Source organism: Lampetra fluviatilis, chromosome 14 (assembly GCF_964198595.1).
Source record: "Lampetra fluviatilis chromosome 14, kcLamFluv1.1, whole genome shotgun sequence".
Classification (NCBI taxonomy): domain Eukaryota; kingdom Metazoa; phylum Chordata; class Hyperoartia; order Petromyzontiformes; family Petromyzontidae; genus Lampetra; species Lampetra fluviatilis.
In genome coordinates, this window is record NC_136288.1 from 8,248,930 (window position 1) to 8,311,465 (window position 62,536).

At 43.3% G+C, this 62,536-nt stretch overlaps 1 protein-coding gene across 2 annotated transcripts; it reads right to left on the bottom strand.

Moving 5' to 3' along the window:
* Positions 1-18,276: 18,276 nt before the first annotated feature.
* LOC144935849 (lysosomal-associated transmembrane protein 4A-like) lies at positions 18,277-36,095 on the bottom strand. Of its 2 annotated transcripts, none has more exons than XM_078862661.1 (7): positions 35,845-36,095; positions 29,265-29,385; positions 27,534-27,607; positions 27,279-27,401; positions 24,173-24,265; positions 23,961-24,053; positions 18,277-19,651 (listed from the first exon to the last, which is right to left on the bottom strand). In XM_078862661.1, the coding sequence occupies exons 1-7, from the start codon at positions 35,935-35,937 to the stop codon at positions 19,568-19,570; spliced, it is 681 nt and encodes a 226-aa protein (XP_078718787.1). In that variant the 5' UTR covers positions 35,938-36,095; the 3' UTR covers positions 18,277-19,567. The 2 variants fall into 2 exon arrangements, with proteins under 2 accessions (XP_078718787.1, XP_078718786.1); XM_078862660.1 differs by having other exon boundaries at positions 27,534-27,610.
* Positions 36,096-62,536: the final 26,441 nt, after the last annotated feature.

Genomic DNA, 62,536 nt, shown 5'->3' on the forward strand with positions numbered 1-62,536 from the left:
AATAATTTTCTCTTGATTGATAGGTCTCGTATACACAGCAATGTGCATTGCACTCATGACTGCACCGGAATATTCAAATATAAAGCCAAAATCAAGAACTGAATGCCAATTTAGTATGTGTTGCCTTATCAGCATTGACTGATTCCTTACTCTTTTGTTCTTTCGGTAAAGTCACGTAGGTAGACAAAATAAAATAATATATCACGACGTTTTGATCGCAACACAAGCGGTCGTCCTCAGGCAGAAAAAATAATCCAGCAGTGGAAATGCTGAACCAGGAAGAACACAGCAAGAGAGCTGTTACAGCAAGAGGTTATATATGTTGGCGATGAGCAAGCAGGCGAGGTCTGAGCTGGAAAGGAATTCCATCCCTGCACGCAAGCACGTCAGTTGTGTTAATGGGGGAGATTATGGAGAGAAAGATTATGGAGAGAAATTAGCATGAAATGAGCTTCCGTCGCTGCATAAGAGTATCGTCCCCGCATATGCACACAACAAAAGTGTTAATGGGAGATTATCACTATGTTGATGGGAGAGATTAGGCAGAGAGATTAGGAAGATTAGCAAGTTAATGTCATGTCTATGTGTAACACAAGCTGTGAGAGGCAAGCGCGATCACACAAGAGAACCACCGCTAACGGTGTTCGCGCCAGTGAGACACACAGCCTATCACACAGCCAGAACCATCGATACATCGAGGCTAAGGGAACACAGGTGGCCATGTTAGTGAGACCCAGCTCGTTAATGCAGAGGCACTCAACAGGGCAATGCAACACAGAGAGTCGGAAATAACAGCCAAATGACAGGAAGGATTTCTTGTTAATATCATTTTACAGAACGTGCACACTCATGAAGTAGAGGAAATATTATCATCATGCATTTAAATTCAACACTATTTTCTGTTAAATATATATTGCCTGTGTGTTAAATGTAAACACAATGTAGTTTTGATGTGGAAGTATTTGTACAATGGAAATATTTTTGATAAAAAAAACTTTCACGGCACTTAACATTTTCAACCATTATCCCAACATCTCTTAACAAAAAATAAAAGTAATTTTTACACAACTCATTGGCCCTACAGCGTTCTGGGAGTGCATGGTTTTAGCAGCAAACTCTGGACCAGTTTCCATTGAATCAACAGAGCTGAAAGAACGTACTCCCAAAAGGCCATTAGACCAATTGGCTGTATAATACTTTTTTTTGTGTGGAGAGACAGATCTGTGATGCTAATGTTGATTTTATAGTCGTAATAAATTATAACATTGTTGCGCAAAAGCTATTCAGTTTTTCGGAGGCACCTTCTTTATTAACAACTTCCACGGTCTTGTCCATGCAATCTTCAGAGTAGCTTAGCCTAGCCTGTACACAACACTAGCCGTCTAACACTGACGGCGCTGACTGAGATAGCCAACTGCTATCCTTCATAGCGACAGGATGACAGCAACGACGAGACGAGTCCACTCCCAGAACCAGCAGCCTCGAGCTCCCGCTCTCGGCTCCTTTCATGCTACCAGCGCGGCCTGGCTCCACCCTGACCGTGCCTCCCTTCTAGAACTCGCTAGCAGGTTCCAGAGGCCTCCAGATCGGGTCCTCCGTGACCCTTGCCCTAGTTCCTCCTCTCTGCCACAAACTGTGCAAATCCTCAGTGGAGTGTGCACTGTCTGTTCACCACATTTGCCACTGCTGTCCACCAGCCGGCGCTATTACACTACATCACCTCCCCCCCCCCCCCCCTTGTTTAAAAAAAACAGCCGTCCCGGCTGATACACAGCAACGCAACTGGGTGGACAAACAGAACAACTCCCACAACCAAGGAACATCAAAACCACCAAAAAAATACAAAACATAATAACCATCCATAACCATAGTCATGATACTCCCCGCGAATCAACAACCCAACAACTGCTCCACCTGAGCAAGTTGGCATTCTCGCAGGCACACAGCACGACCGCGGTGCCCCCCCATGAACCGACAACACAACTGCCGTGACACTCGGTGCACGGCACAGGCAAAAGAAAACCCGTCAGGGACAGCACTACCACGATGCCTCCCCCGCGAACTGACAACACAACCGCCATGACACTCGGCGCGCGGCGCAACCAAAAAAAAAACATCAACAACAACCACCAACACAAACCAGGCAGCACCACACAACCCCTTCTCAGCGTCCATTACCCTTTAACACAACATTTTCCCCCAATCAGACAGAACAAAGGAGAGTCCATTTTACCGGTCATTGCTCACGTTAACCGAGTCCTTGACGCCGGTCCCTCACCTTGGGTAGGATCTTGTGCTTCTTGGGGGCTCCGAGGAACTAAAAAAAGAACGGCCTAAAGGGTGCGGCCCTTCCCTGGATTCATTTGCAGCACTTGACCGAGCTCCAGCCTTCGATCCCTTGCACAATGCGACCTCGGAATATATTCCAGCATCAAAGGCTTGGATCCTGTGGGGCTTGGGGAGCAAAAGCCGGCAGGGTGGAGGCCGTCGGTGGCGCTATCAACGTCGTATTAACACCCCGGCACTCTCTTGCGACGTGGCCCGGCCGACCACACCATAATGCAGGTTGCCGTGGCTCTCCAGGGTGGAAGGGGCTGCCCTTCTTGCCAACTCTATCTCGTCAGCCTTCTGAAGTAGCCCTTCCCACGCGGCCCATGGCCGTTCACCGCAGCCACCATCTCCACCTCCCTGGCATTTGGGACCCTGTGTCTCGGCATCCCCCGTCCAAGCTGCCACCTTGGGCCTTTGCTGCATGTTTTTGTGGGCCTGAATCCACCGGGCCACCTTCAAGGATGTCAATTCGTCGTCCTCTGTGATTGTCAGGACGACCCTCAACTCCTGCGCCAACGACAGCAGCATCTCCACTGCTAAGGAGTCGAGCGCTGTCCGGTCCATGTGGGGATATGCCTCCTGCCCCAATGCCAGTAGAGCACTATGAAAAGCGAGAGGCGTCTCGGCCTCCCCCCGCTTCCACTGCAAAAATCTCCTGTGGGTGTTGTATGGCGGGTCGAAGACTGCCGTCATTTCGGCCTATGCCCACTGGAAAGTTGATCGATCACCTTCTGGGATGGCCCGGAACGCCGCCAATGCATTGTCGTCGAGGGCCTTCCACCCGACAGACAACCAAGCTGCTATGAAGCGATGAGAGAACGCCATCCAATCGCCTCCCGCTGCCATAAATATAATGTATAAGGTAATATATAGTATCGTAATTGTATAGTGAATATACAGCAGTGTGGTACACAGTAGGGTGGGTAGAAAAAATACATAGTGTAATATTGCAATGTGTAATAAAGGACTCTTAGGCGATGTTGATCTCCGTCTGTCCTTTATTGGGTTCTTGTCTCGCACCCCGCGATGTCCCCGGTCGGACCCGAACCTCTTCCGTCGCGTGCCCTCCGCGCGCCGTTCGAGTCCTCCGCTCTCTCTGCAGCCACACCGCTGCCCGTGTGCCCCGCACACTCTGCAGCCACTCTGCAGCTCCGTGTGCTCCCGCACACTCTGCAGCCACTCCGCTGCTCCACGTACACCGCTGGCCGACGGTGCCGTGACTCCGACCACGTGGCAATTCGTGCCACCCCTCCGCCAGCACCCCGCGTGGCTTCTTCTATCTTTACTCTCTCTCCACTCCCGATCCCCTTCCGGTTCTCACGCTATATCCTCCTCCTCACGTGACCCTAACTCCTCCTCCTCCTCACGTGACCCTAACTCCACCCCCACTCACCCCGACGACCAGGCTCCACCTCCCCTAATACTCCGGCCCGCGTGAGTGGTGCGGAGGCAGCGCCCACCCTGTCCTTGCTCGCATTACAAATGTATAGTCTAAGGTAGAGGGTGGTGTATAGTAATGCAGTATATAATTTAATGTTGAGTTTGTCTATGGCAGTATATAGTACGGGGTAGACCCGTGTGATGTAAGATAAAAAAAAGTTTAGCTGGAGGCTTATTATATTCTTTGCGACATATAATTGTAATGTATGACTTACTGTTAGTAGCTCAGCTTATTGGAGAGTATATTTAGTATATTGATGATACTGATGCAGTTTATATTTTAGTTTTTTTACGTGGTGGTTTAGCTGCTGCAGCTCCTTACTATTAAAATTCCTTCCCTTTATTACTGCTAACCCTACTCCCTCCCTTTGATGCTGCTAATCCTGCATAATGCAGGGGGCATAATATGACTTTGAAACCCCCCCCCCCACCTCCTATGCATTCCACAAGTAGTGACTAATCCCATATCTGCATTTCCCATAAATATGCTAAATTCATCTTGATATGCAAATGCCTTTGTCAAGGCGCCCTTCCCCCTCCAACCCAGCTTAAATATACGCTGCCAAGCTTGGGGTGCTCATTCAGACGCTGTCTTTCCAACAGACCTGTTCTTCACCTGAGGACGGCTGCTTGCGTTGTGGCCAAAACTTCGTGAGAATTGTATTTTATTATGTTTTATTTTTATCATTTTAGTATTTCCCTTCTACGTGACTTTACCGAAAGAACCAAGAAGATGAATCCCGAACGGGAGGCAACCGTCATGGTCAGCATGCAGCTCCTTGCATCGCCACCTTAGCGTCATCCCGCGTCCCTTCCCAAATAGCACCCGCCGACCACGCCATGCCCTCCGTGGGCAAAATGGCACCCGGCAACCGTGTGGTCTTTGCCACGGGAATCACCGCTGAAAATGGCAGCTCTGATGTGCCTCGCATCCCACGCCAAATGGCACCCGTCGGCCCCACTGTGCCCTTCGCAAGCGAAATGGCGGCCGGCAACTGCATGGTCTCCACCACTTCGACATTGCAACCTTAACCCTAATGCCTATCAAATTTTTCCAACCACTTCTGACACCAGTTGTAGTGTCAACGATTCAGAGACAGAGTTTAGAGGAGACACCTTCTTAATTAACAACTTTCACGGTCTCGTCCACACACTCTCCACAGTAGCTTAGCCTAGCCTGTACACAACACTAGCCATCTAACACTGACGGCACTGACTGAGATAGCCAACTATTCTCCTTCTTAGCGCAATATCTAGCAGAGACGATTAGCGACGATGGCGACGAAATGACAGCAACGACGAGACGAGTCCACTCCCAGAACCGGCAGCCTCGAGTTCCCGCTCTCGGCTCCTTTCGTGCTACCAGCACAGCCTGGCTCCGCTCTGACCACGCCTCCATTCTCTAATCCGCTAGCAGGTTCCAGGGACCTCCAGATGGGGTCCTTTGTGACGCTTGCCCTAGTTCCTCCACTCTGCCACATGCCGTGCACACCCTCACCGGCGTGTGCACTCTGTCCACCACAGTTGCTGCTGCTGTCCACCAGACGGCGCTATTACACTACACATGTATTCAAATGTTGCCACTCTAAAGTTCTGCCTGAGTAAGTTTATAATTTTGATCATTTGACTGAAAAGACAATTTTTCATTGCGCTTCCCTTCGGAGTCTCAGTGTGGGGAGCAGTGGTGCAGTCGCTCATACACTGCATTGCGAATCCAGAAACCTGGATTAAATTTTTTGCCTGGTATCTGAATTTGTCCTGGGTCTTCTGTGGATCAATGCAGCATTAGATGAGTATATGGTGTAGTGTGTCAAAACATCAGCACTGAAGGAACAGAGATGACCAGTTCCTGGCCACATTACCCCTTCGTGTGCCATGTCTGCATGAATAGAAATGTCATAAAACGCACGTCCCCCGACCGTCTATGGCAGGGGTCCTCAAACTTTTTAAACAGAGGGCCAGTTCACTGTCCCTCAGACCGTTGGAGGGCCGGACTATAGTTAAAAAAAAACTATGAACAAATTCCTATGCACACTGCATATATCTTATTTTGAAGTGAAGAAACAAAACGGGAACAAATACAATATTTAAAATGAAGAACAAGTAAAGTTAAATCAACAAACTTGCCAGTATTTCAATGGGAACTATGGGCCTGCTTTTGGCTAATGAGATGGTCAATGTCCGGTTCCATATTTGTCACTGCTAGTCGTAACAAGTGATGCAAGTGTGCATCCGTTAGTCTAGATCTGGTTGGAGATTTCAAATGTTTCATTCTGGAAAAAGTTTGTTCACAGACATAAGCGCTGCCAAAGATGGTTGCCATTTTGAGTGCATGGTTCCTGAGATAAGGATATGTCTCAGAGGGGAGAAATGCATAGAAATTATGAAGGCTGCTTGACTTGAATGCGTCTTTCAGAGAGTCACAATTCTGCAGTTCAGTCAGTTCCATTTGGTAAATTGTATCCACATTTTCAATGTCAATAGAAAATGGGTTACGGAAAAGCTGTATGTCCTGTTCATGGAGATGAAGCTCTTTAAATCTAAATTGGAACTCCTTTTGCAATTTTTCCAGTGAATCCACACATGTTTTGTTTGGGAATGCAACCAATGGTTTTTCCGCTAACAGATTTTGAGTTGTGGGGAGATTGCAGAAGTTTTCCTCCTTCACTTGTTTGATGAGGAGGCCTAATTTTACTTCAAATGCTTTGACATGTGATTGCACATCACAGATGAGCTTCTCCTTTCCTTGAAGTTGCACATTGAAACTGTTGAGTAGCTCTGTTACATTTGTCAGAAAGGCAAGGTGCCATTTCCATTCTGCATCATTGAGCTCTGGTACTTCTTTGTTTTTTGAAAACAGAAAAGCTGTAATCTGTGGAAGTAAGTCATAGAAACGTTTCAAAACTCTCCCTCGACTCAGCCAACGGACTTCTGTGTGGTACAGAACATCTTCATAGTCAACATTTAGCTCAGACAGAAATTCCTGAAATTGTCTGTGGGTTAGTGCATGAGCTCTAATGAAGTTAACAGAGTCCCACTTCAGTGATTTACTACACAGCGCTTGTTGGTGGATGAGGCAGTGTATGGCTATTGGATGAGAATGGTTATGTTTGTCCATCTCTTGGTTAATGCAAGCAATTACTCCTTTCTTAGACCCCACCATGCTAGGAGCACCATCAGTTGTCACACTGGCTAGTTTAGCCCAGTTCAGCTCCAAACCATTCACAGTTTGGCAAACCTTTTCATAGATATCCTCTCCTGTAGTTGTTCCTTTGATGCTTTGCAGTGCAGCAAGCTCTTCTGTGACTTTGAAATAGTCATTCGTCCCACGAATAAAAATTAGAAGTTGTGCAGAATCACGAACATCATTGCTTTCGTCGAGTGCCAAGGAAAAATAGGAAAGTTTTTTTTGTGGGGTTTTGCAAATGCTGATGGAAATTGTCTCCCATTTCTTCAATCCTCCGTGTAATTGTAGGTCCTGAAAGACTCACTGTACTAAATAAATCGGCCTTCTCTGGACACATCTCTTTGGCAACAGAAAGAAGGCATTCTTTAACAAATTCTCCCTCAACGAATGATCTGCCAGTGCACACTATTAGCTTGGCAACTTGAAAACTTGCTCGCAGTGATGAAATATTTAGCTTCTTCTGCTTCACAAAAGTATTTTGCTGAGTTGTTATTGTATTTTTCAGTTTTTATATTTTATATTTTCTCACTTCTCCGACCAAACAATCATATTTATCTTTATGTTGACTTTCATAGTGTCGACGTAAATTGTATTATTTGAACACAGACACTATATTCTGGCATATCAGACACACAGCTCTTTCCTTGTACTGCATGAAAAAGTAATCATAAGTCCACTGTTTTTTGAATATCCTACACTCCGAGTAATTTTTTCTCTTTCTTGACATCATTGTTTCCTAGGGAGTCAAAATTGCTATTAGTAAAATACCAATATATATACAGCGCTACGAAAACAATATACCAGCAATAACTTTGCCCACACAGAGACATACAGACTGCACTGCCCATCAATGCAGTCTGATTGGGGGAACTCCGCTTTTACCCCAGGCTCACACTGGTGCGGGTGCCATTGAAAAGTTAATTACACCTGCAGTTTTGTTCACAGATCGCAGCCCAATGAGTGCTCACCAGCGCAGCCCAATTAGTGCTCACCAGCGCAGCCCAATTAGTGCTCACAAGCGCAGCCCAATTAGTGACCATGGGCCGGATAAATGCCCTCGGTGGGCCGCATGTGGCCCGCGGGCCGTAGTTTGAGGACCCCTGGTCTATGGTTTAGGCACACACAACTAACTCAGCGTTTATGGCTGACAAAATAAACTACTCAAATGTATACCCTACACAACGCAACATTTTTCCATGCAGATGAGCCAATTCTATTCATAGGTTTACTAGAAATCGACTTGTGTGCATTTTTTGTAATACGTGGCTGGGTTATTTGGATAGAATGACAATATTTTAAGCTTGGCATTTAGCATTAGTTCCTTTTTCTTGCAAAAATAGATTGTGACTGAGTGTCTGATTGCCTGATGCTAAATATGACCACAATCCCGTGAACCACAGTCACAAAAACGCCGACGTTGTCGGAGTCAAGCAAATCCAACTCTTTATATTTGATCTCTTGTCTGGGTCAAATACAAAGCGACCCAAAATGGCGGCCAAAGGTACAGAATTCCCTTACTCATTATGTATTCCTTTACTCATTCCACACACAATCGTACATGCTGTTATCCTTTTCTCATTCGTAGCATTGGGCTACAGGCATCAGTTATACCTACAAAACCGCCGTTTTTTGTGAAAAGGGAGAGGAGAAAGGATCATTCATTGAGTATTTATTCGGGGGTAGTGAGCAGGCGAGTTATTGTACAGGCTTGCTCGGCTTGTGTAACAGAACGCAGGAGTCATTTTAACTTCCCCTGCACAAAGCGTGGCACACTTTATTTAATGCCATTCCCACGGTGTGCAGTATGTGAGAAATGTGTTTTGTAATGCAGGTAAGTCAGTGGAAGGATTAAACTTTTGTGAAATCTTGTATGTTATATAAAAAAGCCGATAATGGGAAACATGGATTGAAGGGCACTTTGAAGTCGGAGGCATGCGAACGGTACTGACTCGGGGCGGATTAGCTTTAAAACAAACTAACCTGTAGAATGTATTTGGACAACACAAAGTCAAAATAAAGAGGCTACCCTGCAGCAGTGGTACATGCTGTCAGCCACCGGTCTCGTGGCACAACCGTTGAAAAACAAGCGGACATGCCCACATAATACGACAAATTACATTCCCCTGGGCTGCGTGACGGTGATGGCATTCCCTGCATCTTCGTCTATTAAGAATTGTTCTCTGACTGCACCAACATCTGCTTAGCATCCCCCCTGCAGCGCCCCCCCCCACCCCCTCTTTAACAGGCCAGGCAGTTGTCACAACGAGGATTGTGTTTTAACCTGTTTCGTGCTGAATTTACTTAAGGCAAGTCAGATATTGCTGTGAATAGACATTCAAATAGAGTCTAGCATGTTCTTTAATTAAAAAATAAGATAAGTCAAAGTGTCCACATGATAAAACTAAAATTGGAGTATCATTCAGATGATGTTATTGGCAATGAGCCGGTGATGAAAATTAGATATTCCTACGATGAAGGGCAGTCTCTTTAAAGGACATTTTTCTTGATTGAATCCCTCCAAAGTGGTGCCTATGTTAGTGATATGGGAGACATGTATGTTTGTTGAACTTCTTTCACACCGTATGTAGCAAGTCTCAGTCTCATTCGACCCTCAACCAGGATTTTAACTTGGAACCCTATGATTGTGAGTCAAGCGCTCGTGCCATCTGCTAAATGCTTCTCATTACTAAGGGTTGTCAGATATAGTCACCTGTCTTCATGTATTATATCATTTATCGGTTTTAAACTAAAGGTAAAGGTTTTGGCCTGAAATTGCTTGTTCATGCCACTGTTGCCATGGCTTCAATGAGTGGGTGCACGAGAGTGTATTTGGTCTACTCTACCATCTCAGGAAGACATATTGGATGAGGGTGGGAGTGCCTACACAACATATCACTGCACGAATACTGTGGACCATATATAGTACTGGCTTGTTTGCCCGTCCTAAGACGGAAGCTGTCATATTTACAAAAAAAATTTGCAGATTATAATTGTATCTTGTGTAAATTCAATGGAAGTGAATCTTGCACGAATGTATGTCATCAAACACTTCACTGCATTTCACTGTAGCACTGTATTAATGGCAGTGATTCTTGAAAAAAACTACATCATAAAACACCTAATTTCATGTCACAGTAGCACTGTATATAACTGACCTTCAATTTGTGCAAATTCACTGCTCCGATACTTTATTATCTTCTGCTTTCGGTCGCTGAGGTTGAAATAAATTGGAATTCGATACAATCACCGATAAATGACTATTTTGCCATAATGTAGAAGCATAAATTAGACTTACCTTTTGTCTCAGGTGTTGAAGAAATAAATAAAGACACCAAATCCACTTTGTTGCGTATAATTATTTATGAGATTAACTTTCAATAAAGAAACGTCAAACTTAAAGCGAATTTATGGATTATTTTAAAATTTCCGCTCGACCTTCTCGTGAGTGTAAAAATCCACCCGCTCATGAATATTCATGACGGGGGTGGGGGGGTCATGTGACGTCACGTCACGCGCGTTACACACAGACATTCTTGGCTCATTGTAGTAGTAATACAGGACATCAGTTATAAAGAGCTTCATGGCTCATCGGATTGCGCCAGTCTAAAGAGAGATTCTGATTCTGAGTAAACCACTGGAGTCTGCGCTCCTTCAACAGAGGAGGAATAGCAAAAGTAGACAAAGCTTTCTCGTGGCCAGCAGACCTCGACATTGGCATTTAACTCCTGAACATATATACCATACGCAGGGATAAAATAACATACAATTTAAAGGTGGGCCTTCTAAAACGCTCAACCGTTCGGTAAATGTGAGCTCCTTGAGTCTCCATTATACTGTACATACCATCCCACTGATCAAGCACTACTTACAGAGCACAACGAATCATCGTGCAATGCTGGGCAAGTGAGTTCTATTGAAGTGAAACTAGAAGCATAGCTTTGATGTCATCTTCCAGTGACATTCTCAGACATGCTATAGGATCAGGATCTCTATAATCTGTAGTTTTCGAGGGGGATTTGCCACATGCCGTGAATCTGATAGCCAAACAGTTGGGATGTAACATATGTAAGAGGAGGAAGTATTTTCAGTGAGATTTTGACATCGACTACCGTATTCTCTTGATGATTATATCCTCTGGAAAGTAAGACTCACCCCAAACCTGTGCTCAGTGTCGATACATTTACACAAATCTGGTCACTCACCAGCTACTCGATTATAAAATGCACCCAGAACTTAAAAAAATAGAATATTCAGGGGGGAAAACATATTTCTTTAACTCCAGAGAATACGGTAAAAATAAGTTCATATTTATGAACTTCGCAAAGGAAAAAAAATGTCCATTTTTTCCCTGACTGAAAATGAAAGTTAACTGTCAGATATAATTGAATGTTTCTATCTCACTCAGTAATAATAAAAAAGGTAATGAACATCCCCGTAGTTTTCAAAATATGCGTGTATATCTGTAGATAGTGGGGCGGGTGGGTGATGGTGGGGTGTGAGGAGTTATTGCTGAAAGAGTTGGGGGCAGGGATGGTAAATACCTCCGTTTCTCTACGGGACAAAGCACTCAACGATTGGGTTAAAGAGGACAAATAAACACATGAAACAATTACACCACAGTGCTGCTTGCCTACAAACTGAGTGTGAATACAGACCATATTCACGTGAGCAGTAGCTAGCAATGGTGGTTGGAAAATACATACATTTTCACTTTTAAAAAAATGCCGTATATATACAACATTATGACTGAATTCCTGCAGTGACTTCCTTCCTCACAACTAAACGCAACAACACGATCGCCTCGTTTAAATTTGCATGAATGCTTAAGTATTGAAAAATATGATCATGAACGTGTACTTTGAATGTTACATATTCAAAAAGTATTGTCATAAATGCACAGTGTATGCACCAAAAGCTCCTCCATAACCACGTAGATTCTGGGGAAAGTGTGGCTGGCAAGCACCTATTAAGGCCACATAAGGGTGTGGTGTGGCCAGTATGAAGCCTGATCGATGTGTAGCCCCAACCTAGCGATGATGTTTGACAAACCGCAAAAGTAACTTCTTTATTTAACACCGAGTCAACCCGGAGCACCAAGAGCCCAGGCTCAACTCACCACCGGTGTTGTGCATAGCCAGGAATTAAACTGGGGTTGCCAAAAATATAGGGCAGTAGGGGATAACCACTAAGCCACTGGCTCTCCGCATCAAACAAAAGACAACGAACCCCTCGTATAGCCTTAATAGACTGTCGGGGCAAGTGCTGTTAGCGAGCACCTATGAAGGCCAGAACGGCACACGAGGGGGTGGGTGGCCATCACCACGCCCAGGCGCCTTTGTCTCCCCAGTGGCACAGGGCACCAGGTACTCATTTGAGGCTGAGTCGACCTAGGGGAGGCTCAGGACCGGTACAGATAATTATCTGTATCGTCACTGGTATTGGCCGTTAAGGGGAATCAAAGCGCTACACTATCGCTGTCTTTGTTTGTTCTTCATTACACGTAGACACACACACATAGACACACACACATAGACACACAGACACAAACACATAGACACACACACTCATATAAACACACACAGACACACACACAGACACACACACTAATAGACACATACATAGACACACACACAGACACACACATAGACACACACACATCGACACACACACATCGATACACACACACATAGACACGCAGACACACACACACACACAGACACACACACATAGACACACACAGACACACAACAACAACCGCTATTCGCCACTAAGTGGCGGTGACGTCACCACGACGCTTGTGCCAGGCCATGTGCACCTTCAGGCCACGTGAAGTGTCGAACGGCTGCTGGCAGGAGGTCACGGGGCAGACCCAGGTGCCACGGGTCGACTGACCGAGATGACCGAGATGACAGACACACACACATAGACACACACACATAGACACAGATACACACACATAGACACACACAGACACATAGACACACACACACTCATAGACACACAAACACACACACGTACGATCGCATATTATGATCTCGGCTGAACTTCCCCCGTTACTGTGCCGTCAACTTTCTTACAGCCAACTGATATTAAAGAAATCGACACCGTGTCTCTTACGCAGTCATGCAGGCTTTGGGGGCAATGCAGGGGGTCGGGTGAATGAAAAATCTGTTGAGGGGGTGGGGAAAGTAGGGACCATATGTGTGATCACGCGCCTCGCTTGATGTATAGATAGCGGCAGAGGCCAAGGCGAGGGAGCGCAAGAGGTCCTTGAAATTGTATCCCCACCCGCCAACATTTCCAGCTATGTTTGCCTGCCCTCTAAGACTCTATGCACCTCAACTCCTGGTTCAGAAATCTATTTTTAGACTTTTTAAAGGTTTTGTGAAGCTTGCTTCTTCCAATAGCAAGAGGTGCATACGTAAAACTGTGAAATGTGTTGAACGATCTGGCCCGGGTGGCATATGAGTTTAGAGTGTCAGGATTGCAATTGGAAGGTTGAAGTTCAAATCCCCGGCCAGGAGGAGATTCGTTCCTTCATCTCTTTGTAGTCATTACAATAAGTACCATTTTGTGCAAAGTCAACAGTGATTGCCATTCATATGAGTCCAGAAAGGTTTGTGAGAGCCCTCGAATGTTACGCATCAAGCAACTCCTGACGCTATCGCATGGATTACCAAACTCAACATACAGTTGTAACATTGTGCCAGTTGCTATTCAAAATGCCACACAAAAGAGAGAGAGATTGTCCTATGGATCGACTTGAGCCTCACCATAGGAATGTGGAAATGTTGCTGCTTATGGCTATATGGAGAGAAATAAGTACATTGGAAACTGCTTTCACTTTTGTTTTACTTTCACTGTGCGGAACATTAATTATTATTATTATTTATAATTATTATTATTATTGACGATGTAACTCAACTATAGAATGCAGCATGTATTATCAGAGAGATTGTCCCATTACACACAATACAAATAATAATAATGTGCATGGAGTTGTTGAGTTTATATTAAACATCTAAGTATATACCGTATGCATACTGCGTAATTCCTGTCATATAAAACCTATATGTGATGCATCTCACACAAGCTACCTCCATCGCTTTGAGCTAGACTCATTAATAATTGCTGTGTCATTAAATCGCCACGTTTTTGCGAAAATAAATCTGATTAAAAGGAACATGTGTCAACATGCCAAACCTTGCGATTGGAGTTTCACATTTAAGCAGGTTTACTGTTGTAAACGGGAGCGTGCAAAAAACACAGGCCACGATGTTTTGTGTGAACATGTGTGAAGACAGTGATTTACGTTTACTGACATTGCACTCATTTGTGTGTGTCCGACCTTTAACCTGCGGTGCCCACACGTTCACTATTAAGTCATTAGGTGCTTTAAATCCGTGGCAATGCTTGGGACTGCGATGCAATTTGAAGGCAATACGCTTTTACCTTTGGTGGCTTTTTTTTTCTTCTTCCAGAGACCTCTCCTGACTTTCACTTAAATGCCAACTGCGTCAACCATTTATCCCCCCACACATCGTAAGATGCTGTTTTCTCAACACACTTTTTACTCGGAGGCAGTTTAGCAATTCTAACCACATTGCTTCGTAAAGTTCTTAAAAGGATCGCTGTCCTTTATAAAAAATAATAATAAACAGCTGTCCGATTAAGTGTAAAACTATACCCAAGTCTAGACCGCCAATGTATGAAATGCAAACATTGCTCTTCGACAGACATACGTCCAACCTCTGTGCAAGCATGTGACTAATGCTTACCCAGACATTTGAACACTCCTTTAATTTTTATGAATTTAAAATAAAATGTCCTACAATATTTGGATGCCAACCGTTATAATATGTCCCTAAGGTTTCGGAAAGTTGATGAATGCTCAGATTATACTTTTCGCACAATATACCATAACATTTTGGCTAGATCCTTGTGAGTTTCAGTCACCATAAATTGATGGGCCAATCTTAAAAGTAAACTGTTGCATATCGGCCACATGGAATGCAGAAGAGAATGGGTGGTGGTGGATCCATCGACATAGGGGAGGCCAGAATGCGGTCCTTATGGTCAGGATGACCTTGATATGGATCTGTGGATGGTTGCACAAAGCACCTCAAGTGGAACTTTCCTTTAGTTTGTCATCTGCAACGGCTGCAACGTTGGGGTAAATGAATTTGTTGTATATAACAAGCTACTGGGAATAAACCGTGTGCTTGAATGAGAACTTTGAATTTGTATCCATTGATTCATATTTGTAAGTCACTCGGTCATAATGGCCTGACAAAGCCATGGGGTATGTGGGTTCGAACTTTTCATGGCTACTAAATCACACATCAACAGTAAGTTCTTTTTTTTCAAGTTGTTTGGTGGCATAAAATCAGAAAACTTAAATATGCTGTGTATTATTATTGCAGCTGTACATTCGCATAATTTTTTTATATTCTCTTAAATCGCAAGGTAATAGGTTGGCAACGCCAGATATTTCACAGTTTAATACAGAGGCCTCCAATGTTAGGTGGACGCAACAAATCCAGTCGATGCGAGAACGTTCGCTGGACATTGCCAAATATCTACACTATAGGGCCCTGTAAAAACAAATACAAAAATACGCATGCAAACGTGGCACACTGAAAAAAAAAATCGGCAAGTTGTCGGAGTCATAACATTCACAGAGGCACACTAAATACTGCGAATTATGTCCGATCACTGGGTATTTAAACTGTCACGAATACAATATAGTGTATTGTGTAATGTACAAGAATGAAACAGTATATCTGTAACTGCCCGTTCAAATTCATGGGCTTATTTAGATTAAATGTCACGACACGGCCATTAAGTAAAAAATAGTCGTTAACGCGTGCATGTCATTGTTTTGATTCCTCTGACGCCTGTTCTCCATCTGCTAGCCAATCAGCGAATAAAGTCAATGTGACAAATTTACATCCCGACGTAATGGCCCGAAACACACTTCCTTGGCGATTTACCCTGGTATTGGTGATGGAGAAGTGAGTATGCTGGTTGTCAAATCGGGCAAACAGGCACAAATCACCTCCATATCAATCGGACCAATGTTGTTGCCATGCTCACGTGGGTATTTGGTGGCGAGCCATTTCAATTTCCTGCCCTAAGCCAGAGGTGGAAATTCCACATTCCTATCGTGGGAGGAAAACTCTCCACTGAACAGAAACTCTTCAGAATAGTTTACAATATACAATGTGTTTTTCCAAGTGTTTCTATGCGTTAGGGGTAGTCTAAGTGTCAGATACAGTATATACGTATAGGCTAATTAAGCTAAGATGTTTTCAAATGAGGTCTAGCTCGAGAACATATACACTAAAGTAGCGTATGTTAAGATGTAAACTATGTATTTATATCACAGCCAAGTCACCAACACAGTATTTATAAATAACTTACAAATGTGTACATTTCAAGAGCAGGCGATAAGCATAATTTGAATTAATCCATGTGCTGCTAAGTCAAACTAACCTGTTTGTATTATGTTGAATCCTTATGTCAAAATAAAAACAATTCCGAACAAAAATTATCACCGACTGGTGCTCAATTCTGCTGGTGGCCTTTTGTTGGTTTCGGAAGTTCCACATTCTGTGCAAGAGGTCAGACTCTACACAGCACAGGCACGACCGGCCTTCCACACAGTGGAAGTTTGAATTGACTTGAGAGGGATGCCTGGCCGTGTTAACTCCTACCTGGGGTTTAACCAACGACCGTTGAGTAGTGAGTTGAGCACTCTGCCACGGAACCACCTGGCCACCTTCTTCTTCAATGCCTTGTGGAGTGACTCATGCAGCCAGCTTGGGCTGCAGGGTTAGGTGGTACATGTTGTTTATGTCGTTTATTGTGAAAATGCGGTCACAGTTCCGATGATCACTGTTACATTGCTTTTATTTTGGTGATTTCGAAAAGTTTTTTGGTTTGGCCATGTTTGTTTGTTGTAGTACGAGTTAGACTGATGGCCTTAATCTAAGTTGTCTTGTGGTTGTTGTTGTTTGACTTGCATCCCACTGGGATTTTTGCATACAGCGTTGGTGTACGGTGCTTTTTCTGGAATATTTTGCTGTTTTTTCCTGGATTTTCTGTTTGTCACTTAAGAAGTTTTCTTGTTCATGTTTTTGTCTTTTTGTTTGTTGCAGTTGCACCCGATTCAAGAGCCTAATGGCTCACAGGGCTATACCAAATAAATGAAACTGAAACTGCCTTGGTGATGCCGATGGATCAGTGATTGCTGGCAGCCCACTCATGGCCAATTTCCAACGCTGCCTGTCCCCTAACACGCCTTCCCAGTCTATTTGCAATCCTCCTTGATGTTGAGCCATGCTTTTTGTCACGTTGATGCTCCCATACTAAAAGATGTTTAAGAATCTCTCCTTGCCAATTTGGACTACGTCCGCAAAATATGATGCGCCACCGAGCCACATTAGTTTAACGAATTAAAGTATACGCCAATAAATATTTTAGGAGTGATGATTGGAAAAAAACGTCTTTTGAGTGTGATTTTAAGTTAATTTTAGAAACCTATTCATCTCAAAAACATAAGGTACGAATTGTATTGTTTTCAATTTGAAACAAGCTGCTACCAGTCTGGGTGAATCTTTATTTGAATCCATAATTAAACTTCATTTCACGTGACCTACTTGGTCATGTATCTCGCTGCACGAATTTAGCGTTTATTTAATCTAGATCGAAGGCGATATGCTCTACTGAGAGTATTATTCTCATCGGTCCCTGGTTCCTTCCAGTCAGAATGAGCCCTTACTTGAATTTGTATGATCCCATTTACTCAAGTGTTGTGACTGACAGACTTAAGCGGCACGTGGTGTTTCTCATTACGTACATTTTGATAAAAAATATACACGAGATGTGTGACGTGACCTTAACGTTGTTTAATGAGCCGCTAAGTAGACACAATGTGCAAACTCAGCGATTCGTCTTGAATAATAAACCTGTGCAGACAGTATTTACGTTTATATTCATCGATCTTGATTTGAAGCCCCGGCCACTTCTTTATAACCCCTGAGCTACACCCATTTCAAATCCTTTAAAAGTCTGCCTCGGCAGCAGACCATGCTTTCCCACCTAATGATGGACGCATGTGTTGCGCCCAAAACGTCGTGATTTATTTCATTTTATACCTACGTGACCTTAGCGAAAGAACCAAAGAGTATATATTCATCCTTCCAAAGGTATCTTCTTGTGGACCTCATTTATTGTCCAGTGGATTATTTGGTGGTGAAAAGGGAAGAACCATCTAGTTTTTACAGACTCATCTGAACTGATAAAAACAAAACAAAATGAATCACTTTTACTTTATTTGCTTAAGTTTTTCATCTGCATAGCCAAAATTCAATACACACAACTGATGTTTCCCACACACCTTAAACAGCGTTTTACATCCATCGCCTGTAGATGTATTACATAATAAGCACATTACAGTTCCTGACAGTTGATTCCTTTTAACCATAATCGGCGTTTTTAATAGTGGTGTTTAGTTCTTACTCCTTCAGGCAGAGTAACCTAGCACCATGTATCTAGTAGGGGAATGTTTTTGTTTAAAGAATACAATCTCCAGTGTTTATACGAACGTTTACGTAAAAACTGAGTGCAATATCCAGCCTATTACGTTCCATGGGAGGGAACACACGAGACCTAAGGCGTTCCATTGAGAACATGCACAACCATATAGACTGAATGGTCATCTGGTGAAGCAATGTTCATCGCACTAAAACAGTGCAAAGGCGTGCAGCGGAAAAACTGCAACTTGAGTAAAAGTGTCCAGTGTTTTTCATATTTCATTTTATAGCAGATACATTGCAATACGTTGTCTTGATAGATTTTAGGAGCACAATAATGAGGAAATTCAATTATTTTAAAGTCTAATTTCAATGACCAATCCAAGCCAGAAGAATTTTCATCACAAATGAAAGCGGAAACAAATGCAATACCCCTTTAGGTTATTCTAACCTCTCAACATATACAACAAATTAAAATGTCCACCCAAAATCAAAATTTTCAGTAACATGACACCCCCACCCTTAGCATGTTTAACTGACTTGACATAATGACATGATTAAAATAAAAATGTTAGTGAAAACCATATTTCTCATTGAAATTTAATTAATCGTGTGCCCTAAGCTATTTAATGATTCCATAACACAAAACATAATGGCATAAACAATGCGGAGAAAAACACAACTGAGCAAATCTAAGATGAAGTTAACGTTTGCATTAAAAATAACTTCTGTATTCATGAACCAGCTATTCAAACACACCATTTGTGGAAGCACTAATTTCTTTAAAGAAAATCGCATGACAAAACGTTTAGTCATATGAAAAGGTACATAGTGACTCAGCTTTTAACTGTGACTTTAACAAGTTTTAATCTGGCTAAATGTTTTGTTTTGGTTAATTACAGTGCAATATATTACCTTTATATATAAAAAAAAGTGAAAACTTTTTTTTAAAGAAAGTTAGTGCAACGACATATTTCCATCACCCTCGTTAATTTGTTGAAACTTCACTCGAGATGGGCCCAGTTGAGCGGCCGGCTGGTGCGGGTCTTATACGGTTGGAGGAACAATCAGTCTAGGCAGGTGTGTATGCCGGGGGACTCTCCTCCTCCTTCAGCGGCATCTTCACCACCGTATCATAGCTCGGTGGCAAGTAGTACTGTGGGGAAGGCAAGGGAAAATGTACAACGGCAAACATCAATGATCAGAATCACCATGGTCGAATGTGGGTTTAGCCGGTAAACAATCAGGCTTGTGGGTAGGTAAGCATACGTGTGGATATGTAGAAAATGAGTAGGTATGTTGTTTGGATGGTTAGTATACAGGTGGGTAGGACAGTAGGTAGGTAGGAAAGTGGATAGGTATAAGTTTAGTAAATGGATGGGGAGGTGGGAAGGTAGATGTAATTCAACCAAACATGCATTTAAACAACACACCTCATTCACAAGGGGACCGTAACTATATGTATAGAGAAATATATAAGATTTCAAATTGGCAAAAAGCAATGAAGCACATTGTATACAATACACAATTTATGCAATATAACTTCATAACAAACGACATTAAAAATGAAGAATACAAAGGACAATATATCTCCTTGCTTAAATATCAATCGCGCGTATCCTAAATACCAGGATCCACTAGGGCAGTTGTTACTGGCAATCGTCACCGGCAATGGTTGCCGCATGGTTTGCCGTTGTAAAAGATCTCATCGCACAAAATCTGAACAAATCTGATTGCAGCACCCCTAGTGGGCAACTGGGATGGCAGCTCTCAATGAGATCGTAGACAGAGGCCACGTAATAGCCTGATGTGACGCTCTCCATCTGAATAAAATGTCGGATTCAATTCAGTGAACGATTGGGATCTCGACACGATGGTTTGGGTGTGTAGTTGTGCTGGCATGTTGTGGTGTGGTAACATGATGTGGTGTCATCGTGTGGTGATTTGAGAGCATGGTGCCATGTGCGAAGTTGTGGTGTCATGGTGCGGTGTGATGAGATGCTGTAGTATGATGGTGTGGTGTGACAGTCTGATGTGGCTTGATGGGGTTGAGTGCTGGGATGGGCCATGATGGGCCTGCGATATATTTCAGCATATTAATTTAGTTTTTAGACCTAAAATTGCTTTAGAGGATCATGGCTTTTTAACTCAAGTGTTATCGCAACTTCAGACCGACGGTGAGGGGCAATGAGAACACAGTATACCGTGTAACACGTTTTAAGGTGATTTAACCGAGTATTCAAGGTTGTTGTGCGATATGCATTATATAAAAAGGCAGATTTTGTATACTTGCACTGCTGAGCAAATTTATTGTTGGCAAATAAAAATGTGATGTAATTTGTGCACTTTAATATTCCTTCTAATTGATACCACATATTAAAACTATACATACTGAGAATCAATGATATGCGTTTAGCCTGTAGCCATGTTCGTAGTTACTAGTAGCGCCTGGTTTAGGCGTTTACATCAACAACAGGTAACGGATTTGATTTACTGATTATGCGGACGGTCTATTTAAGTGTTTTGCATGAGGCTAAAGCAATGTAGGGCTCTATCCTGACCACGTCCTTGGTGAAACCAATTGCTGGAGTCATGTTTGGCCATTCAAAGCACAAACTGTAGGTTTCAGAATTGTTGTACTTATAAGCAGTCTCAACTAAGTTTGTAACAATCCAGCATTCCATACCTTCTGGAAATGCATTACAATCTACACAATTCACTTTCACATGCCCCTCTGTAGTCATACCTCTTTATAAATAGAACGGACTGTAATAAATACAATAATTCTGCAACTGTTGTGTATGCATGCATCTGCTCACACTATTAAAATAGATCATTTAAATATTGTGTCATACTTGTTTTGGAGAGCTGGATAAATTTTTTCTAATTATTTCATGACTAAACTGTTTTGGTAAATAATGACCCTCTACTTACCAAGCTGCCAGTTGTTTTAATATTGCAAAAATCTAATTGTTTTCAAAATGAACAATTATTGTGGTTTAAATATACAGGATGTGTACATGCAAAATAATACAGTACATAAACTTCCAAGTTGATCAGGTTACACTTTACAAGCGTCGTTTGTTGCGACCAGCCTACTTCCTGCACTAGTCAGGGATCTTACGTTTACAAGTGACTCTTGTGCCACTTCGTGACAGGTAAAATGCTCTCAGGAGCATGGATAAATCCGATACTCTTCGTCCAGGCACTAGTAGGCTGACTTTACATGTGTAGGTGGTCAGAGCACTGCAGGGTATTTTTGTGCAAGCCTTTGCTGATAGGGAATGTTTTTACAAGGCAAACTGCAGCAGCTGGGCCAACTCAACATGCGAACACATCAATGGGAAAAATAAACCTTTCCTTGTGCAGTTTTGGCCGCACAATATCCCGGCACATCGAGCTTTAAATGCAACCCAATTTCCACAGCCAAAGGGAAATATTTGTGCAGAGATTGAAATTTGTTCTCGGGCAAAATGCAATGTACAGTAAAACCAAACAAAGCCAGGTTAACACAAGCCAGCATTTCATGCTTCTACATCACCTCGTCTCAATAATCAACACATCAGCCAGGGGATTTAAATTATGGTGAGCACTACACACTGGTGGTCAATGTTGGCATACACACGTGTCTGGTTTTGGTGGACAATTATCTGACAAACTCTTTAAATAATGTACCTTGTGCCATTTCTACAGTCTTGCCAGCTTTAAGTAAAAGTTCAATATGTTCACTTGTCATGCCTAACAAGTTTCTGCAAAATATTCAACTGAACTGAAATACTCGAACGACTGTTCGCGTGTAGAGCAACTGCTCTGTTCTTTAAATTGACCAAGATTGTACTGTGCTGGCTGAAATTCACACAAATCTGTGTATTGGCAATAATGTGCAAGGTGGACATTATGCTCTGGTCAAGTTGAGGTCTGGTATTAGAAAATGCATAAATACTGCTGAAAGCTAGCCATCTGCATGGAAATAAAGTGTAAACATTATAAACGTTGAAAAGGAAAGGGTTTGCCAAGTGTTTCTGAAGAGAAAAGCAGGTAAAGAGTCTGCTGATCATTTGATTGGGGAATTTTTAACAGGTAATATGCAGATATGTCCTGAATGGGAGATGCATCTTATTAGGATATTTAAAAAATTAATATCTACACTGCGCAATTGTTCATGTGGCATACATTTCTTAGCTTCCAGATAAATTCAAATTGCTGTGAACATTTAATCATACAGAAAACATATTGAGTTTCAACTTAAGATTAAGCAACAGCAATATACATACTGGAAACGTAGCAGTAATATCCATATAATTTTGAAACATTCACCCACTAAAACTACAAAATAAATCCTCACCTTGTAGTCATGAAATACAAGCATTATTAAATTACCTCTGCAAGATACCTGTTACATTTTTTTATGAAGTAGCATTCCTCCGGTAAACAAATAGCCTGCAGAAATCAACACCATATTTACTGTAACCCTTGGAAATTGGTCGTGAAAACGTAGAAGACCTCTGCACAAGCACCGTGACTGTGAAAGGTCTACCACTGAGGAGAGGGCAGTGATCCAAATCGGAGTATTATCTGCCCTGGCCATAATAGACTTCAGGATTAGACAAAGGGGTCTTGTGTGTGTTCCACATCCCAGACCCTCGCCATGTGCATAATTGGCTGACAGAGCATGGGTCGAGAACACTTTATTCCACTTTAACCCCATGAACCATCCTATTCAAGGAGCCAGGCGGCACAGCAATCAAAAAGCTCCCGGTCTCGTGGGTCTTCTGCAGACTACGTACATGTGTGAAAGCATGCCTTCTTTTCTGTTCATTAAAAAAACAAACATACCCCACATGATCTGCTCATACTTGACACATGCTTAAAATAAACTAACAAACAATAAAGCTTTCGGTTGAAAAAGGATATTTCTGCCAGATACTTTTTTTGCAGCACCATTGCTCTTAATATTTCAGCATAATATATTTGTATACTTAGCTGGATGGCACTGCAGGAGTATACTTAACTTACAATCAGAAGGTTGTGGGTTAAAATCCAAGTCAGACCTTCATTTCTCTAGGGTCAATAATATGAGTACCACTATATTTAAACGAGCATTGGTGTCGAATGATTTCTAATGGAGGTCCTGAGACGGCAATGCACATTCCTCATTTCCATGGTGGGGCCCAGCCTCTCTGTGGGACAACCAACGTTGACTTCTACAAAAGTAGTTCTCATTTATCAAACCCATAGGTATCAAGGCCTGTGTTGAACCCGAACCAGAAATTGAATTCACGACTTGCCTCCTGTCAAAGTGAGTTAAACTTAGGCACCCTATTAAGGAATTTAAAAGCAGCACAAGTTGAGCCAACTTGAAAAAAGTAAGTTGTCAGTGCCAGACACAAAGATGAAGCGTACAACATAGGTATTTCCCATAAATGAAAACGAGGTGTGATAATACACATTAGAATTATCCTTACGTCTGCATTTGGGTTGGCAAACACACTGAAGTCACGGGAGTTTCGGTGCACGATGTACTTGTAGCAGTTCCACACGCAGTTCACCAGATAAGCCTGAAAGAGCAAGTACAATTGCAATGTTAAACAAACCATGCTGGACTTTGCTGAACGTGGCACGTTAACATTTAGCATATCGTGATTGTTTGTGCAGTGACGCTGAGCAAATGTGGTACCTTCAATCCAAGCACCACCGCACAGCACAGGACAGCGAACACTATGAGCCAGGTGGTGTCCATGTTCTCAATGGTTTCCTTGTACTGAAAATTCTGCACGCAAGGTAGGGCAGCACAAACCAGAGAATAAGAAAAAACGTACCCAGTGTTAAAGAGATAAATTTGATTCTAAGTTTTAGCAGCAGCAAAAAATCAATACTGAGAATTAGTTAACATTGTACCAAATATTTTACATGTCGGGGAAGAAGAAAATGTAATGCAAAACTGATAACCTTGTCAATGCAATGTTGATAATTAATCACTCACTTTAATTATTAACGTTTTAATCTTTGTTTTTATGTACAGTGCTTTGTATATATATTGAACTTCTTTCACACCATATGTAGCCAACTGTGCCAATCGGAGGTGCGGGAAAAGGACAAACTAAACACAAAAAGCAGCTCTAAATAAATTCGTTTTAAATATATATTGAGAAAACTGAGGTTATTATATTATCTTGATTTGAAGCTTTCATTACTCCAGGAATCCACACTCTTTGGTTCTTTCGGAAAAGTCATGTAGGTAGAAAATAAACATTTTATTTTGATTTTATTTTATACCTACGTGACTTTACCGAAAGAACCAAAGAGTATTATATTATCAGTTTGTGGAATGGTTCAAGACTCTACATTGAAAACTGATTAAAACAAAACCCACATTTTTTTATTTAAAGCTTTCGTGACTGCAGGGATTGTGGGTATTCATATTCTTGGTTCTTTCGGTAAAGTCACGTGTTTTTCACACCTGATGATGATTGCTTGTGTTGCAGTCGAAACGTCGTGATAATTTTATTGTTTTATATTTTTATTATTTTATTGTTTCCCTTCTACGAGACTTTGCCGAAAGAACCAAGAATATGAATACCCACATTCTTTACATCCCAAAGTAGGAAAAATTATTGCTGTGAATCTCTAATAAAAATTTGAGAAAAATACAGATCACTCGAGCAAAGTCCACTATGTTGTAACCAACTCAAGTCTTTTATATTTGCAAATATATTTTTGTTGTTTTTCATGTTAAAAATTATGTTTTACTGCACCTTCAATGTTGGAAACATTTGAACGGATTGTTCAATTACTGCAGTTCTGGGCAATGTAAATACCGATTAAATACCGACAAGCTAAGCACAAGGGAAGATTTTACACATGGTCAGTAAGAATTTAAAACAACTTCTGTAATGCTAGTCACGTGTTGTTTTGTGTATGCAAGGGTGAGTGAGTGCAAACTAACGAGAGACATTCAACTTCAATAAAATGGACAGGGACAATTAATGGTAATAACAGATATGCCTCATAAACCTACTGCAATTACTGTGTGCTATAAACATCAACATAGTTCCTGTTTCAGTGCTGAATTGGTTGCTACTAGATGGAGCAAGATGAAGAAAGCACACTGAAGGGAAGATGGCCATTGTTGTAGATTTTTCAATAAAATGGATTACAGCTGTGATTTTTTTTTACCAACTGATTTAACATATGAAAGTCTTTAACCACCAGTATAAAGAGAATAGCTGTAGGTGATGGTAAATTCACCACATACAGGGGATGTGATCATCTGATTTTGTGCCACAATGTGCCATTGTGTACTGTATGTAGGTTGAACATATTTTGCATCGTACGTAGCCAACCATGCTAATCAGAGGTGGGGGATATATTCTTGTCTAAGGCAACATTTTCAGGAGCTAAATGCCAAAGTTTGATATCGGATTGTCACAAAAGAGCTTCAGGAGAGAGTTATTGTAGCTTTTAGGTGATTGTTCTGGACATCTGCATTGTGCCACTCTGTTCTTCAACAGTCTTCCACATGTGGGTGAGATTCTAGGATGGCGACAGTGTGACACCAGGAGGATTGGGACTTGAGTTCGCGACGAGGTCCACTGTTGAGATCTTAGTGGATAGGTAGATTGTCATTGGAAAGAACACGTGTAAACTGCCTTGCAAATTTGCATGTCTCTGCAGATATTTGGTGGCAGAATGTTCACCAGAACAGGGAGCCCAAGTGACTGGTGTCAGTTTCAGTGTTCCAGTTATGATGCGCATTGCACGATTTCATTGTACATCTAGCAATTTTGTGTATGGGCTCCCGGACCAGGCTGGAGCACATTACTCTGCCACTGAGATCAGTGATAGGGCTAACCATTGCGAAACTTGCCTATAGAATGGGTGTATATTGCGGTTAATCCGAAATATTTAATCGAAAACAATGACCCGCTCATTATTATTAATGGTGGGTGGGGGCGGGGTCCAAATGAGTGACGTCATCAGCTCATGATTATTAATTAGGGGGGGTGCCCCATGTGGAGTGATGTCACCCGCTCATGATTATTAATGAGGGGGGGGGGGCCTCATGAGGAGTGACATCAAGCGCTGGACACACACAGCCTTTTTTGGCTTGTTATATTAGTTGATGCGTTGATTTTTTTTTATTAGCTTTACTTTCCATGAAGAAAAGTCAAAATGAAAGCTAATTTGCGTAAACAATTTTTTGTTTCCACTCCACCTTCTTCATGTGGAGTGACGTCACCCGTTCATGATTGTTAATGACGGGGGGGGGTCTATGTGGGGGACCCCACCTATTCATGATTATTAATGAGGGGGGCTGGTCGACGTGGAGTGACGTCACGTGCATTACACACAGACATTCTTGGCTCATTATATTAATGATACTGAAATGGATAGTATCCAGTGGATTTTTTTTCCGTCTGTATCTATTGTTGAGGCATAACTATGCGACACCTGTTAATGTGAAAAGTGGTCACTTGCAAAATTTTTGGGTTTATATTTGAATCGGCATATTTTATCACAATTCTACAAATGTTTTAGCTGTGGTCTCCTCGCCTATAGAACTTGCAGGGAATTCCATAGCAGTCTGCAGCTGGGCATAGCCAACTGATGCAGCACTCGTGTGAAATGTGTGTCTTTCATGCTGCATACCCTTTTTATGTGGTTTTGAAAAAAAAATTGTTATAATAAAAATACATATATTTGAAAAAAAAAATTGTTAAATATTCCATTATTTGTAAACCTCACTGGCCGGGCTTTAAAACGATGCACTTTGATGACATTACCATTTCTTCCAGGCTGCTCCGGAACTTCGGGAGATAGGTGAGGAATCCCACGACCACCAGGCAGGAGAGGGAGAAGTCAAAGAGTTGATAGCTGAGAAATGGAATCATCCATCCAGCCCGGTGCTAAAGACATCAGAGTGCGCACACAACAGCATTCATCATTCAAATGCAATGTTTCCCAAGTCACAGCTGGCTGGTGCGTTGTCATAAAAAAATTATGTAAAAGACGCTCAGGAGTTGGACGTTGCAACTTACCGACACACATCCATAGACCAACATGCCACTGATGGTAATCATTAACAAACAAACCACCATTCCAATGCTGCCATCTGCTGGAATAAATATACAACTGATATTAACATTGCAGTAAGAATAAACATGTAATAACAATATATATGGCTAGTTTAATTTAAAACTGACATAAAATATTGGGCTAAATGGTCAAAGAAAGAAATTTTAATGTTCAATACATTTTGTAAATATCTAAATCTAACAGTTCTCAAACAAGCAATGGGGTGTAGATTATCTTACTTTGCAACCTGCAACCTCAAAGGTGGGGAAGTCCACATTCAAAAAGCAAGGGTCAGTCTATCTATAGAATAACCATTGACTCCCTACAACCATTGTTACCTTCCTACTGCGTCACTCAAGCTAAATTAATTAAATACTGGTGTAAAGTAGCTGACACAGACTTATTTAATGTCGGTTAAATGTATTGGAAGGCTTTCAGCAAATTCAGCAACTGCCACATTTGGGCAAACAGGATTTCTGAGACTGCCTCCACTGTTATCTTTCATCATTGAGAGTTGACTGGTTTAAACTGAAAAGCATTTGTCAACTATTTAAATAAGCATTTATATAACATCTTCTTGGTTCTTTCGGTAAAGTCACGTAGAAGAGAAGTAATAAAATAATAAAATAATTCTCACGACGTTTCGGCCACAACGCAAGCAGCCGTCCTCAGGTGAAGAAACAGGTCTGTCGAGAAGACAGCGTCTGAATGACACGAATTTGCATATCAATATTGATATGCAAATTATTTTGTTAAGGCGCACCTTCTCGCTCCAATCTAGCTTAAATAGACACTCCAAGCCTGGGGCGTGTCATTCAGACGCTGTCTTCTCGACAGACCTGTTTCTTCACCTGAGGACGGCTGCTTGAGTTGTGGCCGAAACGTCGTGAGAATTATTTTATTATGTTATATTTTTATTATTTTATTACTTCCCTTCTACGTGACTTTACCGAAAGAACCAAGAAGATGAATCCCTGCAGTCACGAAAGCTTTAAATCGACATTTATATAACACTTTGAACATCACCACAATAAACAGACTTCATAGAGGTCAATACAACTTAAAACCAGAAATGCTACCTCTTTGACCAATAAATACATCTCAAAACAAAAGTTTCAATCTGATGCCAACAGTTTAACCTCCATTTGCTAAACAGTGTACAAGTTTCAAAACTGTTCTGAATTATATCCACAAGATGGAGACAATCGTGGGCCACTGTGATTAATGTATATCCTAGATTAGGTAGGCCTAGACTGCTATAGAAACTGAAGTCCGAGACATCATTAACGTTGATGATCTAAAAATATATCAGCAAATGATTTTTCGACTGTCTATGAGAAAAAAGGATCCAATTTAAGCAGATCCGATTTACATCGCTGGTTTCCAAGAATGCATTGTCGTAAAAGTGGGGACCGCCTGTATGAGCCATATACACAATATGGTCCAGGCTTTCACAAACTGCAGTCATCATGATTCTATTTGTACCTATCAGATGCAATGAATGTGCAATTATTCAAATTAAAAATTTTAACGGCATGCTTGGACACGTGGAATAGTTGATTGGAACAATTTAATACACCCTGACATGGTCCACCTAACATGTACGTAATATGTAAACAAGGCCCTGAAGTGTCCATGCTGAGGTTATGTGATAGCCACTGTGCCGTATCTAAAGTTAAGCCACAGTGCCTCACCAACTCCAGTGCCATCTTCCTCACTGAACCAGTTAAGGTTAACTTTCTTCCCCACATCGGCAAGGTCTGATTGGTAAAATGCAGCAATTGTCATCAGGCTTGCAGTCACCAAATACACCACCTGTAACAAAAAAAAACAAAAAAAAACTATAAAGGCTGAAATTAACATGAGAAAACAAGTGAAACAATTCAAACTTTTTTCCAACACTCCATGCAGGGGCATGTGGGGGTGACCGAGAGGGTTCAGTCACTTTTGAATGGTTAGGTTTGCAGATGAAACTTGATACCAGGTTATTTTGCTTCTCTGTTTGCTTGGCTTGTCACTCATCTCAGCTGGATCCATCTGTTTTTGATTATTTGTAAAACTTTGGGCATACTGTGGCATGGGCAACTTAAAGAAGAACAGCGTTCGTCTCGACTTCCCAAAACTAACACCGATGCCATCTGGAACTAATATTTACACAGCCTTACAATATGAAATTGTGCAAGACATTGGGGAAACCAAGTCAGAGTTCTATGTTTTTGTTTAAAAAAGCATTACTTGCCGAGTTAACTCATGGATAATCTGGCAAGCCAGTCTACTATAGAAGTCTTCATTTCAAGGGATTCTTAGAATCAATCATTATATAAAAATAAATAACAATACTCTGGAGGTGGAGTGGTGGTGCAGTGGTCTATGCACTGCACTATGAATTTGGCGACCAGACTGTGATATCCAGTCACGGCTAACATCAGCAGTAAGTGATACTTGAATCAGTTCTGGGTCATCCCTTGACCAAGCCTCATTAATAAACATGGCGACAGCCAAACAATTCATGACTGACAAAGCATGGGGATGTCTTCATTCAACAGTGGAATCACAAAGGGATGTACAATACAGGCATGTCATTTTCCAAAGTTATACCTCCTATTTAAGATTCTTTATATTTGGCATGAAGGCCAAAGGCAAGGTTTGCACCTTTAGCTGGCATTTCTTTCTTTCATTATTGGTATGGCTTTATTGATGCAAAATACATTGACATATCGTACATTTAAATGATTTCAAAAAGGTAAATATATCACTTGAGGAAACTTTGAAAGTCATACTTTCTATAAATTCACACCAGTAATGAAACTAAATAGTAAAATTCCATCGGAAGATAGAACCCGCCAAAACAATTTATTGTTTTTTCATTGTTGCACCAGCAGTTTTCATGGCAATTTGGCTGTTTCATTGTTTGATGAAAATAAAAAAGTTGGAAGGCCAGTTCATTATTAGCGCCTACAATTTTGCTTGGGATTTGTCTCGATAAATGCACGTTGAAACAAGCACAAATGGAAACCATGCTAGGTTAACAAGCATTTCCCCCACGTGCAGTAATGAACATACACCAATTGTGCTCTATGCAGCATAACACTAGGTTCTATTTTTTAACTAGAATTTTAAAAAAATCTTGTATTGCCAATTACGTAAAAAGAATGAGGATCTTGGCATTTGTACTGGTAATCTGTGTGTTAAGTTTGAAGGCTATTGGTTTAGGAATTCTGGAGTGTGCATAACACATTTTAATAGTTCTCCTATGGATAGACACATTTTCCTGGCAAAGAATAATACACATTATCAGTTCCATTTACAAACCACACCACTTTCCGGCTAAATCACCATTTCCTGGCTTCCGAAAATCACGTCCCAACTTAAACTGAATAAAGCTGGCTCGCACAATGCACCCTATGTGTTGTGACGTGGGGTGAACTGTATAAAAGGGCACAGAAATTATACCAGGGAAGTCACTGGCGGGTGCTGCTGAGTCAGTTTAGATTCATTGTTAATTTTTACCTAGCTTCAAATTTCGTGTCAGACAGCTTTAACCACACAGCATCGACATGTAATTACAAAGTACGAGCTAAGGGTTGCGTCGTGTTTTTTCTTTAACACACTATTGGAAGTTACACAGGCAGCGAGTAGTTCTGAATGAGCAAAACAGAGACATGCAGAGAGGATGGAAAGTTGTAGCTGAGTGGAATGAGCAAGCTATTTTGTGGTATTCAGCGAAATGGGATTTATCAGCTTAATATTAATGGGCGGTAAATGTGCAGTGAGGAACCCATGCAGCCTCAACACTTGAATGAAAGCGTCAACTCACCCACTGGCTCTTAACATGTACCAGGCTCAATTTGAACCCAACTTCATGTGAACCCACCTGCATTACTCAGTTTCTATACCAGTCATAACTGGGTGGGAGCTGCTATTTAATGGTCAGCACGTACAATTAGAACTTGAAAACTGCAGTGGTGGTGCGTATTAGGAAAATGGCCATTTTTTTCCCATTGCAGTAGCAGACAAACACATTTTCACGAAACAATATTTTCGTAAGAAAACAAATTAGTACCCAAATGTTTTCCTTTAAACGTGGGGTGTGTAGTGCTCATATCAGTTGGTGGTTCTGAAGCAATGACAAAACCTTTCCATTTCTAATCAAGGGCCAGTTTTCTCATAGGAAGACTTCAACGTGGGGTGTGAAGTGCTCGTATTGCTCATATCGGTTGGTGGTTCTGAAGCAATGACAAAACCTTCCCATTTCTAATCAAGGGCCAGTTTTCTGATTGGAAGACTTCTTTTGACTTTCAGAAATGTATAGAAAGTAAGTTGACCTCAGCATTTTCGTTAAACTTAAATGTAAAAAAAATGTTTGTCTCTCAATCAGTTGTGAAAAACCAACCTCAAGGGGGTAATTTTTCACAATAAAGTTAAAAGTGCTGCATTTTAAAGGTCTATTTTATGTTCCTCAAAGAGGTCAAGTGTTTGATCATTAATACATAATAATTAATACATAATCATTAATACATAATAATTAATACATAATCATTAATACATAATAATTAACACGTAATTTTGGCTTTAAAATGAATCTGGTCAAGCAAAAGTAGAGCTTACAGCACCGATCCAAACCTGGCAACAACACTTCAGCTTGAAATGCACTCAAACTTTGTAATTGTTGTGAGGAAAGTGCCTCTTGGCACGCAACGCAAATGTCGGCTTCGCCATAAATAGCTACTTGTGTACAGTAGCCACTCAAGTGACCCAAATTGTGGTCAATAATACAAAGTACTCGACACGTATACAATTTGCTTGTATGCGTGGTTTACTGAGTACAACATACAAAATATTTGGTTGTGATATCTAAAGGACAATTTTAATCTCTGACATTAACTTTTGGGAAGTTCCTATTAAAGGACCTAAATTAAACTGTCATGGATTTGATGGAATGGCAACAGAGCTCTGGATCGTAATATTCGAATCCTTGTTAGAGTCAATCAAGCCCCATCATAATTATCTCTCCCTTAGTTCATAAAATTGGCACAACTTTGTAAAGTTGTGCAACTTGGTGATACGTCAACAGCGATTGTCTTGTAGACTTTGTACCCTGAATCACTACACTTAAATGTCTTCATGACATTTCACCATGTCTTCCTTCGAAAAAACAGATCGTCTCAAATGGGCTACCACTTGGTTTACAACGAACATGCGAGAGACTGGTCCATGCCACAGATACATGGATTTCCCACCAGTCTAAGAACCACCAATATATTTTAGCACTGCCGAATGCTCATTTAACCCATTTCTGAATTTGCCTCTAGATTTATGCTCAGATCATACCAAAGTGGCATTGTTATAACTGTACCTCAAAGGCAAACTCTCCCTGTTGATACGAGAGCTTGTTGCTTGGAGTTAATTTATTTTAGAGCCCTGAGTCGGCCGTTTAATTTCCGTACTCCCATTGTATGTGGTCAGTCTTAAAAATAGGCTGACAATGTTCTGACTTCCCACACAACGGTACGGTCGTTGTTTTAGTTGAACCCCATGATATGATGAGTTTATATCTAACATGCTTTTGGACTTGTTACCTTCTTGACATTCTTATTATGGGTTGTACACTCCATACCATTAAAACAAAGTTGTCTCGGCCAGTAAGGGGAGCGATGGACACTGTCACAGCAACAGGCAAGTGGCTCACATCACACCTATCATTACTGGATGAAGGACTGCTCAAGCAGTCGGCTTCTCTCATGGTCCTGCGATGCAACAATCTATCAGGCATCTGCGCATGGCTTGATTGTGTTGCTCCAACTTTACAGTGGCGGTTTTCCCGGGCGTGCTCCCTCTGCTCTGTCGTTAGTCTCGATCAGGGGTCGACAACCATTCAAGGAAGAAAATACATTTTTTTGCTTTCGTCTTTGACCAAATAGTTCTAGAGCCGCATCTCACACACAGATAGCTACTTGTACACATACACAAGCACCGCAGATATACAGCAGATGACACAACTTGATTTAAAATAGGTGATGGAATAAACTGTGTCCGTTTAGTTTTTCCTCCCCTTAGTTGTTGTTTAACAATACAGTTCGACAAAAATTAGTTGTAACCAAGACATTCCATAGTGACCCATTCCCTGCATTAAATTATGTTTAAGATTTAAGTAAAAAAAAGGCTGCCCGGAAGGGGGCAGCCAAAGACTCGCAAGGGTGGTATTATATTCGGAAAAGGTAGGAATGCTTTCTACTCAGTTTCAAACCCAACCTTCCGAACATTTCGTTCGAATAAACATCAGCTATTACGAGTAAAACCGCAGCAGTGCACAGGATATAGAAGCCGTTGCCTTAAACTCTTAAAGGAAGTCACAGGCAACGTAGAAAAAAACAGCTGTTATCTTGCCGATATCGTGTCAAGCTGTACGTGCCGCAAGAATTTAACGCGATGTTCACGATAAGCAACAACTAGGATTTAACATTTAGGTGTCAAGCCAAGATATCGGAATGTATCGCTGTGATGTCTCCTTCGTATGTGTGTATCGGGGCATTGCGTCGTTATAATGCGTTGTACGGTCTGTTCTGGATGACGACAGTAGCACACTTGAGAGGTTTTTATTTTATTTTCCATTTGTGCATTAGGTATCCGCATTTGTCATTGTTTGTGCGGATGCGGTTTAGGGTGGACCGTGACCTTCGTGGAAGCATTGGGTCTTTCACAAGGCGTGTGTGAGTTCTTTTAACTCCGTAATGGCATTATCGACCTTGAATATATTTCCGAAATAGGTTTCTAACTTACGTCGGAAGTGCTAACAATGTACTCCTAGCGATGTTACCAGAGGTCCAACAAAGTGCGTGATTGTAACTTTAATATATATTCTTCCTTGTTTACTGAAATCCTGGGAACACAGGCGAGGCGTGTACTGTGCAAAGCCACGGCATGGGTCGTCAAACTTTCTCAGGAGATACTTTTTAGTTTCTGTCTTTCACCAAAATAGCTCGTGAGTCGCATCACAGGCAGAGCTACTTGTACACGTAGACAAACACTGCGGCTATACAGCCGATGACAACACAAATTCTGACTTAAACAAAATAGGTGATGGAATCAACTGAATCTTGATTTGAAGCTTTCGTCACTGCAGGAATCCATACTCTTTGGTTCTTTCGGTAAAGTCACGTAGGTAGAACAAATAATAGATCACGACGTTTCGATCGCCATACAAGCAATCGTCCCACCTGAGGACGATTGTTTGTATTATTTAACTATACAATTTTGACTGTTGCACATTTTGTGGTGGTCAAGACATTTCACCGTGACCCATTTCCTCCCATATATAATACGTTATATCTTTAAGTTAAATTAGGTTCAACCTTTACGTTTTGAGGAAGAAAAAAAAGGCTGCCCGCAATGGGGCAGCCAAAGAGTCACGTGGGGCTCTGGAGCCACAGGATGTCGATCCCTGAGCCAGGGACACACAGGTGAGGAGCCAGGGGGTCACAGGCGAGGTGTGAACTGTGTGGAGCCAGGGAGACACAGGTGAGGTGTGTACTGTGTGAAGCCAGGGGGACACAGGCGAGGTGTGTACTGTGTGGAGCCAGGGAGACTCAGGCGAGGTGTGTACTGTGTGGAGCCAGGCAGACACAGGCGAGGTGTGTACTGTGTGGAGCCAGGGGGACACAGGCGAGGTGTGTACTGTGTAGAGCCAGGGGGACACAGGCGAGGTGTGTACTGTGTGAAGCCAGGGGGACACAGGCGGGGTGTGCACTGTGTGGGGCCAGGAGCACACAGGCGAGGTGTGTACTGTGTGGGGCCAGGGGGTCACATGCGAGGTGTGTACTGCGTGGAGCCAGGGAGACACAGGCGGGGTGTGCACTGTGTGGGGCCAGGGGCACACATGCGAGGTGTGTACTGTGTGGGGCCAGGGGGTCACATGCGATGTGTGTACTGTGTGGAGCCAGGGAGACACAGGCGAGGTGTGTACTGTGTGGAGCCAGGAGGTCACAGGCGAGGTGTGTACTGTGTGGAACCAGGGGGGCACAGGCGAGGTGTGTACTGTGTGGAGCCAGGGGGACACAGGCGAGGTGTGTACTGTGAGGAGCCACTAGGTCACAGGCGAGGTGTGTACTGTGTTGAGCCAGGGGGGCACAGGCGAGGTGTGTACTGTGTGGAGCCAGGGGCACACAGGCGAGGTGTGTACTGTGAGGAGCCACTAGGTCACAGGCGAGGTGTGTACTGTGTGGAGGACGAGGTAGTTGTGTGGCGTTGCCCGCTAGGCCCGAGCGCGGCCCTTACCAGGTAGGCGACCCCGATGGCGATCGCCCCGGTTCGCACATGGAAACAGAAGCAGCAGCTGCTCGAGAAGCTGCGCTCTCGAATCGGCTTCATGATGGTCGAAGTTTGTCGTCGTCCGCGGTTCTTCTTGGCGACTTCAGCAATCCCCTTCACGCGACGGGGCTCAGATGGCGGCGGTGTTAGCGGAGGCGTCGTCGTCGTCCGGGAATTTCCGCGATTTGACGTCACCGCCCTCGTGACGTCATCGGTCACCTCTGTCAGCACAACAAAGCGCAAGGGCTGGGTGTTTTCTCGACGTTTCTCGGACGAATGTTCGCGCACATGCGTTGGCTGTGGTGCGCGGGCACGCGTGAAACAAACGAAGCCTTTGGCCCCTCGGTGCCAAACGATGACCTTGCGGGTCTCCTTCCATTGAGCTCTGCCCAGTGCCGGATTATCCGAGTAGCAAAAGTAGAATCTTAATTTTTGGAGCTTTCGTGACTGCAGGAATTATTCTTTGGTTCTTTCGGTTAAGTCACGTCTAAAGATAAAATAATAAATTAAAATAATAGCGACGTTTCGATTGCAACACAAGCAATCATTGATATGCTAATTTTCTCTGCCCCCTCCCTCTCTCCGTCCCCGCCCCCTCCCTATATTTAAGGGACCGTTTACAGAAACGACCCCTCTCTCTGTGCCGATATGTGTGCTCTCTCTGTGTGTCCTTGTGATGTCTGTCTGTTTGTATGTCTGTCTATAGTTTTCTAGTTAGATTTGTGTTGCTATTTCTCTTATGCCTGATGATGATTGCTTGTGTTGCAATCGAAACGTCGCTATTATTTTAATTTATTATTTTATCTTTAGACGTGACTTAACCGAAAGAACCAAAGAATAGCAAAAGTAGCTTCATATGCTCCGGACTCCGCACTTTCAAGGGCCTCGCGTTAAATGCGTTCAAGCTATCAATTCCGGTGCAGTAACTCTGCACTTGCTCTATTACTATAGTACTATACAGTACTGCCTTCAACTTTTATGAACGACTGGATGTTTAAGGTTAGCGATTTGTCGTATCATCTGGCTGTATAGGAAATTTTAAAACATAATTACTTTACTTTGCAAGTAAAACATTTATGTGTTTTAATATTTGTGTTTTTATTATTATTATTTAGGGCTCCTTTATAACATAAGCTAAAGGCCCCGCACTAGCTTAATCCGGAACTGGCTCTGTCAAAGATATTTATTAATGATATACTCCCAGTTGCATCCAATTCGGGGTATCTGTGAAAACGAGCTTCATAGCTCATCGGATTCCTCCAGCATAAATACATATTTGGATGATTCTGAGTTGTTAATTTACTCATGTACTTAAGTTGCTCTTTTACCCGGCTTCATGTTGTGCCTATAATTTCCCTAGTCCAATGTTTATATTGTTTTTTGTTTTCTCATTACATGTCCAAGAATGATAACTCGCCTTTATCCAAGTAATCTTATTAGTTTTCTTGTCGTGTACCTGCTACTATCCGTAATACATTTACGTTTCTATTGCTTTGAAGTTAGATTTGCGCCCTGCTGGTGAGATGTTAACTACCTCACCTGGTATACAGGAGGCCGTGGGTTCGATCCCGACCCTTACCCCTGTATATTTAGAGTTTGCGGGTCTCTCTGTGCGTGGTTGCGTGGATTTTTCTCCGGGTTCTCCGGGGTTTCCCTCCTCATTTAGAACCTTGTGTTTAGGGAATTAACCTGCTAGAAATATTCACACGATAATCCACTTCGTCATCATTTGTGGGCAGTTGCATAGCTAAATGGGTCTTACCTGGTAAAATAAAAAAAATACCGTTGTTTAGTTTATTGTGTTGTGTTTACATGTCACACTGCAGTTTTCTCATTCTCGTCAAAGAATAAATGTCTTATTTTTCAATGCAGATCTTATTTTCCGAAATGCATATTTTCGCCAGACATCAATATCGCTGTGGTTTTAAAAAGGAATAAAACACATCATAGGCGACGTCATGGGCAATGGCCCTTCTTGGACCATTAACTAACAGCTGCTTCTCACCACAGATACGAAGGCGGCCGGCCCCTATTCACAATGAATGGCGCCGTCAGCAGAGGGCGCAAGGAACGTGACGAGGGAAATTGCACGGGCTGCTGCATTTATAAATCGAATGAGTATGCGAAACCACTAGTTCAGAAGAACTGCATTGAGGCCATTTTTACATCAGCCCATTATCAACAAAAATATCACAATGCATTTCATCTCAACGATTGCTTTTGCATAACGTATAAGGCTGAATGGTTTTATGACGCAATGCACATCTGTGTATGTTGTTTTTTTTATATATATTTGTTTTACAGCCTGCACTACATTGTTTTTGTTGTGATGCGTTTTCTCGTTATTTATAATATTTTTATTTTATGCGGTTTTGTGCATGTGACAAGATGTTCCAGAAAGGGTTCCCATCTCTGAGTTACAAAGAAATGGTACATAACATGGGAGCAAATAACTCACTACTGATAGAAGGGAAATTTTAATTTAAATGCATTGTCTTGCGTGTAATATTACATATTGTGCAACTGACAACAGGATTTGTTTTATGTTCTGGGAAGAAATAGATTTTCCAAAAGAGTTACCCAAAATAAGACATTCATAGGAAAATTAGCACAGGTGGTAAGCCCAGTCCCAGCAGATAAGTGGATCATACCCAAGTATGGAATCAAGGGAAAGCTTTCTTGAGAGAGAGACACATAAACACTTGCTTACAGTCGCGCGATAATACAATTTTAATATAAAACACCATGGAAAAGTAATTGACACCAGATGTAAATGTGAAAATATTCCCACAAGGGACATGTAATTTCAAAACCAATCACACAGTGTCAGCATTAACAATCACATGCAGTAATTGTGTCGACATTGACATAAATTGGTGATAGGATATATAATTACATTGGGAGCAAAAGTTTCTGAGCCAATGCTTTGATTGCACAGTTGTATTAAAAAAAATCCATCTTCATAAATCGTCCTGCAATGTGTGTTGGCTATCCTGTAGTTTAAAACGCACTTTATTTGCACTGCAGAGTAACAATGGGACGTTTATATTCTTGGTTCTTTCGGCAAAGTCACGTAGATAGAAAACAAAAAATTAAAAGTAAAAAACCCACGACGTTTCGATCGCAACACAAGCCGTCTTATTCAGGTGGAAAGAAAAGGTCTAAACGTCCCACTTTTAAGTCTAAAGTGGGACGTTTGTTTTCCGCAAGGTGGTGACATTACCCCACTGAGGAGGGTTTAAACTCAATACAGAGTAGGCTACGATGCTGTAAACTTAACAAATAATCCATTGCAATACGTAAGAATGTTTTTCAAAATGCAAAGATCGTTGGCTCAGTTCCGTCTCGCTCACCGGTTTAACCAGACACGCTGGGACCTTGAGCATTCCACTGTGGGGTGTGGCGGACACGAGGAATACACGTCACAAGCAACACCATAAATCACCCAATTAATCCCCTTCTCACGCCTGCGAACCCGGTTTGGGCGGTTAGGCAGGTGAGCGATGATCCTGTTTACAAGGGCAATGTCTTATACAGTGTATATGTTGCCAAGGTATCAAGTATTACCAAATACAAACCAAAAACTCAATAACAATAAAAAAGAACTTGATCGTCAGCCGTGGTCAATCCACTTCTTGATGAAAGCACTCCCAAGATACTTTTCTTTCTACTGCGATCCAGCGATTCAACGGTCCACACATCACCTGCACGCGTGTATATTTCACCGCTCCATCTCCTCTGGATGCGTGATCTCGGACGCTATCTAATTAATTGACTGCTACTCCTGCACTAAATTTCGATTTAAAGCTTTCGTGACTGCAGGGATTCATCTTCTTGGTTCTTTCGGTAAAGTCACATAGAAGGGAAGTAATAAAATAATAAAAATAAAACATAATAAATAATTCTTATTAAATAATAAAAATAAAACATAATAAATAATTCTTATTTTATTATGTTTTATTTTTATTATTTTATTACTTCCCTACTATGTGACTTTACCGAAAGAACCAAGATGTACTCCTGCACTATTTTCGACGACCAGTCATTATCCCGTCTGGCGACTTATCCTGCTCAAGCCCTCACAGTTTGAATTTCATAACTGTATTGCCTTAACCTGCGTACGTACTAAAACAACTAGCTTTCCTAAAAATATCGAATCACTGTTGTACATGGTGGTCCAGATTTCATGTGACTCCAATTTAATTCTGGAAAACTTAGTGTTTTAAGTAAGGTTTATTGAAAACAACTGAATTTGCATTGGATAAAAAATGTTAGGGGATCAATTAATTGCGGATCACAAGAAATGTGCTAAATAAAAAATAAAGCCAAAATTTTTATCTGATCATTTTTTTTCAGGTCACTGGCAAATGAGACCATCCTGGTGTCGTGAGTTCTCACCCGATTAAACAAACTACAATTTTGGTCAAATCAGCATAAAACATGGTCATTCCCATTAGCAGCAAGCATGGGGATGTGGACATTCCACATTCTCATGGTGAGAGCTCATGTTGTGGGATCATTACTGTACTGTACTCTTGAATTTCCACCCCTGGGTGGATTATGGTCAGAATCTCCGATCATTCAGCCAATGAGCCAATGAGCTGAATGATAGGAGATGCCGAGACAGAACAGAGCTCTGCTTGTAAATGTCATCAACCATCCATCCAGCTTCATGATTGTTATGCTCTTAAACCACATCACCATCCACCAGGTTAATCTTGTTAAAGCTCATGGTTTATATGCAAGCTATTTAATCCGGAAATGTATGTACATATTTTTGAAAGACCATCCTCATTTAGGATAATAGACTGCTAACTTACGTCGCACATTAGAATATGAGTGGGGGCAGGCATGAATGCGTCGTTTGACCATCCCCCGTGCCTGACTATTTTGTCTCGTCCTTTCTGATGTTGACCCACCACGTTCTGGAATGACATTAGGCTGAATCTACATTGTGTGAGGTTTAGATTATAATTTCAGATACTCATTTTGTTCATGGGTGGAAATAGAAGCAGGGCTGCCAAGGATCACTGCAGGCACGCAGCTGCTAAGCACTGCACGTGCATTGCCACTGTTTGAAGTGCGCCCACGGACACATACGGACATTAGTGTACCAGTTAATTATGGTTGAAGTATTCATAACGGAAGCACACTTTACACGGTCAGAGCAGTAGAACAACTAAACCTATTGAGAAAAATGTGTTTTTCGTTGCGCATTAGGGCAGTTTAAGAGTCGGGGGAGGGCTAAGAGTGAAGAACAGGCACTTCCTTGTTTTGGAATTTAATCTTCAGTATTTGCAAAGAAGCACTGTGGAAATTACCAGGCATTGGGAAATAAATAAATAAGATATAGTGTGTATCTTGTGCTCAGAGCCGGCACTAGGGACCGAGAGGCGGCATGCAAATGTGTCAACACATAAAAAAATAACCCCCACCAGATCATTGATGAATCAAGACATTTAGAATCCTGCTTCCGTTAAAAACATATTCATATGCCTATGTTCTGACCTTCGAAGATCCTGTTTATTATGGCGACAAAAGTTCCTATTTTGGCAGACAAGTTTTCCAATCAAAGGAAGTACAAACTTACGTTCATAGTATCCATGGTGTCACGATCACTAGCCCCTTTTTAATGCACGCCTTGCTTGTCCGCGGTGACGTAGTTCAGATTTTTTGTGAAATGAAAATACTAGAGGGCAACGACCTCAACGACGTGTGTGGACACTAGTGTAGGTATAGAATGAAGGTGACTGTAGAAACTTGTAGGATGATTTTATGATGGCCAAATGGTAATGTCAATTGTCTCAAATCCACCATAAGTAAAGGGTTTTTGGTTTATTTCAAAACAGCACAAAGCCTGAAATGGTTCTGAGAATAAATAATTGGGTAAAACTGACTGTGTTGCTTTAGACACAAATGGAATACTCTTTTGACATGAAACATATTTTAGTGGCTGTTATTACCAGTACGATTCTCACGTAAGGACCATTCAAACGCGTGGCTCTGCCTTTTATTTCCATCATCATCATTATTAGCAGCCTTTATATCACTACTGAATGAAGGCCACCCCAACTTGTTGGCACTCGTCACAGTCCCACGATGCAACAATCCACCCAGCAACTGCCCAAGACTATATTTCATAGATGCATATATGTGGTGGACGTCCTCTCAAGCACTGCATTAGCATCCACTGTCATACTGGTAGGAACCTCCTGGTTACACCAGCCCACAGGGGATTATTGTGTCTGTCCGTCCGTCGTGCAGGGAGGGGCTGGGTGGGGAGGGGAGGGTGGGGAGGGGCTGGGTGGGGAGGGGCTAGGTGGGGAGGGTGGGGCTGGGTGGGGGGTGGGAGGGGTGGGGCTGGGTGGGGAGGGGCTGGTCACCTCGTGGTGCGCTTATAAAACTCAACGATTAGCCTACTCACGCCGGCTTGTGCCCGCCCTCACAGTCGGGCATATTTGCGGAATACACCACGTCGCCGTTGACCCTGGCCATTGACCGAGCAACCCAACGTTCCTACCAGCTCCCTCCGCACGAATGTGTTTATTCCCAACCATCAGCCATCGTATCTTCTCAACAGTCAGCATGATGTATTTATCCTCTATATGTTCTCGAATCCACATTCCTCTTTCTGCGTCTCAATGCAATTCCAATTAGCGTGCATCTCTCCATGCTTCTTTGTGCACTTTACCTTTGTGTGCCACTCAGTATTTATTCTCACCCAACAGCTATCATCCCCTGTCGCAATGTGTCCTGCCCAAGCCCACTTTCTCTCTGCTGTAGGCATTGCTGAAAAAAACGTCTATGACATCCTGCTCCTGCTGAATCAGTCCAAGTGCTTTAACAAACCGTGTTATAAGAATAAAGAATATTGCAGTATTTTCCATGCTGTAAGGGAAGTTTTTAAATGTGCAATCGGACGTACTGCAGTTTTTAAAGACGCAATCCAAGAAACAATTGTGTGACATTTTTATTAAATTAGCTAAACAATATGAATCTATTTCAAGGTAGATGTAGAAATGTGTTGCGTAAATACAAAAAAGGTGACTGATTTTGTTCCTAAATCCCAACGCCAAGAAAGATAGATGGTGCACAGCAGTGACGTGCGGTAAGGTCAATGGCTGGGAAGGCACTGCCTAGTGTCAGAGCCAGATTCACACGCTGAGGGGGGCGTGGCCTCACGGAGGGGGCGTGGTCTCACGGAGGGGCGTGGTCTCACAGAGGGGGCGTGGCCTCACTGAGGGGGCGTGGTCTCACTGAGGGGGGCGTGTTAGACACGTCCCCCTCAGTGAGGCAGATGTGATAGCTGCCTCCCCTGGTGCTTTTTCATTGCAGTTTCATGACGAGACCAGCGAGCCTAAATATCTTTTTACACACATACGTGAAATAAGTTACCTGGATTATGGAAGGCGAGGACATGAAAGGAAGGGGTCTACAAATATTACATTGGTGACATACTGAGATAGTAACAGGCACGCGCTTATTGCCCGTGCTCCATCCAGTTACTGAGGTGTTGCGCACTCAGAGGGGAGGCTGAGCTCGTCGCTGCCTCGCCTCTCGTCTCTTCTTGTATTTGCAGCAGAGCTCCGCAAATTGGGCGAGTTTGACTAAAAATGATTAGAATCGTACATAAATGACATTTATAGCACAGATCAGTGGACATTTTTTAATGTTTATTTAATTGTATTCTTCTTTCTTTTTACTTTTTGTAACAGCTATTTTAATTGGAGTATGACAGGTGAGGCTCTGCCTCCCCTGCCTCCCCTGACCACACGTCCCTAGTGCACAGCCATGAAGGATTTCAACTTAACCTCCACGTGCTGGGCTCCATAGACAAACATAGAGATGCTCCCAGAAACCATTAAACCAACTCGAACGAGGAGGACCTTCCAGGGGCCCCTGTCGTGTCAATAGAGAAATGGGGGGGGCCTAAGGTCACGTGGCTGTTGACCAGCAACTTTTCTTTTCCTCGACTCTTTGGACATACCATGATGTTTCCACAAAACAAAAGCGATTGCGTTTTCTACGTGTTGTGTCTTTCTTTAATAATGCATCTTAAAATCATACTATTTTAGAGAAGAAGAACAATTCTGGCTGGAGAGAGGGACGGATGGACAGTCACATCCAAAGTGTTGCAGTCAGGATTTCACAACAATCAGTTTACTCAATTGGATAGCAATCATCGCTTCTACTATAACAACTAAAACTTGACAATATCCTCCTGAAAAAGTGATGAAACTCAGTGAGGTTTTCTTGGGTAAACAAACGCAATAATAAAGAAAAAAACAAGAATAATAACTACCGGATTGTGAACAAAACTCGCCCACATATGCAGTCATATTGCAAGTTGCTCTTTTCTTCATTTGGAATGCAGTTTTCATTGGCAAGTCTAAGCGAGTGGTGAAAATTCCACATTCCCATTGCAGGGGCCACGCTCCACATTCATATGGCAGAAACTTGAATTAGTACTGTATTTCACTCATAATGAGCATACAAAGTAACTCAACCATTATGCTGTGGTACATTCGTGATGCAATGTTAGAAGGAAATATGCAAAACTAAATGGCAGGCATGCAGCGTCAAGCCAATCAGGAGTCTTTAATAATGTAGCCATAAAATGATTGATAAACAAGTTAGCAAGCGAAGCTTGGGACACACGAATACATAAATGCTACACGTTTCAACACTCTTTATACTCGTACCCAATAAATGGCAATAACCCAGTAAACATTACACTTTGAGCCAACGTTCGCATATGGTTGGAGCCATTGGCTCAATGTGCCATGTTTATTGGGAATGCCCACAGATTAATTGGCTTAATTACTAAACCTTCAACAACTTAAAGATTGTCACACACAACATGCTCAGCTAACTTATTTATCTAAGATATCTGGCACAAGTTACTTGACAATGTATATTCATGTAGGATGTCTAATGTATGTACAGCCCTTTGTCATTGACTTAAAGCTTTCGTGACTGCAGGAATTCATACTTTATGGGTCTTTCAGTAAAGTCACGAAGATAGAATAATAAATAAATAAATCACGACGTTTCGATCGCAACACCACCAGGCTTGGCAGCGTATATTTAAGCTGGGTTGGAGGGGGAAGAGCGCCTTGACAAAATAATTTGCATATTAAGAGGAATTTACCTGGTGGTGTTCATTCAGACGCTATCTTTCCAACAGACCTGTTCTTCACCTGAGGACGGCTGCTTGCGTTGTGGCCGAAACGTCGTGAGAATTATTTTATTATGTTTTATTTTCATTATTTTGTTATTTCCCTTCTACGTGACTTTACCGAAAGAACCAAGAAGATGAATCCCTGCAGTCACGAAAGCTTTAAATCGAAGTATAGCCCTTTGTCATTTCCCTGCAGAGCGATGTCAATCATGGGGGGTTTTTGACCATTCTTCACCACACTTGTCAGTGTAGGTTTGCGAAGGCGGACCTCAAACTATTTCAGATATCATTCGCCACTGATTTTCACCATGGCAAGGAATTGAACTCGGGTTACTGAGTTCGTAGCGCAGTGCGCCGACCGCTGCACCACCACCTCCCCACCCATGATGTAAGTAACAAACATCACAACTTCATATAATTAAATAAAAACTGTTGCATATGCATGTCCCATGTGAATTCCAACTTTAAATTAATTACCCAGCCTTGAGGCCCATGAATGCTCCAATAACCTTTTGTTTAAAATTAAAACTGTGTTTATAAAAAACTTCAACAATTTTTATTCTTTGGGTTTTTCGGTAAAGTCAGGTAGATAGGTTCAAAGAAAAAAGAGGGGGAGAGCTGCTGAGGCAGCTGCCTCTGAGGCAGCTGCCTCAGCAGCTTTTCCCTTATTTTTTCTTCCTGATGACGAACGCTTGTGTTGCGATCGAAACGTCGTAGTTTTTTGTTATTTGTTGTGATTTTCTTTGACCCTATCTACCTGACTTTACCGAAAGACCCAAAGAATATTAATTCCTGCAGTCACGGAAGCTTTAAGTCAAGATGCAACAATTTTGTATTGAAGTAGGTGGTCTGTGAAAGATGGTAGTGTTCAGCTGATGACAACTTGTTCCGTAGCACATGAATTGCTACTTGTCTGCTACGGCCATCTCCCCACATTGGAACGAACACGTTCCCACAACTAACACATTCACATCTGTATAGCATACACTACTGAACTTAATTTATGTTGTGTATGTATGTATTTGTGTAAGAGATAAAAATGCATCTTCCCACACATTTTAAAAGTGGCATTGGATTGTATCTCTCGTAGCAAAGTAAATAAATCATTCGTATTCTTAATATTCAACTGTAACTACAACAATTATCTATATATGGTGACCAGACTCTGAACACCAACTCACGAATTTGAGAACCGAGTCTGATTCAAACCCAGAATCTTAACAGTGCTGGCTCACTGCTTTGACAGTATTAGGACCCTAAGCCACCCAGCCAACCGTTGTGTTTAGTATACCTTAATCTGTATTCGTCTAAACCTTTGTGCCTCAAACTTGGCTTTTATGGCACACTTAAATTATGTGGTCAGATCTATTTACATGTTCTTGTTGAGCATTTGTATTTTATCTTGTGATGCATATGCAGACACTTTAAGACATTTATTTGCAGTGGCTGAACAATGTATAAATGCTTGAAAACATTTCCGTTGTATTCATTTGCTGTTTTAACATTACCGTATGTATGTAAGCCGATATATAATGGCTGAGCATTCCACATGACTCTGCATGCTCAGTGACTCCATCACTTACCGGCTAAGTATGAGCCCCTTTAATTTTATCACATTACAATACAGTTTTTGTTTTTTTTATGAATGCATTATCGAGCATCAATCTTCAGCAAACGTGTTCACCATTATGTGTTGGGGGACATAGACCCACACTGTGCTGCTGATCCTCGAATGGCTTGGGACCGTTCCTGGGCTGCTAACAGTGGTCTTTTAAACGTAGCATCAGTGAACCCTTAGATCAACGGCAATGTTTCCATTATAGTTTCCAAGGTCCCCTGAGGTTTTACTTTTTATCTATTTTTGTCATGGCTGGAGCAGGGAAGTAATGTACTGTAATGATGTGAGCATGTCTCTAATAATAAAAAGGGCATCACTTATGGAATCGCTTGGTATCTTATTTTATAGTTTTTCTTACTACTACAGTAATTCTGATTGTGCTATATACATGAAATTGTGTTGTAAAACAAAACATACATTCTGAATTCTCACCACGCTGTGTGAGGAAATAACACAAAGGGTTTCTTTAGCCTAATTTGTAAGATGTATATTTCCTGCAAAGCAGGCTTGTTGCATGACATGTGCATGCGCATGTTCAGCCCACTTCTCAATCCACTGCTGAAAGAGGACCTCCCTATGGCACGAGGGTCGTTAGGGTTATTTGACCATACTTCCCCACACTGGTCAGTGTGGGTTGGTGAAGGCTATGAGCATAGAGGTACAGTACGACAATTGATGCTTTGCTGCCCTGTCTACAGTGTCGCTCACATCTTATAACACCTAGTTTATGTATGGCAGTCACTCATTCAATGACTGCTTAACTTCTGAGATCTGATGAGATCGGATTTTTACGGGGTTATTCGGTCATGGACTAATTGCATATCCATCAAATCAAATTATTGAACTTTCAGAGCTGGAATACGCCACATTTTGCAGAAATTAGTGACCTGGCTGAGACCATAAACATGATAAACTGACTCATTTTGAGAATCTGGTCTAGATTCAAACCCAGGGCTGTAACGGCGCTGGAATGGTGCTGACACCGTGTTAGCCCACCTGAGTCACCCAGCCACCTCGAGTGTTTGCTAAACTGTAATCTTTATTTGTTTGAACCTTTGTGCCTCAAACTTGGCGTTTATTGTACACTCAAAGTCTGGAGTCAGATTGATTTACACTTCAGAACCACACCCGTTGTTTTTTTTCGTCTTTGCTGTAAAGCATGCTGCAGAGCATCTTACCAAGCACATGCAGACACTTTGAAATATAACTAGAAACAGAATATGCTTTAAATATTGTGGCCACTCACCACTCCCCCTCCTCCCTTCCTCTTTTAAGCTCTTTGCAATGTGGGGATGAATGACCCATGAAGTGCATGTCGAAACCAGTCCATACTTTTGCTTGTACAGTATTGAACCAATTGCTGCTGAAATAATGCATTCCCAGCAGGTCCTGTGGTTGACTGGAAGTGTAAAAACACTTTTCGTTTCATGTGAAGGGAGAGATATATGAAGGAGACGTATTGTCTGCGTATGTATTGTGTTACTCCACAATGATGCGAATGATTATTTTGTGTTATATGTTGTATAATTTTGTGGTGTAAAGAAAGGGCCAATGCCTGTAACATCTCGCAGTTCAGCAGAATTGGTTCAAGCAAGCCTGATTCTGCTGATGAGACACTGTAGGTCAAAACCGGTCCAGAATTTACTTGTGTTGAACCAATGCCGGTGAAACTATGCACTCCCAGAAGGCCTTGTAAATGACTGGAAGTGTAAATTATGCTTTCGTATGTTTTTAAGCAGAGGGACTGGTATATGAAGGAGATATATTTGCTTTTCAGATATTTTTTTTTATTACTTATGTAATAAAAGACTCGGACGCTTCTCTCTGTCCTGTGTCCTTTATTTGGGTTCGATCTCTTTTCCTCACGGTACTCCCCTATAAACTCTCCACTCTGCAGCCCCAGGCTGCTGTCGCTCACGTAGCCCAAACTTCCTCCTAGCAGCCCCGCAGCTGTCACGTCGTGCAGACCCCTGCTGCCGACTCCTCCCTTGCAGACCCGCTGCTCTCTGCAGCCTCCTCGCTGCTCCTCCTGCCCCGGGGTCGGTCACCGTTGGCCGACGGTGCCGATCCTCGTGGCTCGGGTGTGTGGCGACCTCGCCACTCTCTCTCACCATTCGCCCTGCGTGGCCTCTCACTTTTCCCAGTCCCCGATCACTCCCGACTGCTCCCGGTTACCCTCCTTATAGACCCTTACCCTCTCCCCCACGTGACGTAACTCCTCCCCCCATGACGTCACTTCCGGGAGGTCGTTTACGCCCGCATTACACCACCCTCCCCCGTAGAGAAAATCCAGCCGACCTTGGCTGAACACAACTCCAATAAGCAATGCGAGCGAACACGACCGAATACGAAAAAGGACACAGAACACACGATAATATACGGAAAGAACAAGAACACAACACAACAATTTACGAAATGTGAGGGATTTCGAGCGGGTGCGTGTCGCCGGGCCGTCCCGGACGGTCGGTGGCCCTCCCGCCGAGCGGGAACGTGGCAGGGTTTTAAGAGCGACAGGCTGAAGTTCGTCTGTCGCTATTGGAGGCCTGGCAACGTCCCGGTCCCCTATTTTCAAAGGCGCAGCATCAGAGGCGTCCCGCGATCGTGTCCGCGGCAGGGTAGGAAGGGCTGCGGGCCTCAAAGGTTCCGCAGCCGTGGTAGGCGCACCCCGAGCTGGGTCTGCTTTCCCCTGCCGCGTCACGGCCGGCTCGTCTGTGAAAGGCACGACAGGCGCTCTAGCAAAGTCAGCAGGCACAGGCAAGGGCGAGTCGGCAGCAACAGACCCCGGCAAGGCAACCTCAGGAGATGACGCATCCGGTCGAGGGGCCACGTATGGTTTCAAACGAGATGTATGGACGAACCAGCGCCGAGAACCAAACCGAACACGCGCCGACTGTGGGTTGGGAACCTCGATGAGGCGAACCGGCCCTTGCCATGGCTTATGCAATTTAGGAGAGGTACCTGGCCGCACCTGTGGACAATGGAGCCAGGCCAGGTCCCCCGTTTTCCAAGGGCATTCCCCTTTTGAACGTCGCGCACACCGCTCGTTCCGAGCCTGGGCTTTGGCCGTAGCCATGCGAGCCTCTACCCGCGCCTCAGTGACTCGGCGAACGGTGTCCTGAATGTAATCAGGAAGAGGCTTGACAGGTCCCCTCGCCTCGGTTCCCAACTGTTCATCAATCGGCGGTACGTTTTCACGACCGTACGGCGAATATCCCGTAGCCGCATGCGGCGTCATCCGGTACGCTGAAAGCACCCCAGGGATATGCAAATCCCAATCCGATTGTTTTTCACTAACCGTATGGCACAACATGGCGGACAGGGTCCGATTAAGCCGCTCCACCATACCATCCGTTTGTGGGTGGTAGGGAGATGTCCGTATTTTTTTTGTACCCAGCGCCGCACACACCTCCCCCAACAATTTGGAGGAAAAATTCCGGCCTTGGTCTGTAAGGAGCCTCTCCGGCGCCCCTTTGTCCATAACAAACCCAAAAAGAAAGGCGTCCATGATAGACGCCGCTGACTGGTCAGGCAAAGGCCAGGCCACCGGCCAGCGGGAGAGGTACTCCACCCCTACCAGCAAATATTTATTTCCCCTAGCGGATGGCGGAAAGGGTCCCAAAATATCTAACGCCACCAACTCATTAACTCGAGACACCTGGATGGATTGTATCGGCGGCACATATGGATGTTTAGGCGGCTTACGGCGGGCACAATCGGGACACATCCGTCGTCATGCCGTGCCAATAGTAGTCTCGCTGCAGCGTCAATAGCGTCTTCTGCACCCCCAGATGTAAAAGCGTGTCACAATGCAGAGTCCTAATCAATTCGTACCGCAATGATGCCGGTACAACCAGACGCCAGCATTCCTGCATCCCTTCCCTCCACATCAGCAAGCCCTCACGGAGAGCGGTTTCCGGCACGCCGCCCGCACAGAGTCGCCCACTCCCCTTGACAGGCCGCTTACGTAACGTTACCAAGGAATCATCCAACATCTGTTCCCGAATCCACACAGACCTCGGGAGATGTAGAATGCCATCAGCCGGTCCCCCATCAGCCGATCCCGCATCAGCCGGCCCCGGCTCAAGTGGAGCTTCCGGCACTTCGACTGCCAGCGCGACAGGCGGAGGGGGGTGCTGAATCGGGCCACACCTATGCGTCCCCGACGCACATGCGCAAGGGGATCGCTGCGGCAGCCTGGAAAGTGCGTCCGCATTAGCGTGACGCACTCCCTTCCAATGGTGAATTCGGAAGGAAAATTCTTGCAGCGTGTCCAACCATCGCGCCAGCTGGCCGGATAGTTGGTCCATTTTAAGAGCATACTGCAAGGCCGCATGATCCGTGCGAACAATAAACGAACGACCGTACAGATACGGTCGAAATTGGCGGAGAAAAAAAACAATAGCCAAAAGTTCCCTGCGAGTGACACAGTAGCGGGTTTCAGCGGGAGACAAAACCCGGCTACCATACGCGACCACGCGTTCTACACCATCTTTGGACTGAGATAACACCGCCCCAATGCCCGTGTCACTCGCGTCCGTATCCAGAATGAAGGGATGCGCAAAATCCGGATAATCCAACGTCGGTGCCGTAGCCAATAGATCGCGTAGGCCTCGAAACGCCGCCTCCTCTGGGGTTCCCCAAGCAAACTTGTGTCTTTTACCCGTCAGGAGATGCAAATGCCTCGCGATCGTAGCAAAATTTGGAACAAACCTCCGATAATATGAGGCGAACCCCAAAAACCGACGCACATCCCCCACCGTGGCAGGGGTTGGCCAGTCACGGACGCACGCAGTTTTGTCCGGATCCGTGGCCACCCCGTCAGCACTGACGATGTGCCCCAAATAACGCACGGAGTGTTGCAGCAGGTGACATTTCTTGGGCTTAAATTTCAAATTAGCAGAACGCATCCTGGTGAACACGGCCTCCAACCGCGATAAATGCTCGTCAAATGTGCGGCTGAAAACGATAATATCGTCCAAATATATAAGACATGTCTCCCACTGCAACCCCGTTGATACCAACTCCATCATCCTCTGAAAAGTAGCAGGGGCCGCATTCAGCCCCATCGGAAGACAGTTAAATTGAAAACACCCCTGCGGCGTACGGAAAGCGGTCTTTTCTCGCGAGGACTCGTCGATGCTAGAGAGATCTAGCATTGAAAAGAACTTCGCCCCCGACAAGGCATCGAGAGAGTCGTCCATATGCGGCAGGGGATACGCATCTGCCACCGACACCTTATTTAATTTACGAAAGTCTACACAAAATCGCAATTTGCCATCTTTTTTCTTGACCAAAACAACAGGTGCGCCCCATGGGCTGTTAGACGGAGATATTATGTCCGCAGCCAACATGTCATCCACTGCCCCTCGAACATGCTCTCGCTCAGCCGGACTCATCCGATGCAAGTTCAACCGAATAGGGGCAGCGTCCCCTGTGTCAATATGATGGTGAAGCAACGAGGTGCGTCCTAAGTCCAAATCATCGGAACTAAACACATCAGAATAGCTCGATAACAATTTACGAATCGCACAACGCTGTTCCCCGGAAAGAGCTGAATTCTCCCCACACAATTCAGCAATCCAGCGGTCATCCACAGCTCTGGGTCCCGAAACACCCCCAACAACCCCCCGGCCGGACAGATCATCATGAGCTGTAAACGCAGTAGTGGCATGTGCCACAACGGTACCAGCCGGTACACACACCCTTTCGGCACTCGCGTTAAGCACCTGCAAAAACGGCTGCTGGTCTGGCCTAACAATAGTTTGTGCCCCAACCAGTGCCGATCCACCCGTGATGGTGGCGGACGGTGACAACAAAACCCCAATCGCTCCTTGACGACCATGTACAGGCTTCCGATAACGCAAAGGAATGAAAATCTGTGAGCCAGGTGGAATATCAACAGACACTTCGGACAACGCCTGCACCTGGGCGACAGGAGCAGGTCGCCCCCAGGGCGACGGCAAAAAGGCAATTTTACGGCCTTCCGGTAATTGAATGCAGTTCTCATTAATTCTAATTAGAATGGGCATTTTGGCCAGAAAATCGGTCCCTAAAAAACAAGGAACCGCAAGAGACCTTGAAATTAACACAATTCCCGAGGCCGACACTCCCCCGATAGCAATTGTAGCGTATACCTGGCCCACAATGCCCATGCTACCCCCGTTCGCGGCGACGCAGGAAGCGTAAGCCGGACTCACGGCCTCTGGTGGGATGTTCAAGAGATGGAATATTACATCCGAAATAATGGTCGCGGACGCTCCGGAATCTACCAAAATCCGTACGTCCACCCCTTGTATCGACCCAGGTACGGTGGACGAACCGGTAGCGGCCGCGACGACCCGCCGAGCCAACTTACGCCACTGCGTTACCGAACGACAAGGCACAGTCAATGGTCTCCCGTTATTAAAAACACCCGGATCGCATGACAACGGTGATGAGTGAGGTGTCAAGCCTTGCCGGGTGTCTGGTGCGCACCGACTTGCCTGTGCTGGCGAATCCTTCCTTGGAGCGGCCGCTGTCGAAGCCTCCTGCTGGGGCGGACCCGGGACGCGGGCCCAGCAGTCCCTGGCATAATGGCCCTTACGCCCGCAGCGGAAGTAGTCGATGTTGTTGCGCCTTGCTGCGGGCGCCCCGTCCCGACGCGGCCGTGTCGGCGGCGCAGCCCGCGGCTCCGGCCACGGAGCAGCGGCAGCCGACAGCTCCTGTGGGCTCCTGTCGTCCGGCACATAAACAGCTTTCTTGGGGTCCCAACCCACGGCTCCCCCTTCGACGATGGGCCCGCCCGTCCACGCCGTAACCTGCTTCCACCGGCGCAGGTTGAACTGGGCGTCCAGACATTTAGCCGCAGCCCGGGATGTGAGCTTCTCGTGACCGCACACCGGCATGGGAATGCCGAGATCCCGGGACAACTCCAACATCTTCCCCAGGATGAGAGGTTCCAACAGGTCAGGCTCCATCTCCGGGTATGCGGCCATTGCCAGCTCCAGTACCGCGCCCCTATACGCCACCGGAGACTCCTCGGGTGCGCGTTGTCGTTGCACAAACCGGCGATGAGCATCATCCGGCGGCTCGTAAGCGTCTGCCATTTCGTCGAACACACCACGCAATGTTTTCTTCTTCGCGGCTTTTATAGAGTGAAAGAATCTAACGGACTCATCATCAAGGAGAGTCGGAAGAACTTCTAATGCCTCGGCGTCAGTCTACCTCGCCGAGCGCACCGCTGCCAAAAATCTGCAGGCGAACGCACTCCAATCGCCCCCGATGGAGAATTCCTTGACAGTCGTTAGGTGACGACTGCGACGCCTTGGCGCGTTCCCTGCAGCCGCTGACTCTTCCGGTGGCATGTTCAACATGGCGTCGCAGCGTGGCGTCGACAAGATGGCGGCCTTCCGTCGCGGAGGGCCCAAAATGGCGGCTTCCCGCCTTTCGTCGTGCGCCACGCCCAAGATGGCGTCTTCATGCCGCGTGGCTGATGGCGTCGAAATTGAAGACAACCCGGGCTCCTGCGGACCACCAACATCGCCTTCCGACGCCGTCCTCGGCGTAACGAGCGCACACAACTGTGCAAGCACGTTCTTGAGAGTTTCAAGTTGCTCCGCCATCTGACTCCATCTCAAATCCGCGTCCTTTGGTGCAGACTGGTCCGCCAACGAGGCGACATCTTGGACCCCTGGACCCGCACTCGTCCCAGCACGGATCTCCTCCTCTGCCGGAGTCGGGTCCACCGCAGGAAGAAGGTCACCTTCGTCGGAAGATGAAGCCGATGCCGGAGACGGAATATTCTTTTTTCTCAGTTGTTTAGCCATACCGTTCCACTTTGACACCAGTGTAATAAAAGACTCGGACGCTTCTCTCTGTCCTGTGTCCTTTATTTGGGTTCGATCTCTTTTCCTCACGGTACTCCCCTATAAACTCTCCACTCTACAGCCCCAGGCTGCTGTCGCTCACGTAGCCCAAACTTCCTCCTAGCAGCCCCGCTGCTGTCACGTCGTGCAGACCCCTGCTGCCGACTCCTCCCTTGCAGACCCGCTGCTCTCTGCAGCCTCCTCGCTGCTCCTCCTGCCCCGGGGTCGGTCACCGTTGGCCGACGGTGCCGATCCTCGTGGCTCGGGTGTGTGGCGACCTCGCCACTCTCTCTCACCCTTCGCCCTGCGTGGCCTCTCACTTTTCCCAGTCCCCGATCACTCCCGACTGCTCCCGGTTACCCCCCTTATAGACCCTTACCCTCTCCCCCACGTGACGTAACTCCTCCCCCCATGACGTCACTTCCGGGAGGTCGTTTACGCCCGCATTACACTTATATTATCTACGCAAACAACAACACATTTTTGTGTCATGAAGTGGGAAGGCACCTGTCGTGGCTGAACAATGTATAGAGGCCTGACAACATTTCTCCTCTTCTTGGTTCTTTCGGTAAAGTCACGTATTTGTTTTTGACATTATCGTATGTCCATAAGCCGAGATGTAATGGCTCAGCACCACACCACTTTGCGTGCTCAGTGACTCCATTACTGATTGGTCAAGTATACGCCCCTGTTATTTTATCACATTACGAGACTCATGTTTATTATTGAGCATCAATCTTCAGCAAATGTAGCAAAGCTATATTTTTTCCTTAATGAAGGTCAAACATTTATAAACAGTTGTAAGGGTGCCTCGCCTCATATACAGGAGGGCGTGGATTTGATCCCGACAGTGACACCAGTATATTTGAAGTGTGCATGTTCTTCCCGTGGTCACGTGACTTTTTATTCGGGTCCTCCGGGTTTCCCCTCCACATTTAGAAACATACATTTAGAGTATTTGTCTGCTATAAGTGTACACATGATAAGCCACTTGGTTGAACTATTGGTTGTGTCTACGTCTCTTATGAAAAAGAGCTATATAGCTCGGTGGGCCTTACTTGGTAACATTAAAAGTGGTTTATATTTTTGTGTAAATAGTATCCCTGAATACAATTGCATTCAAAGTTACTTTTCTTTGGGTTGGTTTACATGATTGAGGTTATTATGACATCGAGAAAACTCACTATGTGGATAGTCCTGGTTGAACGTAATGTGGAACCAGTCCCGTAGATCAGGGTTGATTTCTAAGATGTTCATTTTCGTTTCGAAAAGTGGTTTTATATCCGGTTTATGTAATCGGTGAGTGTTTTTTTAATCATAGGCCTTTGTGTCTCGAGAGACAATTCTTTTGCGCCTTACGAGGTCAGCTGTAGGTTTTGCAGCGCCTAGAATGACTTAGTAGGCCAATCCTTGAGTGTCAATCCTTGCCACAGCACTTGCAAGTGAATGCGGTGGCAGCTCCAGATGTGTTTGTTGCTTGTTCTTTACGTCGCTCCCTCTTGGTCTGCCAAGCAGTGTGTCTTTTCTCCTCGCCTCTCCTGGAAACTGTTTTCACAGCCTGCTGCCAGCCGAGTCAGTCGCCGGCAGTTTTCTCCCAGTCATTTGGGTTGATGTCGCAGCTCTTCATGTCCCGTTTACAGACATCTTTTGAATCACTGCGTTCAATACCACCCCATGTTTCTCAGAAGAGCTGAGTAGATAGAACGTATGACAATTGTTTTACATTTTCCAGAAAACTTCACAATTGGGAAAGTTGAGAGTTAATGCGAATACATTCAGCATGTAGGATACATTACAATAAGTACTACTAGGTGGTAAACAACAGTCAGTTAAATATAAAGGGTATCTTCATAAATACATTAATATTTTCCTCGGGTCCCAACGTCATTGCAGAGGACTCAGTAGACATGAATAAAGCAATTGCTTTACATCCACGTGGTTATACAACAGCACCTCGCCTAACCTTCACTGCTATAGTTTGAAATAATCAGGGTATTAAAATGAGACCATTGTGGCATTGCAGACTACGAATTAAAACCGCGCGGCTTGCTGTCACAATGGGTAGGGGAGCTCTAGTAATCTCATATGGATATGTATCTCAACAGGTGTGGTGGCTCTTACAGGTAATGTAAGAATAAACACATCATGTTGTGTTCTGACTTAACCTGCTTAGTTACTTGGCTTGGTCATAAATCTACATTTATTTTTAAAGGAACATATTAAAGTATGGTTCACAGTAGGTTTAACTGGTTCATAGGTCTAGAAAAACAATTGTTATGCAACACTCTACCATGCCTGTGACTGATTCACAAGCTCCATTCCAACTTTACATGTTCACCAAAAAATTACATCATGGATTGTATCCGCTTTATGTGTGAATGGAGATGATGGCTAAACGTAGACAAATGGACAACGAGCCAAGGTCTGGTGTTTGGGGAAATAATGGACGAGATTTACTCTCAGACTTCATTGATACTCTACATATTTGGACTTCAAGATACGGGGCCCTGTTTTGTGTTTTGGCAAATATTGCTGAGATGTTTCGTGAAAAAGCACCGATGTCTCCGTGCCAACAATGGGGCAAATCACCAAGGCAACGAGTTTTGACCGATTCTTCAAGATGTGAATGGGGCCCATAGACTTAAGGGACAATGTGTGACATAACGAGTATGTGGAAAAGCTCGAAATGACCAACTCAGACAGGATACAATTGTTTAACAGAAGGTGCAATCATAACCATAGGTGAGCAGTGACGTAGACTGGAGGAATAAAACTGCTTTCACGGATTTAAAGCTTTCGTGACTGCAGGGATTCATCTTCTTGGTTCTTTCGGTAAAGTCACGTAGAATGGAAATAATAAAATAAAAATAATAAAAATAATAAAACGTCGTGAGAATAATTTTATTATGTTTTATTTTAATTATTTTATTATTTCCATTCTACGTGACTTTACCGAAAGAACCAAGAAGATGCTTTCACGGAATTAACCGTAACATTTTTGTGATCTTCATCCGAATGCTGTGCTGTTATCCTTTTCATTTCGGATTTCCTATTGTAAAAATACTTAAATATAAAAATAACATTTATATGCCTTGCTGCATAATATAAAAAAACAATTCTCTGTGAGTGGAATTAAGTGCCGTGCCAAGTCTACCTGTCTGCTCATATCTCTGTAAGAATTGAATTGTGGGGCTTGTTAAGCCAGATATATGCCACTTTGGGAGATGGCCCACATAAATACAGAGGCCGAAATTAAGCCGCACCCTACTTCACTCAGCCTGGGATATCCATTAAAATGTGCTGCATTCGCAATCTCATTTGACTTGTGAAATAAAATCCCCTACGCCAGCTGCCCAAGTTTGAATACAGAACTCCATATTCATTACCATTTACACTGTATTACCTATTGTAAAATAAGTGGGTTAGCAATTTGAAAAAAAAAACACGCCCATAGTGTTGCAAAGTTGATGTTAGTATTAAAATTACCAGCTTGTATTGTCATGATTAACATGATCAAGCCTCGGAAAATTGGGTCTGTTTCAAACATATTCAATGATGTGGAAGCACATCTTGTTCCTGACGTTTGTAATAAAGCAAAGTATTGATATACTGTACTGCGGCTCTAGTTACACAACTTTAAAAGTGCTGGGACTGCATGTTCAATTAGGTCACACCGGTCATAGTGTTGGACTTTGGAAAAACCTTTTTTTTGTTCCAATAATAAAATTTGTTAAAGTGTATAACCATTCACGGTGTTTGTTGGAGCAGTTTCTGCTATTTGCAGAAACCTTAAGGCTCTATGTTAGCCAGTGTGCTTTGCAAAAAAAGATCCTAAACATTAAGACTGACAAAACAATGCAGTTATAACCATTAGATCTCTGCATCAATGTGACCTATATGACTACCGTACTCGCGAAATGAATTGAGCCCCTGCATGGAGATTAGTGTGTCCTTTGTGTTCTACGAGCATCAGATTACAACTGCATAATTTCATTACATGGTTTTGTTGAAGTCGAATACATTGCATTCGTTGACTGTTCCCTTGAGTTGCCCAGGTTTCCAGTATTAAAATTTCGGTGGCCTGCAGCCGCCGAAAGTTTAGCTCTGGAGGAGGGCTTCTTGGCAATACGCGCCTCGCTCGTCGACCCCACTGATGCCCGCCCCATGTGTGCAGATACGACTGTCTATTGTATGTAGGATGTGTCAGCATACATAGAGTCAGTAGATACTACTGATATTACTGACTTTATTGTATGTAGGCTGTGTAGGCATATATAGAGTGAGTAGATACTATTACTGACTCTATTGTATGTAGGATGTGTCAGCATACATAGAGTCAGTAGATACTCACTGATACTACTGACTCTATTGTATGTAGGCTGTGTAGGCATATATAGAGTCAGTAGATACTACTGACTCTATTGTATGTAGGCTGTGTAGGCATGTACAGTGAGGGAAAAAAGTATGTGTTCCCCTGCTGATTTTGTGCGTTTGCCCACTGACAAAGAAATGATCAGTCTATAATTTTAATGGTAGGTTTATTTGAACAGTGAGAGACAGAATAACAACAACAAAATCCAGAAAAACGCATGTCAAAAATGTTATAAATTTATTTGCATTTTAATGAGTTAAATAAGTATTTGACCCCCTCTCAATCAGAAAGATTTCTGGCTCCCAGGTGTCTTTTATACAGGTAACGAACTAAGATTAGGAGCACACTCTTAAAGGGAGTGCTCCTAATCTCAGCTTGTTACCTGTATAAAAGACACCTGTTCACAGAAGCAATCAATCAATCAGATTACAAACTCTCCACCATGGCCAAGACCAAAGAGCTCTCCAAGGATGTCATGGACAAGATTGTAGACCTACACAAGGCTGGAATGGACTACAAGACCATCGCCAAGCAGCTTGGTGAGAAGGTGACAACAGTTGGTGTGATTATTCGCAAATGGAAAAAACACAAAATAACTGTCAATCTCCCTCGGCCTGGGGCTCCATGCAAGATCTCACCTCGTGGAGTTTCAATGATCATGAGAACGGTGAGGAATCAGCTCAGAACTACACGGGAGGATCTTGTTAATGATCTCAAGGCAGCTGGGACCATAGTCACCAAGAAAACAGTTGGTAACACACTACGCCGTGAAGGACTGAAATCCTGCAGCGCCCACAAGGTCCCCCTCCTCAAGAAAGCACATATACATGCCCGTCTGAAGTTTGACAACGAATATCTGAATGATTCAGAGGACAACTGGGTGAAAGTGTTGTGGTCAGATGAGACCAAAATGGAGCTCTTTGGCATCAACTCAACTCGCCGTGTTTGGAGGAGGAAGAATGCTGCCTATGACTCCAAGAACACCATCCCCACCGTCAAACATGGAGGTGGAAACATCATGCTTTGGGGGTGTTTTCTGCTCAGGGGACAGGACGTCACTGCATCAAAGGGACAATGGACGGGGCCATGTACCGTCAAATCTTGGGTGAGAACCTCCTTACCTCAACCAGAGCATTGAAAATGGGTCGTGGATGGGTATTCCAGCATGACAATGACCCAAACCACACGGCCAATGCAACAAAGGAGTGGCTCAAGAAAAAGCACATTAAGGTCCTGGAGTGGCCTAGCCAGTCTCCAGACCTTAATCCCATAGAACATCTGTGGAGGGAGCTGAAGGTTCGAGTTGATAAACGTCAGCCTCGAAACCTTAATGACTTGGAGAAGATCTGCAAAGAGGAGTGGGACAAAATCCCTCCTGAGATGTGTGCAAACCTGGTGGCCAACTACAAGAAACGTCTGACCTCTGTGATTGGCAACAAGGGTTTTGCCACCAAGTACTAAGTCATGTTTTACAGAGGGGTCAAATACTTATTTCCCTCATTAAAATGAAAATCAATTTATAACATTTTTGAAATTCGTTTTTCTGGATTTTTTAGTTGTTATTCTGTCTCTCACTGTTCAAATAAACCTACCATTAAAATTATAGACTGATCATTTCTTTGTCAGTGGGCAAATGTACAAAATCAGCAGGGGATAAAATACTTTTTTCCCTAACTGTATATATATAGTCAGTAGATACTACTGACTATTGTATGCATGATGTGTCAGCATACATAGAGTCAGTAGATACTACTGATACTACTGACTCTATTGTATGTAGGCTGTGTAGGCATATATAGAGTCAGTAGATACTACTGACTCTATTGTATGTAGGATGTGTAAGCATATATAGTCATACTCTTTGGTTCTTTCTGTAAAGTCACGAAAGAACCAAAGAGTATGGATTACTGCTTCAAATCATCATATAGTAGGTAGATACTACTGACTCTATTGCATGTAGGCTGTGTAGGCATATATATAGTCAGGATATACTACTATTGTTTGTAGGGTGTGAAGGCATTTCTATAGTCAGTAGATACTACGATTGTACATAGGGTGTATAAGCAAATATAGAATCAGTAGATACTACTATTGTATGTAGGATGTGTAGGCATATATAGTCAGATACTACTGACTCTATTGTATGTAGGATGTGTAGGCATATATAGTCAGATACTACTATTGTATGTAGGGTGTGTAGGCATATATATAGTCAGATACTACTGACTCTATTGTATGTAGGGTGTGTAGGCATATATAGTCAGATTCTACTGACTCTATTGTATGTAGGATGTGTAGGCATATATATAGTCAGATACTACTGACTCTATTGCATGTAGGGTGTGTAGGCATATATAGTCAGATTCTACTGACTCTATTGTATGTAGGATGTGTAGGCATATATATATAGTCAGATACTACTGACTCTATTGTATGTAGGGTGTGTAGGCATATAATGTCAGATACTACTGACTCTTTTGTATGTAGGGTGTGTAGGCACATAATGTCAGATACTACTGACTCTATTGTATGTAGGGTGTGTAGGCATATAATGTCAGATACTACTGACTCTATTGTATGTAGGGTGTGTAGGCATATATAGTCAGATTCTACTGACTCTATTGTATGTAGGATGTGTAGGCATATAATGTCAGATACTACTGACTCTATTGTATGTAGGATGTGTAGGCATATATATAGTCAGATACTACTGACTCTATTGTATGTAGGATGTGTAGGCATATATAGTCAGATACTACTGACTCTATTGTATGTAGGGTGTGTAGGCATATATAGTCAGATTCTACTGACTCTATTGTATGTAGGGTGTGTAGGCATATATAGTCAGATACTACTGACTCTATTGTATGTAGGATGTGTAGGCATATATATAGTCAGATACTACTGACTCTATTTTATGTAGGGTGTGTAGGCATATATAGTCAGATACTACTGACTCTATTGTATGTAGGATGTGTAGGCATATATATAGTCAGATACTACTGACTCTATTGTATGTAGGGTGTGTAGGCATATATAGTCAGATACTACTGACTCTATTGTATGTAGGATGTGTAGGCATATATAGTCAGATACTACTATTGTATGTAGGGTGTATAGGCATATATAGTCAGATTCTACTGACTCTATTGTATGTAGGGTGTGTAGGCATATAATGTCAGATACTACTGACTCTATTGTATGTAGGGTGTGTAGGCATATATAGTCAGATTCTACTGACTCTATTGTATGTAGGATGTGTAGGCATATATATAGTCAGATACTACTGACTCTATTGCATGTAGGGTGTGTAGGCATATATAGTCAGATTCTACTGACTCTATTGTATGTAGGATGTGTAGGCATATATATATAGTCAGATACTACTGACTCTATTGTATGTAGGGTGTGTAGGCATATAATGTCAGATACTACTGACTCTTTTGTATGTAGGGTGTGTAGGCACATAATGTCAGATACTACTGACTCTATTGTATGTAGGGTGTGTAGGCATATAATGTCAGATACTACTGACTCTATTGTATGTAGGGTGTGTAGGCATATATAGTCAGATTCTACTGACTCTATTGTATGTAGGATGTGTAGGCATATAATGTCAGATACTACTGACTCTATTGTATGTA

What these genes read in the sequence shown, in the direction of transcription:
- LOC144935849 (XM_078862660.1), bottom strand. Translation starts at nt 35,937, where the DNA reads ATGAAGCCGATTCGAGAGCGCAGCTTCTCGAGCAGCTGCTGCTTCTGT. An exon ending in CCATCGGGGTCGCCTACCTG is followed by an intron (nt 29,386 to 35,844) that starts GTAAGGGCCGCG and finishes TTTTTGTTACAG; the next exon opens with GTGGTGTATTTGGTGACTGC. An exon ending in GGAGCAGCCTGGAAGAAATG is followed by an intron (nt 24,266 to 27,278) that starts GTAATGTCATCA and finishes CCTTGCGTGCAG; the next exon opens with AATTTTCAGTACAAGGAAAC.